At 38.7% G+C, this 72,089-nt stretch overlaps 2 protein-coding genes across 2 annotated transcripts; both read left to right on the top strand.

Annotated features, from left to right (window-relative positions):
• The first annotated feature begins 20,523 nt into the window (after window positions 1–20,523).
• LOC139720105 (nuclear pore complex protein Nup50-like) lies at window positions 20,524–37,634 on the top strand. The gene is made up of 9 exons (XM_071631473.1): window positions 20,524–20,607; window positions 22,245–22,422; window positions 26,352–26,435; window positions 27,722–28,316; window positions 33,328–33,342; window positions 33,406–33,588; window positions 35,130–35,223; window positions 35,730–35,845; window positions 36,895–37,634. Exons 2-9 carry the CDS (start codon window positions 22,354–22,356, stop codon window positions 37,161–37,163), a joined length of 1,425 nt encoding a protein of 474 aa, XP_071487574.1. The 5' UTR covers window positions 20,524–20,607; window positions 22,245–22,353; the 3' UTR covers window positions 37,164–37,634.
• A 6,454-nt stretch (window positions 37,635–44,088) lies between these two features.
• Window positions 44,089–71,743, top strand: LOC139720127 (PHD finger protein 21A-like). The gene is made up of 13 exons (XM_071631499.1): window positions 44,089–44,199; window positions 50,310–50,342; window positions 53,244–53,309; window positions 58,098–58,163; window positions 59,724–59,871; window positions 59,926–60,152; window positions 61,370–61,552; window positions 62,545–62,679; window positions 64,088–64,154; window positions 66,256–66,335; window positions 67,035–67,173; window positions 67,995–68,173; window positions 70,285–71,743. Exons 1-13 carry the CDS (start codon window positions 44,137–44,139, stop codon window positions 70,447–70,449), a joined length of 1,551 nt encoding a protein of 516 aa, XP_071487600.1. The 5' UTR covers window positions 44,089–44,136; the 3' UTR covers window positions 70,450–71,743.
• Window positions 71,744–72,089: the final 346 nt, after the last annotated feature.

Below are 72,089 nucleotides of genomic sequence, written 5' to 3'. Positions count from 1 at the left end.
TACCATACAGCCAGGCCCTCAGAGTGAGACGCATCTGCTCTAACCCAGAAGACGAATCGCATCATCTCGAAGAACTTCGCAGCCATTTCGTAAGACGCAAATACGGCCCACAGACCGTAGATGATGCCATAACAAGAGCAAAACAAAAACCCAGACCTGAACTCCTCACCTACCACAAACGTAGAAAAACACAAAGACCAATCTTCACAGTCACGTACAACAGAGCCACGGAAAAAATTCCACGCATCATCCAACAGCACCTCTCAACACTACAGTCGTCACCATCACTTCAGAAAACTTTCCCCGAACCCCCTCTCATCTCATACCGCCGACCGAGATCACTCCGTGATATCTTAGTTAATGCAAAAGACCCGAAAACACAAACACACCACCAACACACAGACATCCACCCTCGATCTGGCTTCTACAAATGCAAATCAAACAAATGCATCCTACACAAACACATTACAGAAACAAACTCATTCACAAGTACCACCACAAATCGCACATACCCCATCACAGACTACATCGATTGCAAATCAACCTGGGTCATCTATCTACTGACATGTACACTCTGCAAGAAGCAATACATTGGCAAAACAGAGACCACACTCTACACACGACTCAACAACACTCGCTCAGAAATACGAACATTCAACACACAATCAAAACACCTCCCATACACAAGGCACTTCAACCTCCCAGAACACAGCCTGAACTGCTTACAAATCACTGCCATTGAACTAATCAAGAAGATGACCCGCCCTGTGATTCTAAATCGTGAATCCTACTGGATAGCCACACTAAAAACATTACAGCCAAATGGCATCAATGTTGATCCTTAACCAGCAGACCATTAACTGCACATGCGCAACAATGTGATGCGCATATGCAACCATACGCCAACCTACACATACACACACACACGAACAGACACACTCAACCCACACAGACACCGCCGCAAGCTTTTATATCCGCCATTAATAAGGTAAATCCTTTTTTTATTATGTGAACCGTTCATATTCTGTACCTTATGTAATATTCTGTTATATGTTATAATACAACTGTATGTATATGAATGGTTGTGGTATATTAGTATTATTTACCTCATTATACGATAGCCAGAAGATGACGCGTGGCTGTTGTACTGTATTATATAGCCACTTACGTCTTGCAATGCTGCCACATGCTGTATTATCGTCGACAACATAAAAATGTCTAGTTTGATATTATTACAGTCGTCTGTCACACAACACATAAGATGAGGATACTGAATTGGTGTTTTTGTTATATACCTTCACCTCAATTAATAACACGAGTGTGATATGAAATGTATTCAATAATATGCAATTGATTATGTGTATGATTATTGGAATATGTTATATACAGCTGTAATTACGGATTGATTGATTACACAGTCATTATAGACTCTCGCCAGTTAGATTTATATTAGCATATATATATGAATAAATATTTATTAGTGTAGCCATACGAGTGAGTCATTTTGTATCGTTACAGCCCTGATGAAGGTCCGTTTGGGACCGAAAGCTCGGCGGCAATAAACAGACACGTTGACCTAGCTACGTCCACCTGGCTCTTCTTTTCACACTGAATGCAAATAATGAAGGCCATACACTGGTACTGTAAATGGTCGATACCCCTTCTCACAGTCTATATATATATATATATATATATATATATATATATATGTAGCCCAGATGACTACTAGCACATATAATAAAGAATAGAATAGAAGAAGATAGAAAGTTAAAGAAAACAGAAGCATTACAGATGTTTTCCAAGTCACCCGGTGACGTCAGTATGAATCAGTCTTTTCCCCTTCTTGGAGTTTATGAAACCCTTTATTTTGCTTCCAGCTAGACTTCCTTTTTTTTTTGTCAATTCTCCTCTCCCAAGAAAAGTTATTGGTCCTAGGAATTTATGAGTTTGACATTGGCTACTTTCTTCAGTTATTGGTCAGTTCCCCGCACTCTCCATCCCCAAAGCCCCAGTCCATGAAAATTACGGGAATGACTGTGTTTTTGCCCTCTGATCCCTAAACATGAATGACCCTCTGGAGCTGGAAGGTCGTTCTCCAGCCAGAACTTCTCCTTTATTTTGATGTACTTTAGTGGAGTAGGTCAGACAGGAATTCCAAAGACAAATTCAGGGACAACAACCCAGAAAAATGATGACGATGACGTTGGACGTCATAAGGACACTAACATTCATTTGGTTTATTATTTTGTTATCCAAGAAACAATAAAGTCTTGACCAGTAGTTACAGAGAAGAAGGAAATAAAGAAACTAAAAGACAGTGGGCGAATTAATCAGAAATTGAGATGAATCAGACGAAATGGAGTTCCACAGAAACAAATGGGAGGGGCTAATGTAAGATCTGACCAATAAGAAATTAATTTCCAGTGAAGATCACACCCCAAAATAAGATTTAGCCAATGAAATACTTTTAGGGAAAGGATACCAATAGTGAATTTGTTATAAAAGACCATGTTTGAGGAGAGTTAGATTATTGATAGAAGAGAGGGGACACAACAGAGGAGCTGCGTGATTAGAGAGACCGGCAGATAGAGAAGGGCCATGAATAGTTGGAGACCACATCTGAGATAGAGTCAAGAGATCCCCTTTCCTTGTACATCATGCTCCCCTCCATATTAATCAACTAAACTCTATCGACGCTGTGAATGAGACGAGGATCATGGTTGGACTGCCCAAGAGTCAATAAGTTAAACGGTGAACAACAAGTTGAGAAACTATACGCCACGACAAAACAGAACTTTGGTTTACACCAATCTTGGGTGTAATGAACTCCAAATATTCGACTGGTACGTGCTATTAGAGATGTTGAAGCGTCCTGTCAGGTTGCCACAACGTGGACAGCAATGGTGACGAATCGATTAAGGAAGCAGTGAAAGCAGACCGGTTAACAGACGCCCCAGCCCTTGGACGAGCTCGATCGACATGCAGGCGAGAACCTCACCCCGCGACCATGCCGACGTCGAGATAAGTGGCCACACCCATTAACATCATTATATCCCTACTAACAAAACCCCTCCCCTTCCCTTAAGAAGTGTTAAAGAAGTAAAGGTCTCCACAGGTGTAGAAGAGTAGAGTGATATTAAAATGATGTGTTCAATTGAAAGTAATTGGTGTTTGTAATCAAGTATCTATATTTCAGACCTACGAGAAGGCAGGTCGGTGAATAAATATGCTGTTCGCAGCATTGGCATTATCCATATAAATTTTATCCCTTCTCCCGCATTTTATATTCACTGTTGTTGTGAAGCAATAATTAGTCTTTAACTTTTGGAAATTTGTTGATGATTGGTGTCTATGTGATAAGCTAACCCCCGACCAGTACAGAGAGAAGCTAACAGACCAGACCAAAATTTATCCGCCTCTGTACAACATTGGTCGGCCCCTTGAGACGAAAAGGGGTGTGGGGGTTGCATATATATAATCATTTCTAAACATTAGGGTTTTTTAGGTATTTTTTTTTATTGGCAAAAAAAAAAAGAATTGGAGGAGGTGATTGTATTTTCCTGTGAAGTTGTATCTATACCTTTTGTTATTACAGTATTTATTTTAGATGCCATCAACCAGAATGTCCAATCTATTCATGTTCTAGAAAATTAACACGTGTCACTTGCTCCATTTTTGGTAGAGTGGGGCACTTTGACCATCTGTCACATTTATCGCATTCTTAGTTTGTGAGATTAGTTTCATTACACCTTCTCTTTGTTCGTGTGAAAACAGATGTGTCTTGTTGTATAACACCATGCGCTGTTTGTTTGTTTTTTTAAATATGACTAACAAAACTCTAAACTGATTTTTTTTTTTTTTACACAAGTTTTAATCAAATGACCCATTAAACCATTCTTTTTGTTTGTTTCATGCCTGGAGTTTCATTTTTGGTTTTCAGTTCGATTTGATTTTTATGATAAATCTGGATTATTCTTAAACACACAGAAATGGCTGATCATTTGTAATCGCAAACCGACTATCATTATGATAGGTGACTGTGCATTTTCTCCACATTTGGCAGTGTTTAGGAGCATACATATTATACAACACAATCATTATTTCATTGACACCACTTTTCAGATCGAGGTGAAAGTCACGTACGTAAATGGTTAAGATGGTATATCATTTAATGATAAGAATAATAACTATAATAATTATAGTAATGCACACTAAAAAATTTGAGTTCAAATTTGCACACTATTTGTCCCTATAGCAGCACCCTGGGATGCACAATTACACCTGTTATCATGCAGGCAGAAAATTAAATCTCTTAATATTTATATTCGTACCTACAAAGATGCAGACATGTCCATTACAGTGTAAGTTTGTTCTTACGAGTAAAACCTTGGTACTTGTGGTCCAAATTGTCAATTTACAACGTGTTTATGGTGCATGTTTGCACCCTTGATTAGCACAAAACCGAGGGTGCAAATTCGCACCCCTGCAGGTTCAAAATTCAGCATATTGCACCTCTAATGGTGCAAATTGCTTATTGGGGTGCAAAGTTGCACCCTATAGGGTGGTTGTATAGCGACAATTTGGGGGTTCAAATTTGAACCCGTATTTCTTAGTGTGTAACAATAAAAAGAAGTCATTGTCATGGATACGCATAAAAATTGATATACACTCTGATTTCCAAGCATTATAGATTAGAGCATAACACATAAAGCAGACAAAAAATAATTGCAGAAAATGACATAAACGCACCTTATTTAAAAAAAAAAGCATTGAAAATGCGTGACATTAAGTGCATTATTATTACACATGATTAAAAAAACAGAGAGAGAACCTGCACGTTAAAGAAACAAAATGCAAAGACTATCGCAAACAAGGAAACAAGAGGTATCCGTTTTGCAGAAAACCAAAACAGAGATAAAGATAAAGTCGGAGAAGAAAACGAAGAGGGAAGGAGGAGGAAGAGAGAGGAAGGAGTTAATTGAAAAAAAAAATGGGAAGAGAAAGAGAAGCAAAAGGAAGGAAATTAAGGAAAGACAAAAGAAATGAGAGGGGAAAAAGGAGAAAAGAGTAAGTACAAGAAGAAGAAGAGTACATTAACATATATGAAAAGCTCTTAGTTGTTACCTTTACTTTCCATTTCATATTACCTGAAGCACTATTGATATGCTTAATCAGTATTACACAAAAAAATTGATGAGTGCTATCTTAAAGAAGAAGTCCACCCCAGAAAAGCTCTAAAAAAACCGATGAAAAACTGCAAAACGTTCCGAAAATGGCAAAAATAGGGAATAAGGAAGTACGACATAATTCTGAAATTTCACATTCCTTTGCAAAATATCTCTCGACCAGCCTATATAAATCATCTTTGTTTATGATGTAAAACTTGATCTATCTTGTGTTATGTTTTTGTTGAAAAAGAAAAAAGAAGAAGAATGAAAATAAATGAATTGAATTGAATTGAATTGAATCATATAACAGCTGCTGTAATATGGTGTGTGTGTTTTTTGTTTTTGTTTTTTTTTTTTTTTTGAATATGAAGTGAATAGGAAAGTGGTGGGCAAGACATCATCAACTGAATATTCATCAGACTGGTCAAGAAGTGTTTTCCGAAGAAAAAAAATCAAATTTCAAAATGTCATAACATTGTATTTCTTATCTGATTTTGATCATTTTTGCAATTCTGCAAGGATTTTTTTCTCTCTCTCTTTCGTAGGAAATTGATATGATTTTGGAGTGAATTTCTTCTTTAAATCTACACGTTTTTATTCAATGCTTAAGGCTCTTAGAAGAGTAGCAGGTAAGTGTAAACGAGAAAATATTTAGAGGGATGGAGTAGTTTTGGTTGAGACCTAACTTCAGGTTTCCAACATTTTTTGATGATATAATGTGAAACCTCTTATGAAATATGAAAGAGCATGTAATTCCATGAGGAATTCAACGTTTATTTGATGAAAATTGGTTTTGAAATGGCTGAGATATCGAAAGCAGAGCGATCCTAATAAAAGGTGGGACCCACCTTTCATTACGATCGCTCTGTTTTACTTTGTTTTTGTTTTTTGTGAAAAAAAAAAGAAGTTGAATGCCTCTTAGAATGGTATGCTCTGTACTATTTAATAAGTGGTTTCTCGGTATGTCGAAAAAAAACCCTTAAAAGCCCAATCCTCATCTCTGTAAGTACTATACTATCGATTAAACAATGAAATGCGCATTGATTTGCAACGTAGACGAAGCGTTAAAAACTTTAAAGCCCAATCCTCATCTCTTTCAATACTATACTATAATGCACATTGATTTGCAACGTAGACGAAGCGTAAAGAACTCTTGTCAATAACATCCCCTGTCAGGGCCCTCCATAGAGCTTGCTGACCAAATTCTTGAACAAACGGTTGAATGCTTGAGCAAGTTGTTCAAAAAAGATCCGTTAGCACCGACCTCTCGGTCTATAGCTCATGATCACAGTCCATGTTTTACACTATGAAAAACAATATCAGTAGAGAACACCTTTGGAGAAGTTTGAGAATACTCGGACATTCCATTAAAAGGTGTTGCTGTTGTGGTTTTTGTTTAATTCAGTTTTGAAGTTTACAGGACAACGACATTAAAGGCGTCGTTTGCCATTTGGAGAAGTGATTTAAAAAATGTTCGAGTGATCACATTTGATGCATATGTGTAGGTCAGTTGTATCACAAAACATCCTACCATATAAAATTTTAGCAATAAAGCCTAAAATATAAAGCGATGTCACTATCTTTATCAAAAAACATAACTGCAGACGGCTTACTCTAGAAACAATTTTATTTGTAACTATTGTTCACGTATATTCGTATGTATTCGTACCTATATTGTAAATTCAACGATACTTCATAATGATCAAACTGATTAACATTTTTACATTGCTTGTTTCTATTCCTAATTCACATTTGCGAACCTTTTAGAAGAACTAAAGGTGGGTTTTTGTTTCATCTGCAAATGGTAAATAATGCCTTTATGAAAATGTAAAGAAAATCTACAAAATTATAGTTTTTTTTAATGAAAAGTCCACATTCCCTCGACTTGCTACTGACAAGTAAGATGTAAAAATATCAACCCCTTGCTTCCTGAAAGAAGAAAGTCAAATGCACTTTCATTATACTAGAAAAAAAATATAAAAAGGGAGCAACATTTAAATACTTAAGACGAGATAAAACAATCACATCAGTAACCTTAGTTATGGTGTTGACAAATGAATTGGACTCGTGTAAGGTAGACAAAAGGAAGATGAATGCAATGGGATGAATTAAATTTCGTTTGAAAACAATGAGAAAAATAAATATTAAACAAAGCTACAAATACCCTTCAACTATTATTTCTACATATTTGTGTTTTAGAACCTACAAACTGGTATAGATATTACTCAGTATAAATGTCGTTTTTTGTACATTGTAACGTATGATTTATCAAATCAACTCCTATTAACGAATATACATATTATACGTTTTTGTTAGAAATTGAAAAACAAATGAAGAGATGAATGACATAATTAATTAATAAAATTGATTGATTAATTAACAAACCGATAGTTACTGATTAAACAGTGCTGAATTCCGAGTTCATTCAAATCGCTTCTCTTGCAACGATGGGTCTTTAATAATAATAATAATAATAATAATAATAATAATAATAATAATGATGATGATAATAATAACAATAATGATAATAATAATAATAAGGTCTTGTTTACCCAGGGTACCCTCTTCAGTGTTGCCACTGCTCTACCAGAGGGCCCTGCTATCATTATTACCCTACATAGCATTACCAGGTACCCATTTATACACCTGAGTTGAGAGGGACATATTGGGTAAAAACATTTTGTCCAAGGACGTAAGCACTGGGCGGGATTCGAACTCAGGTCCTTCGATCGGGAGTCAGGAGTCTTATCCACTGTGCCATAGCGCCCCCATCGTGAATGATCAACATTTCAAATAAAACGGATCACACTAAAACATGGGTGGAACACGTTGTCGGCATTACAAAAGATGAACAATTTAATCGTTGGAAGTCCCATGGCAAAAATCACACAAACAAACAAACAAACAAACAAATCATAAGAGTCTTCAACAGGCGTTGATTTGAACACTCCTACTCTGTCAGGCAGCGAAATTACATACTCAATATACGGTGGAATACAATACATTTTGCCTGACCGTAACATATTTATTGCACGGCTAACTAGAGATCGTGCACGATGTATGCATATATGAGCAAATGCGATATCCAAAGAATTTTTTGAAAGAATAAAAACAGCCAAAATTCAGCTAAAAAAATAAATACAAAAACAAATAAAATAATAATATAATAATGATGATGATAATAATAATAATGATTATAAATGAATAAAAACTCAAACGTGCCATTCACTACACAAGTTTATCACTCCAACCAATGTTGAGTATGAAAATATGTCAGCTCAAAAGTTTATAAAACCAACAGCCCATCAAACACAGAGAAACAAATACAATATCAAAATATATGAGACTAAAATTATCAGCTCTTGCTAACAGAAGTACCTCGATATGCTAACGCCCCTTGGTGTCATAATAATCATTATTCCAACAAACAACTTCGTAAAAGTACACACAGATGTATTCGGCTTATTGTGTACTACAGTATACTGAGGGGGGGGGGGGGGGGGATTAGGGACCAACCAAATAGGACGTTGGTATACCTTGCATTAAGTTCTCTCAGAACCTATACATGTATGGCATACCCAGGGTATAATAAAATATTTCTGATAATGCCATCTATAAGGTCTATCTCTACGAAAGGCCAAACGATAGACGAAAATTCACTTCAATGACGAATATACATCTATAAAAGAAGGGGGCTATAGGGTCTAGGTGAACTTGGGGCGTCAGCGGTGAATACCTTTACGTTGAGAATCGGTTTTGATTGTTGCTTCTTTTGTAAAATAGATATTCGACACCCACTTACGGGTGGAATTATTGAGGCCCCGTAGGGTGATTTTCTGGTTCAGATCAAAAAGAAAAGAAAAGGTCTGCTCCCCTGCCACAGGATTCCCTACGGGCAGAAATCTGAAAAGAAATCCAAGATAAAAGCTTTGAAAATCTATTGACAAAATTCAGCAAGAAAGAGGCAGAACTTTGACGTAGATCAAAAATCCTTCATTTCAAAATTCCGTTTTGACGTGCTTTCACTCGTTAAAAACTCAATTCCTCTCATGAAGAAGACTTCTTTTTTGATCCAGTCTTTTGTTGTTTTTGTGTTGTCGATATCAAGCTTTACTCATCCGCTCTAATTACAATCATCTCTTGTTTGTAATCGCGAAAATACAAATATAACATGGGTCAGATTTATGGTAAATGGAATCGCTCAAGCAAAAAATAAAAAAAAAAACGGTTGGTGTGACAGAGTTGAAAAGATTGACTATGCAATAACAAGTTACCTGCAACTTCAGAGAAAAAGAAAGACGAAGAATCATCTCGCCCACGTTATTATAGGCCTCCCAAGTTTATTAGCATTACTTGTAGCATGAATGGAAATACAGGAACGTACATACACCTGAGATGAGATGCATGAAGACAGAAAACACATCACCCAATAAACGTGGCACGCAGCGTGGAGATTCTCATCATGCAATTTGACTGCAATTCAATCAGAGACGAGGGACAGACAGACAGACATGCAGACAGATAAACAGACACACACACACACATACACACACACACACACACACACACGCACGCACTCACTCACACAGGCAGACAGTGAGAGGGAGAGAGAGAGAATTATATAGAGTGAGACGGAGATAAAAAGCTTTATTGGTAGTCATTAATTTTGCATTGCGCATGTTTCTGGACATGGCTAGAAATAGAGCAATGTTAGTGATTATTAAACACCTTCAGGTTTAGATCTCTCACCTGTGAAAAATTCTCCTCAGACGTATACCAATGGGTTAGAAATTCAAAAATGTGAATTAGAATTAAGTCCACAAAATTCAACAATGTTTGAATGTCTTCCCAACAATCTAAAGTATAAATCAGCCTATTTCTCAGTCCTTTCATATATATGAAAGGACTGAAAACTTAAGATATATAATCATTATAATATCATTATGTGAACAAACATCGATTTTGGCCTCGGCTTGATAACAAGCAAAACTGTTCTGTTCGCATCTTTCCTATGAGCAATGTGATCTGTTTTGAATTGATTTCGTCTGATTTGATTTGATTTGATTTGATTTGATAGTTTCATCATGTAATTAGTTTGATTTGATTTGGTTCGAGTCCTTTGTCTTTCTTTCCGGAAGAACAAATAATTATATACTAAGGTAGCCTTTTTACGCTCTCAGACAATTTAAGAGATAGGTAAAATTAAATTGTGTAATAATGTCTGCATAAAACGGAATAAGTAAAGTCATTTGTTAATATGAATTGCAGTTGAGTCAACAGCTTGAAAGGGAAGCTTAATTATGACCCAATGTTGGTCTCCCACATCTAGGAGCCCGAAAAAAAAAATGTTACATTTCATGTACACATCTAATGTTGGACAGAATTACGTGAAATTGAAACTTGCTGCTGCAGCTATTATACAGTCTTAGGCAGTTAGGTATTGGAAGAATTATCATCAAAATTTGCTTTACTGCTCTCTTTCAGTTAACTGAGTAAATCTATTTCAAGTGTCTGATATATTGATCAAGGAAGCTATAAATCCTATCAAAAAGCAACAACGTAAAGGATGCATGATTATTTCAGGTACCTATCTGTGCATCGCCACGTGAAACCAGAGTGATCAAAATCTAAATTTCGTATCACCGTGAGAGATTAGCAAGGGCTAAAAGCTGAAAGCCTTTGAAACCGTCTCTCGAGAAGAAACTTATACTCGTATTGAATTCATACGGACATGATGGTATCACTATTAATAGCAAATGGCATAATTTTCTGTACAGGGTGATGTCCTTCTGCTTTGCTTCAGCTGCAAAAAAAAAAAAAAACCCCAACAACAACAAACAAACAAACAGTCTATAAGTTCAGAGTTTAGACAGCATTTTTCTCTCTTTTTTGTTGGTGCGGGGGGGGGGGGGAGGGAGTCGTGGTATATCGGAGTCATTGATCATAAGAAAAGACCCTATATGGCCTATTCATCATCTGTTTGTTTGGTGTTTTTTTTTTCATTTTTCAATACCTTATTTGATTTTCGCATGATCAAACCTTTAGAATAACGCACATTCTTTTTGTTTGGGATTAACGAACCCCTAGAATTACGAACTTTTTTCTTATTTCAATGGACTTTTGAAATAAGGAACCTGCGGAATAGCAGCACAAATTAATGTTCGGATCAAAGAATTTCATTTCATTTTCAAATTAGAGAATCTATGCAATAAGGCACGTCATCTGAAAATTCAAGGTTGAAAATAACAGGCACTAATTGTGCATCAAAACAGGCTAAAATCTGTGAGAGATAGTTGTTTCCCCGTGGACATTAGTGTTACAATGAATCGTTCATTAGGTGTTTTATTGGTATGTTGATAGTTTTTGTTGTTATGATTTCATAAATATCTTAAGAGTGGCAGGGTATTTTTCTTAAAACTTGCAGTATGCTGAAGTATTTTTGCATGCATTCACCCTCATCCTGATAACACCTCAGTCACCGTTTGACTACAATAATTTAAAGTGACTGAGCAACCACAGCAGTACTAAAGAGTACCTTTAAGCCACCCACCCCCCCCCCCCTTTTCCTCTGCTTGACAGAATGGAGGAGAAGCAATGAAGTCATCGTCAAACCTTCATATTCCTACTTGCTCGATCTGAAGGCTTTTGTCAATCGTTTCAGAATGGACGGTAATTTTTGTCTCTTGGTATCCTCAGAAGTCCCACGTCAATCGACCGAACAACGTTTCACCGAGTGATTAAGTGAAGAATGGCGCAAGGTAAACACCGCCCTCTTTCGAAAATTACTTACACAGTCACACACTCGATTGTCCTATGATCCAACACAGTCTGGGAACGCGTCAAAAATCGAATGTGTGCCTGTCGTGGTGAAATGATTATTCTTCACATAGGTAGTGCCTTTTCCCGCAAGGAGAAGAAAAACGGGCGAATGATGCTAACCCCTAGTTGTGGTTCACCAATAGTGACTGGCAATGGAATGTCGGAATACAGTATAAGAACAGTCCAAGTCAAAATTGGGTTTTCATCTTTGGAGACCCATCGTATAAAAATGCAAGTATTAGATAGTCATTTAAAAATAATGACTGTTTTACATTTCAGTTTGCATGCATGCAGAACATTCCCATAGCGGCATAACCGAAAAAGATAACAACATTGGTACGATTGCTTTTTTTCTCGAAATGAAGAGTTTGTTTGCAAAAACCGATAAGTCCATTTTTGACGATTTTGAAGTACGGTCTCTGTCATAAAGTACAAAATAATACCTTTTAAATGATATATTGGTCACTACAGTCATATAAAGGTACATCTTTTAAGTTATGGTCAAAAGGAGCAAAAAATTTCTTATTATTCTCTTTATTTTTCTTGACCCTTAATGGCAAATATCTCCATTTGTATGGACTTATCGGTTTTTGCAAACAGACTCTTCAAATCCACATTAGCGCATTACGTCAAACAAATGCAATAATGACCTTTCAACCTCATTGTGTGTTTTTTTTTTGAAGTTCTGATGATAATTGTTATTAATTGCCTATCATGTTATTCAAGTGTCAAAAACATTAAAAGAAAATCAGGCACATGTTTTTGAAGCACTGAACACTAAACCAGGATTCCACTGTACCTCAGTCATCGGACTTGCAATTACGAGAAAATGTATAATACTACAATCCATCATCAGTATGAAATCGTTATTGCCAGCGTGGCTGACATCTTGATATTGACTGTGTCACGCAAAGAACCACAAGACTATATCAGACATTGTAATCGTTATCATTCCTTATCCACACATAAATGACAGTTGTTGTTATTCACATAAATTGAATAACGAATCTTATTGTTGAATATGAAATTCAACATTTCGAGTATGTTTTTGTTTGGTCGGTTTGTCAGTTGGTTTCTTGTTTTGTTTTTGTGGTGTGTGTTTCGTATTGATTTTTATTGGAGGTGGATATGTGTGACTTCAGTCGCCAATAGAATGTCCTTAAAAACCCAAGTAAAATGAAAAGGCCTACTACGGTTGACTCGATCAGTCCTAAAAATGTAATAGAAAGTCCCTCCAGCCGTCGGAGGAAAATTATTTTGTAGGATTCCCCATTGTCAGCCACACATGATTTAATAGCTCTTATCATGTCGGTATGACTTACTATGGTTAATATTGTGGGATTTTTTTTTTTTAATTTCAGTATGTTTTGTTCGACAAAATGATGGGCTTCGTCATTCCGACTGAAATAAGGTCCTTAATTTCAAGGGACCTTAGTTCATTGATTTCGGATTGACGAGCATTCGTCGAAAGAACGAACATCACTAACTCCGCAGGTCTGAGACCTTTCGTTGTGAGGCTTTTTGTCAATAGAGGGCAGCAGGTCAATATGACATGATGGACTGTTGAACTTATTTTTTCCTTTCCATTGTAGACAAAATTTTACGAAACATTCGATTTCTCTGTTTTCTTATAATTATGAATTAATGTTTTCGACTGATGATATTATGCAAAGTTAGAGTTAGCCTACATTAAAATGATGCATCATTGCTTTGCAATCTATTATAATATGATGATACTATCATTTAGAATGATTGTTGGGGTTTTTTCTTTTGCATGCTGTATGTTTTGTACACCAAGTGTATTTTTGATCAAAATGAATATGAATGAAGGAAATGAAAAGTTATAGTAAGGCTATACAAACAAGTTTGCAATCTGCAATCAAGTGGCCCAAATGAAAATGTATGGTGCTAGGCAAGACATTACTTTGATTAATGCTATGTTTAATTTCCATGTGGCTTCTAAATTCGCCTAAATATTTGCCCGTATCACTTTTTACTCCTGACATTTTCTTCTTATTTTTCATAGTTGTTATTTGTTGTTTGACTCTGCAGGACATCGCAAATCACTAAACGAACGTCTTTAAATTTATGAGAACAATTGTCTCAACTATGATATCTTGGCTTTCTCTCTCAATATGCCAAATCCGAACATGAAGTTATAATATGAAGAGTTTGTTTGCAAAAACCGATAAGTCCATATTTGCCAAATGGACATAATCAATATTTGCGATTAAAGGTCAAGAAAAATAAAGAGAATAATAAGAAAGTTTTTGCTTCTTTTGACCATAACTTCAAAAATGTACCTCTATATGTAGTGAACAATTATATCATTTAAAAAGGATTATTTTGTACTTTATGACAGAGACCGTACTTCAAAATCTTCAAAAATGGACTTATCTGTTTTTGCAAACAAACTCTTCATATGAAGAGTTTAAAATAGTTAAACATGCATCGGTGTTTTTCTTTTAATTTTAGATATTTGAGATATACTGAAGCTACTGAAAAAACAAAGAAAATAATAAAATATGTACCGGTATGTGGTGATTTTACGAATATACATTCGAAAGAATGTTTCTTGCTATGAACGAGTGCAGTATCATTTGAAATATGAGATTTTTGTTCTATCTTATGATGAGAATGGCGTTTGTCTTTTTTGTTTTGTTTTGTTTTTGCATTTAGTCAAACTCTTCAATATTGATGTAAATTTTTGCAGACTTTTTCGCGAAAGTGAATGCATCTTATGAGATCTTACAGATGGAAGTTTTCAGTAAAACCTGCATTTGAATCATTACGAAATTAACGTAGAAAGTAAATTTTTTATAAGTCACAAAACTCAGCAGCATGTCTGTTTGAAAGCTTATCTTTGTAGTTCCCAAGCAAATGACTAGAATTTAGACGTAAATGTGATTGGATGATCCGTGTACATTGTAATATAGTTTGTACCACAGAACTCTTACACATAGAAGAATCATACCCATTCACAACCCGCTGAGCTCGGTGTCGCCACCGCGCACCCCGGATGTGACGCCTCAGTGCACACGCCGCCATGTTGCTTAGCGGTACCTCCGACTGCCCGTTAGCGATCGACGGAGTGCCATCCTCTCATTGGTCCGTTAAGGAGGTGCGGAAGCACGAAAACAGTGCGATCCCGTACGTAGAATCCCCGGCGAATTACCAATAATTGCAACCGTACAATTTTAAAGGATTCAAAACGGAATTCTAAGCAAATCAAGCCTGGTTTTGGATCAGATACCAAGTACAAATATATCAATACAACACTAAAAGTAGTGGTCCGAATGAGATATTATACCACAAGTTCACTGTTGGATCGGCATACGGCGGCAAGTACGTGGTATGCTGCATATTAAACGCGCAAGTACAGTACGTGCGAGCGGATCTACTCATTAGACTTTACACAACAGTCGTTTCATAAGTGTACTGAAATGGAGAGTTTCGATATGCTCCAAGTCTCTCACTCTTGGAGCAGACAGAGACATCTACCATTAATTGCAAACACAATGAGATCTTCATGTCAGACGAACTGTATAAATCGAATAAAACAAACAAACTTCCAAGTAAGGCAAACAGATTTTGAGAGATAATGTAAGAATTATTTGATTATAGGTCAACAGTCAATGCCGGTCATCAGGGCCTACTGGATATCATACGGCAACATGCCAGTCAGTCCTACTGAATATCAATAGTATGGCAACATGCACCAGTTATCACCCCTACTAAATATATTATTTCAACGTGGCGGTCAGTCCCACTGATATCATATGGCAACATGCCGGTCAGTTCTACTGAATATATCATATATGGCAACATGCCGGTCAGTCCCACTGAATATCATATGGCAACATGCCGGTCACTCCTACTGAATATCATATGGCAACATGCCGGTCACTCCTACTGAATATCATATGGCAACATGCCGGTCAGTCCTACTGAATATATCATACATGGCAACATGCCAGTCAGTCCTACCGAATATCATATGGCAACGTGCCGGTCAGTCCTACTGAATATATCATAGATGACAACATGCCGGTCAGTCCTACTGAATATCATATGGCAACATGCCGGTCACTCCTACTGAATATCATATGGCAACATGCCGGTCAGTTCTACTGAATATCACATGGCAACATGCCGGTCAGTTCTACTGAATAAATCATGTATGGCAACATGCCGGTCAGTCCTGCCGAATATCATATGGCAACATGCCGGTCACTCCTACTGAATATCATATGGCAACATGCCGGTCAGTCCTACTGAATATATCATACATGGCAACATGCCAGTCAGTCCTACCGAATATCATATGGCAACGTGCCGGTCAGTCCTACTGAATATATCATAGATGACAACATGCCGGTCAGTCCTACTGAATATCATATGGCAACATGCCGGTCACTCCTACTGAATATCATATGGCAACATGCCGGTCAGTTCTACTGAATATCACATGGCAACATGCCGGTCAGTTCTACTGAATAAATCATGTATGGCAACATGCCGGTCAGTCCTGCCGAATATCATATGGCAACATGCCGGTCAGTCCTACTGAATATATCATATATGGCAACATGCCGGTCAGTCTTACTGAATATCATATGTCTCTCACTCCGAGAGTGAGAGACTGGGAGCATATCGAAACTCTCCATTTCAGAACACTAATAAAACGACTGTTGTGTAAAGTCTAATGAGTAGATCCGCTCGCGTTTTTTTTAAAGACGGCACAGATTGGGGCATGGCGCGTGTTAAACCTATGGGAAAAACGTTGGGTTAGGGTTTTTGGTTATGGTTAGGGTTAGGGTTAGGGTTAGGGTTGGGGTTAGGGTTAGGGTTAGGGTTAGGGTTAGGGTTAGGGTTTGATGGTTATGGTTAGGATTAGGATTAGGGTTAGGTTTAGGGATAGGGTCCCCGATAAAATTTTAGTTTCCCCAATCTGTGCCGTCTAAAAAAAACACACGATCCGCTCGCACGTACTGTACTTGTGCGTTTGATATGCAGCATACCACGTACTTGCCGCCGTATGCCGATCCAACAGTAAACGTGAGCCAGAGGCAGTGAACTTGTGGTATAATATCTCATTCGGACCACTAATTTTAGTGTTGTATTGATATATTTGTACTTGGTATCTGATCCAAAACCAGGCTTGATTTGCTTAGAATTCCGTTTTGAATCCTTTAAAATTGTACGGTTGCAATTATTGGTAATTCGCCGGGGATTCTACGTACGGGATCGCACTGTTTTCGTGCTTCCGCACCTCCTTAACGGACCAATGAGAGGATGGCACTCCGTCGATCGCTAACGGGCAGTTACCTCCGCAGCTCCTCGCGAGTACGGTACGGTCAACTCACTGATCGGACAGTATGACAGCCGCTATAGCCCTTGATATTTACTTGTACTTGTAAACTGTCAAACTGGTACTTCTCAATCCAGCGTTGACCACAGATTCATGTACTCATTTATGTTATTTATTTCACACTCTTCCCTGAAAGTTGTCTGTATTGAAACAGGTGTTTTTTCCCCTTTCGGATAGATCTATTTGACTTCGGAGACGTGATCTGCTTTGGTATAGAATAATCTAAGACGCGCGCCTGTCCTTGTCTGTGTCCTGCCATTTTTCTGATACCCCTCTCACCCCTATGTCTTGCATTTTCCCCCTCCAATGATATTGTAAGAAGATGTGTGTTCGTGCTTTTGATTTTTCTCCCATTAAACAGGTCAAATTAAATTTCCAGTCAGTCCAGTTGTAAAAATCGATGATTTGTGGATATGATCATGTAATACATCTTCCCCATCTGACACTCGTTCAACATATTAGAAATTTGGAAGACAACATCACCTTAAATATCTATATTCCTGCTGTTATCATTATCATTAGTAGTGTGTAGTATAATGTAGTTACCACTATTGCACATATTGGTATAGGAAGCAATATGCCTATAGGCATGTATACACTGTATATCTGGATACATGAAATAAAACAGAAATCGAGTTCATGCTAATCACCGACAATTTATTTCACCACACCAATTTTTGAGCGATTTGCAACAACACTTGAGAAAGAGCGAATCGCTCAAATATTTGTGTGCTGTAAATAAATTGTTGGTGATCAACATGAAATTGGTTTCTGTTTTACTTTCGATATCATGATATTGCTGCACCAACATGTAGACTACCTGGTACTCAATATATATATATATACTGTATATATATATATATATATATATATATATATATATATGTAATTATCTATGTATATATATATAAAATATATATATATATATATATATATATATATATATATATATATATTCACACACTCACACACACACACATTACAAGCATGAACTCCTTTCAAGATTGTCTTCCACAAAAAACAGAAAGTTAAGTTGGACAGAGTTAATTTTCCTGATTTTTTACAATTTATTTGACATTCATCAAGGTCAAAATTGATTGCTGAGAATCAACCACAGTACAGTGATATACCATTTGCTTGAAGTACACGTACCATTATCATACCTAATACGGCGGCTATAATCACAGGCAGCACATGCGTCAGGAACATATTATGCAAATGATAGGCAAGACCACCAGTGTCGCAAATTTGTGACAACTATTGTAATCACAAAATCAAATGCATATACATCTATGTGAAAATGGACATGCAATAGGGCAACAACATAAAATTCATGAATAATGAACACTGTCTGGCAAGATTATCTAAGGCAATACATCAATATAGTGCACAATTTCACTTGCCCTTGATAGCTTCAAGCGTGATTCAAAAAGAAAATCCTAATGAGTGTAAAAACGCACTATGGTATAGTATGAAAACATATTGTGTTGATCCGCATGCCCTATGGCAATATAAATCTACGAATTATGAACACTGAAAAGAACACCAAAGGCATTCCTGGCAACAGTATTAAAGGCAATACATTTGTAAATGTAAGATTTCACTTGTACTTAGCTCAGCATGATGCAAAATTAAATCCTTAGTAATGAGTTTAACAAACACTAACCCATACACTGTGTAGTATGAAAACATAATTTGGTAACAACATGTAAGCAAAACAAGTATCACAGATATACAACAAATGTTGTATATCACGAAAGCAAATGCCTGTATAATCAACTACATGTATCATGCAATATAGCAACAACATAAAATCCATAAAGAATGAACACTGTCTGGCAAGAATACCAAATGCATTCTTGGCATAACAATATCAACTAAAGGCAATACATGAACATCTGTGTAATGCAAGATTTCACACGCACCCATTTGCTTCAAACGAAATTCTAAGTGAAATCTAAAGAGTGTGAAAACATACTACACTGCATCTCAAAGTATGTACATGTAGGTAAAACAAGTGTCACAAATAAGACAACTACATGTATTGTATATCATGAAAGCAAATGCATGTACAATCACTTAGCATACAATATGGCAGCAAAATAAAACCATGAATAATGGACACTGGCAAGAATATAAAAAAAATATCAAAGGCAATACTGTATAATCCAAGATTTCACTTGCACTTGTTCGCTTCAAGCACAATTCAAAATGAAATCCTTATGATGAGTGTGAAAACATACTACACGTATATGGTATAGTACGAAATGTTAACGTGGCAACAATATGTTGGCAAGACAAGTCTCGCAAATACATGTATGACAAATATTGCATATTGCGAAAGCAATGTCCCGGGGTTACTTTAATACTAGAGTACACAGTCAGTCTAGACAATCTAGTATCTAAACGACTGTAGTGTTGTCACTGACACTGGCCCACCACTGCCCGGCCCCTGGTACTGTGACTCTAACTAGCTAGACAAGAATATATTAAATCTACGTGTAAAGTTTACACCTAAGCTCAAATTTACATAAATTTACACTTTTTTCATGTACAAAGCTGTTTGCCCCAACACACAACGTACAGAGTGTAATATAGCCCCAGGGCCTAAATTAGGCCTACTTGATCTTTTTTATTTTGCATAGTAGTTGGTGGTAAACAGATATGTCGACGGCAAACACAAAATCCAGTGTCTGGGACTACCTTTGCTACTGCGCTCACAAGAAAGCCAACATACGACCGATCCGCCTAATTGTAACGTTACTTGGGGAATTAATTTACTTCTTATTCTCATCATGGCTTGGTGTCAAACTTACCTGTTTCCAAATCCTTTTGTCAAGTGATTTGTGCAGTTTACAGCCGCACAATATGGCATTTTAATGCCTCGCTCAGGGTCTCGGAACGTCAGAAAAACACGGTACAACATGCAGTCACTGTATGTGGATAGCGTCTGCTGGGATTTGCACGCAAAAAAGTTCCGCTAAGCAAAATGGCGGACGTCACGTGACAATGAGTCGCGAGACGGCGACAAAACGGGTGGCGAGTGATTCTTCTATGTGTAAGAGTTCTGTGGTTTGTACGAATCTTCCTCAAGACTCTCAGTCCTGCGCTTATCGCGCATGATGCGCCATCTGTTGTTCGTTTCCTGCATCTATCAGCAGGGAAATTCATTCAAAATGGCGCGCTACTAGAACTAACTGCATGCATGGAGCTCGTCATTCATTTCTAAGACAGACATTTTCGCTTCAGGTAACGTAGGAATTAATGCATTCCTTTATTTTTTCCATACGAGTGTCATACTTATCAGTCAGAAAAAGAAATAATTAACCATATAAACATTGAATTGGCTTTATTTACCGGGTTTTGCCGTACGGTATACGGGCAGTGTAGCTAACGAACGTTAGAAAACGCCACTTCACCGCCCGTGGTAAACTAAGGGCACGTAAGGCCAAGGCAAAAAAAAAGGTCGGAAGTGAAAAGAAGCGCTCAAGCAAGTAAATTTAACTAGCAATAATTGATTGCCGCAGAAGTCCTCAGCCCTAAAACTATTAGTAATCTTCTATCGCTTTTACGTCGTAGATTCTGCTGCCTAGTGCCGGTGGGCGCACGACGGCCACAGAGACAGGACACGAAAACCACGAAAACCAGTGAAAACGTAGACCACGCAGACGGTAGAGTAGGACTAACCTAGTCTAACGGGTTAGAAGTCTACAGCCAGGAGCTGAGGATAGTAACTAGTTAGGCCTAGAAACAAGATCCAATCACCTGACGCTTTTTTTTTTGTTCGTGGCGGCATACTCGTGAAATAGACCCCATGCCCCACCACTGCGTGTCCGTACTACGGCGGCTCGCCTATTTATACTCGTGAATTCAGCCCCACCGTGTGGCGCTCATCGACATCGGTACCTGTAGGTAAGCACGGTGGTGGGGCTTCCTTCCACAGTATACTCGTGAATGCGGCCCCACCAAACGGCGTTTACGGGAAATTGATACAGCGGTGGGGCCGATTTCCACGGCATGCATCTTTCGTCCTCCCTCTCTTCTCGGAAGGACTCCCTAAATGTCCCTTAACTGATTTAACGGCCAATTTAACCATTAATGCAATTACAACCCTACCTAACCCTAAACCCTAAGGCCTAACCCTATCCCTAACCCTAACCCTAGGACCTACCGGGTACCCTTGCTTGCTAACGCACGGGTGCACGCGCACTGCGGTGGGGCCTATTTCACGATTTGGCCTTCGTGGCTTTGAATTCCGTACTCAGACTACAGGAAATTTCGGCTAAAAATAACACATTAAAAAAATGTCTTTTTCTTTGCGTGGTGCAAAATCGCATTGTATTATTACCGGACTTATAATTCTACCCCTCTAAAAAATGTCTTTTTCTTTGTGTGGTGCAAAATCGCATTGTATTACTGGACACAATTTTCACAGTGACATTTAGGATGAAAACTGAAAAAGCATTCCAAGGCAAGCTTAATTTTTTTTTTTCACGGACATGCCGGAAGGTAAAGGATCACGCCAGGTGACTTCAAGGAATCAGTACGGTCATGCCAGACCCTAGCAGTATGGATGATCCCGGAATGATGATCCGTAATGATCCATGATAGGATGTCTGTTAAAGTGTGAGAGGGTTTTCCAAATTACCATGCACACTGTTTGCTATTAAAAGCACCAACTATCAATTTCAAGTTTATCATTTGTGCCATATTCCCAGGGAATCACAGTGGACAGTGTATTTGACTTGGTCAAAATTCATTTGAAACAATCTGGAAAATGCACATATTTTTATTTACTTCATGTGTGCTGTACATGTGTATGTCATGGTGTGTGTGTTATCTCTAGTAACAAACTGCTGCATTCAATATCTTTTCATCTTCTGCAGAACAAGAGAGAGAAGTTCCTTCTGTACGGTATCAATTTCTTCAGACTGTCGTCACTTTGGGCACGATCACCAAGACATTTCCTAGACCAGGCCCAAGACCTCAGTAGCGATGTCTAAGCGGAGGGCAGGCATGGAGCTCACCCATGAAAACTGGGATGAGGAGGAGGAACCGGAGGAGGTAAGGCTCAAGTCCTTGGGGTAAGCCCCAAATTATACTTAAAAGGACAAAGTTCACCTTCATATACATGTGGAGTGAGATAATGCAGCAATATAAGTAGAACACATCAGTGAAAGTTTGAGGAAAATTGGACAATATGTTTAAAAGTTATACATTTTTAAAGTTTCTGTGCAGTTACTGCTGGATAGGAAGACTACAATTGTACTACAGTTGATGATGTCAGATGCATAGAACAATAAAAGGAAAATATAAAGAGAATTCCACAAAATTTTCTTTTTTGAAAGAAAGTAGACATTCCCTCAACTTGTAGCTGACATACGTTAAGGGTAATGTTACTACCCCTGCCTTCTGAAAGAGGCAAGTCATGTGTGCTTTTATTATGAGAGAAAAGTGAAAAGACAGTATATTGAATTTTCTTTATATTTTCTTTATATCGTTCTACACATAAGACATCACAAGCTGTCAGTAGTCTTCTCATCCAGTGATAGCGGAACTGAAACTTAACCAAAAAATCATAACTTTTGAACGATTGTCATATTTCCCTCAAACTTTCACTAGTATTCTACTAATATTGCTGCATTCTCTCAATCCACATGTTTACGAAGGTGAACTTCTCCTTTAACAGCCAGTCCCAAGATGCTACACAATGTATCTCTACCACTCGGCTGGTCAGGCAAGCAGATTTTCAAATTGCTGCAGAACACTGGCCTGAACGTGAATTTTCCTTTTTTTTTCACAATTTTACAGTGCAAATGGGTTATCCAGCCATTTCTTCAGATGGAAAATGGGGAAAAAAATATGACAACAAACAAACAAGTCTGGAATTATAAATGCCATTGAACTTACTATTTTGTAAGTGTACAAAATAAAATGTTTCATTTGGCATTTATAATAAACAAAACACTCCTTGGGACTAAGGTACTGCATTTATGGATCCTTCTTCCCTACCTTATGAATTCTGTTTATACTTTCTGAGTTGATAAATTCCCAGATTACTTGAAGACAACTCTAATTCATTGTGTACATACTGAATTGAATAAAATAGGCAAGGTTAAAGAGAAGGGTGAAACTTCACTGAAATTAGGCAAAGGTTAAAGGGAAGGTAAACCCCAAGAGCAATGTGGATTGAGTGAAAGCAGCAACATTAGTAGAACACATCAGTGAAAGTTTGAGGAAAATCGGACAATCGATGCAAAAGTTATGAATTTTTAAAGTTTTGGTGTTGGAACCGCTGGATGAGGAGACTACTAGAGGATATGACGTATGAGTGGACAACAATACAAAGAAAATATAAAGGAAATTCAACAAAAATTCACTTTTCTAGAATTATGAAAGAGCAATGGACCAACCGCTTTCAGAAAGCAGGGGGAATAATTGCTACCCTTAACATATGTCAATATCAAGTTGATGGAATTTGTAATTTTCATGAAAAATGGATTTTTGTAGTATTTTCTTTATATTTTCTTGGTATTGTCGTCCACTCATACGTCATAGCCTCTAGTAGTCTCCTCATCCAGCGGTTCCAACACCAAAACTTAAAAAATTCATAACTTTTGCATCGATTGTCCGATTTTCTTCAAACTTTCACTGATGTGTTCTACTAATGTTGCTGCTTTCACTCAATCCACATTGCTCTTGGGGTTTATCTTCCCTTTAACAACAACTACAAAAAGAAAATCAGCAATTCAGTTAGTGCCGAGACAACCCTCTTGACAAAATTTATATGGTGAATATGAATGAATGGTAATTGATTCCAGCAAGATTTCTGAACAGGGAGATGAGTAAAACAAACATGCTGGGGAATACCCAGAAAATGGAATGAGTCATGGTTGTGACACAATACAGCACATCCATAGACGTGGACATTGCTGGCTGTGTACCCATTGAAAACACCACATACAATACGACACTCTGTGCTTTCAGCAAGAAAACTTGAACATACGTGTACCTTGCTCTCTCGTGGTGCAGATGAGTGAAAAGAAATGTGAGATAAAAAAGGTGTAGGAGGCAAATGCTTGGGCTTATCATTGATGCCTCGGTCACATATAAACACGGATGCTCAAGGATTTACACGGTGATCCGGGGAGATCCGGGGACGTCCAGGGAGATCCGGGATTTTGGTATGACTGTACAACTGTACACACGGTATCAACACGGCAGCTACACGGATAAGGCCGGAAGAGCGCAGCGTCTACACGGACAAACACGGCATCTACACGGATCTACACGGCAGCAACACGGACCACCCCAGATTGCTCTGCCAACATGGCAATCCCCGGATGACGCCGGATATTTTTGACCTCCAAAAGTTGCCGTGTTGGCCTCCCGGCGTCAACACGGATCTCTCCCCAGATCAGATCCGGGGTGGTCCGGGGTGATCCGGGATGTCTATGTGACTGGGGCATGAGGATGGTTAAAGAAAACGAAAGCCCCAATGTACATAGTGACTGGGGGTTTAGTGAAAGCAGCAATATTAGAATACACCACCAAAAGTTAAAGGAAAATTAGACTATTGATTCAAAAATTATCAGTTCTTACAGTTTTGGTTCTGTCATCGCTGAATAAGAAGACTAAGTACAGTTCGTGATGGACAACAATACAAAGAAGAAATATATGGAGAATTCCACAACATTTAATTTTTCATGAAAATTAAACATTCCAGAGACTTGCTACAGACAAGCTTGTTATGTTAAAGCTAGAATTGAATAGTACTCTGCAGGTCTCCATTTGGAATATGTTCGATGTAAGAAACTTGTCTGGTTGGCCAAATTTGCCAGGATATCGAGTTGTGTTGTACAGTGGACTCCCATTATAACGAAGTCCTTGGACTGGCAGTTTTCTTTCGTTCTATCGAACCGAACAAATAAACATTATAAATACATAGAGTGGATGATGTTCCGGCCTGAATTTTTACTTTGTTGTAACCGGAATTTAGTTATAACCGTGTTCATTATGACGGGAGTGCACTGTAGTATATTGAGATCAAAATTGTGAAATAACAAAAGTCGGTGTACCCGACTTTCATTCCTAGAGTGCCCCCCCCCCCCCCCTTCAGCAGTGGATGTGTAGAATGCTGCCAGTGCATGATAATCGAATCATGTCCAACCAGTAGTATAAGCCAGTTCATAATTAGCTCATGGGCACGTTGGTACAAATGACCTTTCTTTTTTCTCAGTTGGTTAGGCACTTTAATCGTTTTCAAAGAGACATTATTCGTACCGGGAAGCTTACCAGACGTAACAATTCATGGAATTCGTGTTCAAATAATAAATGAACTTGCATAGACCAGGTGACCACAATGGTCCGTCAATCAATCATTGGGGAAGCATCCATTTCGTTGTTTTGCTTTGAATGCATTAAAAAACTGTTTTATTCATATTGCCAAATACCAGGTTTGCTGTCAGGTGGATGTACTGGCAAGCAACATTTACAAGGATGACATGAATAATCATTATATGACAGATGCTTATCTCAGAGAATTTAAAAACCAACGTGCCTCTTGGTACAAATGACCTTTTTCTGCTCATGCGCAAAGTGGAACTACGAACTGGCTTATTGAATGGTATGCAGAGCAAGACTCTCGCATGCAATGGCCTCATTTATTGGGTGTACATGTAATCGAATATAAAGCATCATGTACACCATGGTATTAATTATAGCTCTGAGATCACAGTACACCTTATACATCCGGCGATGCTTTTTGGCTATTATTTCACATTTTTGTTGATGCATACCAGAAATTGTGTTGTTACTGCAGTACTTCACACATTTTTAATGCACTCTTGTATATTTCAGAGCAAAAATCAACATTTCTGCATGCAAATGAGTTTCCACTGTTTAAACTTGAAGTATGTTGGTGAACTGTAAAACTAGTACTTTCCTCATAATGTCGATCAAAAGAAAAATAACTACCAATCTGTGACTTGCAGGCTGGAACGTTTGCAGTTGCGGACAGAGATACCCTGTCGAAACGACCAATCATCAAGGCACGAAGGAGATTTACACCTCAGCAGGTATGGTATCAGTAAAATAACCATTCTTGAAATATTTTGCATGTGATCAGTTGTGTTTTGATAGGTTTCTGTTTTAGGGTCGTTAGTACATATCTTTGTTTTACTCACATTGTAGAAATGTGTGTACAACTGTAGTTACCTGAAAAGAGATTCATCTGATTGATGTTATATAGTATTGCAAATGAAACATTTATCCATTTTATTGTGGTTGTGACAATATGAATTATTCACATTATCTGCATAGTTACCTCCTTGATAACCTTCATGCAGTATGCTACATTTGTGCCTTTAAATGTTCCATAGGTGTTTTCACATCAGCCCGATAAAAATCCAAGCTCGAGATATTTTTCACGATCGCAAATTAGCGCACTATTTCATTTCCTATTCACATCAGCCGAAGAGAATTAGCCCAAAATTTTTTCAAAAATTTCTCATGATTTGTGTGCAGTTTGCCTCGATCAGTCGGGACACACATGCTGGGCATGATGGGATGCATCGCGCTAATTTCTTGAGGCAATTTCACATTATCAAAAAGCGCGCTAGTTCGCAAATTATCCCGCTATTTCAGAAATTTCCCAAGTTGGACTCAAGAAATTTTTCTCAATCAGAGCAATAAAATCAGCGCGCTAATTTGTATCCACATTATCGAATAGCGCGCTATATTTGGAATTGGGTTAATTTCCCAAGTCAGAAAACAGCGCGCTATTTCGAAACATCAGGCTGATGTGAAAACACCTATTGTGACTGTCTTCATGTCAACATATTGCTTTTGTCCACCTGCTGCATAATTCTTTTTATGCATTCTTTCTCACAATCTGTCTGATGTACATTGCACCCATCAATTACTGCTATGCCAGGCAAGCTGCTATCAGTCTGGAGTAGTTCACAGTATTTGTCAAAAGAACTATGCATAAAATTTTTCTCTTCATGGTCCGTAGGTCAAGACCATTCTCTTGTTGGATGTTCTGATGTAAGGAAACCTGTGTAGGCAAGTGTTGTGCAGGGAATGAGTATCAGTACCCGGTATGCACATTTCTATGCAGCTGTAATTGGGGTTAGAGAAAGTTGGTGTTTTCTAATGTCAGGAAGCTGTGTACTTGTGGAAAGCTTTACAGGATAGTGCAACAGTCGTTGTGAAATAGGACTGGAACTCTGAATAGCCACAGTTAGGGAATGTGTATCTTTGTGCTTGTATTTCTCTGCGTTCCTGTAACATTTTGCTCTGACTCGGATGAATGTTCTTGAGGGTGATGATTATTTTTCTTGTCTTGACTGTGATTGTTTAGGAGGGGAGCACCGCCCCAGCGCCAGCACCGTTTGCTGCATTTAAAGGTTTCTCAGGATTTGGAGCTGCTGGTCTGTCGGCTTCCACCAAGCCAGCTGCCTCTTTCAGCTTCAAAGCAAGCAGCACTGACACAGTGTCATCGAAAGCGCCCTCAATAGACCAAAGTGCAAAAGTTGCTAAAGAGAGCAAGCCTCTATTCAGCTTCAAATCCAGCTCGGACAACCCGCCCCCGTCGACTATGTTCAGTCTGGGAAAGACGGAAAAAGACTCGAAGGCGGCCGCCAATGGCGCCTCGTTGACGGTGACTTCCACTGTGAACGGCAGCAAGGGAATGGACCGGTATACCAGTGAACTCACAGCGCTCAACAAATCAGTCAGTGCGTGGATTCAGAAGCACGTGGACTCGAACCCTTTGTGCGACCTCTCTCCCATATTTGACGACTACAAAAAGCATTTGAGTGACATTGAGAAGAAGCGCAGCACCGAGGAGGAAGCATCGGCCAAGAATGATGCAAAGCTGTTTCCAGCACCGGTCAACCCGCTGGCATCTTCTCAGGAGAAATCCTCCAGCAGTAGTACGGCTGTCTCCTGTACAGGTATGGTAGCCAAAGTTTGAATACTGGCAGATAGGGGATTTCATCATTTGATTATTGCCATGCAGCCACCAGCTGTCAGCTGTGATAAAGATTGTGTCTTAACCTCTAATTTGTGTTTTAGTCAAACTACTACTGTGTTCAGACGATCCTCCGCTTTGCAGGGAATGTCCCATTTGCCCCGGCAATCCCATCGTGTGAACGCTCGGTGGGACATTCCTCGCTCCCCCAGCAAGCTTGTCGAGTCTGGCAACAAAATTCTGGCAGGGAACTGACCTTGAGCTCTCGCACAGCTGTTTTCCTCAGAAGTGCGCATGCTTAACATGTCATGGCGAAGTAGGCAGTCAGGTGCTGTACACGTAGCTGTCACTTGAACTTGCAATCGCGCGCCCTACAGCACCACGTACAGTGACTTAACACTCAGCTGAAACCACTAGCCTTGATTTTGTCCCCCTTTCAGCGGGGGATTTCAATGCACGTGTGGAATGTCGACCGTAAAATTCTTCACACTACCCCTGCAAGGCGGGGAATCGTCTGAACGTAGGATGCATGTATCTGAAGACATATTTAGGTCTGTTGCACATTGCATAACCTAAATGATGTCATTGTTTCATGAAAGATCTTTAATTGCTTTTTTCCCCCAGTACATCTGTTCATGTACTATGTCCCAAAATTGATATTAAACAGGTATAAATTTATTTTATTCGTTATTTTCTTCTATTTTTTTTTTTTTGGGGGGGGGGAGGGGGTCTCATGAATACCTTATGTACCTCCGCCCTCAATATTGACATGAAATATTAACATAATGATAGCTTAAAATCATTTTTCCAACCAAGCATATTCCTGATAAGGATAAGATTCCATCACTCCGTCATGGTGTTGACTGTGATAAACAGATGTAGTGAATATCCCGTACGCTGGTTACGCGCATCATACCTGCGTTGCCAGGCAGCCGGAGCGCATCATCCCTGGCCTTGGATGCGCGCGTAGAAGACGCTGACAGTTGGAAACCAGCAGTGACTAACTAGATATATAAGTCAGTTCAACCTGCTAATGTTATTAATTTAGTAGTTTTAACCCGTTGTAACATTGGTGTCAGGAGTGAGATGAAACTGAATTATAACCTTACTATGTGCAAATTGTGAGAGGTGGTTGAATTGAGTGAAGTTATGGGGATAACTTGTTAATGAGATGTAGGTGTATATTGCGTAAGTTGCCAGCTGATGGTAAATTGATGTGTTTTATCCAACATTGTGTTTGCGTGCTGTACATTTTATGGTTTATGATCAGTGGCTGCTGTACCGAGCATGATGTGTTGAACACCAGTAATAATGCACTCTGAGCGACAAACTAAAATGGTCACTAGGAGGGGAGCCAGAAGGGCTTGTCGTGAGGGGTGAAGTTGAAGGAGAGGTGTGTAGGTTCCTCGTCGATATGGCAACTCGAACGCTCAAGGTGGGAATGAGCGAAATTCCACTTCTTCAAGAGACATCTGGAGCTAACGGTGTGAAATGCTCGAGATTGTAGCATCTTCAATTGAGGTACCAGAAAGAAATGAATCCAGTGTACCAGTTGGCATATCGACGAATTTGAACATGAGAGTGGACGCAATATGAATCAAATCAAATCAAAAGTACATGTGGAAGTGTTGAATGTGTCGTCAATCCTTCAAATAGGGAGGGAATAAAGGGAGGGATAGAAGGTGTCGAGGTGAAGCCGATTGAGTTGGAACCGCAATTGGAAGCACCAGCTGGAAGGGGTGGGACAGAGTTTTCTATGGAAGAGAAAGATGAAATGAGAAAGATGAAATGCGGAAGTTTCTGCACAAACGACAGGATGTAGTCTCCACAGGACCGACAGACATATTGACGCCGAAGATTGACAAGTGTGATGCTACGCCGATACGACGACGACTTTGTATCCCTTCACAAGTCAAAAGACAAAGAGTTGTAAATGCGATAGACGAATTGACGGTTGACTTCATAAACGGTCCCATGGATGATGAACATAGATGCCCATCTGAATATGTCAAACAACGTGACAGGCCTTTCATCACCATTGAACAAACCTGTCAACATCTGCAAATTTCGGGAGATCGGATCAAGAGGAAGTTTGATGAAGATTTAGAGAGAAGAGAACAGGTGTGGCTGCACAATCCTCGTAGGCGCAAAGGATTATCCCCTAAACTCACGTCGGAGTGGGAGGGCCCATACACAATACTGATGAGACTAAATGATGTGGTCTACAGAATTCAGACGACCAAACGAAGCAAGCCCAAAGTTGTGCGCCGTGATTGGTTGTGGCGGTACAAAGGGCACAAGGAATCCTGGTTGGCTGACGAATAGATGAACTCAGCAACAGTGCTTAATAAGTGCACTCAGACGAGTAATAGTGGAAATTAGAGTTTTGTTGTTGTTGTTGTTGTTGATGATGTTGTTGCATTTCCTTATTTCATTTAGTTAGCTTCCACTTTAGAATGTTTTAGTGTGTGGTGTAATTGCGTTTCCGACACCTTCTGACACCATTGTTTTTTTAATTAGTCTGTACTAGTATTCTATTTTTGAATGGTAGGATTTAAAGGAGTTATTCCGATCTCTGCTGAATGAGATACACAGGTCTCGTTTGTCACTCAGCATTAGAGCGCTTGAAAATTAGTACCTGTGAAGAACAGGGATACAGCGCAGTGTTCGAGGTGTAACAAATGAGATCAGTGTAGTTTAGGAGAGAAAAAAAAAGAAGAAAATTAGTAAGAATTGTAGTTCATTTTTGGTTGAATTGAAACTTGTTTGTGTACAGAGAAGGGAATATTCATTTGACGGGATATCAAATTTGTAAGGAGGGGATAATTTAGTGAATACCCCGTACCCTAGCTACTTGTATGCGCATCATACCTGCGTTGCCAGGCAGCCGGAGCGCACCATCCCTGGCCTTGGATGCGCGCGTAGAAGATGCTGACAGTTGGAGACGAGCAGTGACTGACTTAACACGTAAGTCAATTCAACCCGCTAATGTTATTAATTCAGTAGTGTGAACCCGTTGTAACACCGAGTAACCTCAGGTATTAAATAAGATAATGACATCAAATCACAGATTTATGTTTTGTTCACACACACACAGACAGAAAAAAAGATTTTAAAAAAAACACTGAAAGTCACTGATAATGCATTGCACTGCTGCAATCACTTGGCTATGTTAATTCATTCTTCATTATTTCACTCACAAGAAGTGAAAGGTTAAAGATTATGTAGGATGAAGGCCAGTGAAAGGAATTGAATTAACGTCATCTAATTTGCATGTTTTATGATACTGTGATCTAAAATACTTTGCCCCCCCCCCCCCCCCAAAAAAAAAAAAAAATCATCTGTCAAATTCTGTAACTTTCTTAATTCGATACAGATTTTATATGAAGTGTCTATTTGTCTGTGTGTTTGATTTCATTCTTCTTGAAAAAGCCACTGTGAGCATGGATTAGAGTTTTATTTTCATGATGTAATCGGACCCTCCAGTCATTTGGCAGTTATCGACTGAATATTCCTGCGTATTCACGAAGGCTACGTTCATCATCAGATGCATTCTTACTCCAAACACCCAGAGTAAAACATGGGTATGGTGATCGTGCTTTTTCCGTTATGGGACCAAAATTGTGGAATCAGTTACCTCTTCAGTTAAGGGAACTGTCATCTACAGAGTCATTCAAATCCAAACTTAAAACTTATCTGTTCCTTTCATACTGAGGACTGTAATTGCTGTATGTTATTAATATTGGATCAATATTGTATTTTTAATTGGTATATGTTGTATTCTTTATTTGGTATATGTTTGTTTTTGTCTCCATTTTCTTATTTGTTGAAATGTTTGCATATGTATATGCACGTAAATATTTGATATCTTTTCATTTTTGAAGCGCCATGAGCACTGAAAAGTGGACCTGTGCGCTATACAAGTAGCCACTATTATTATTATTATTATTTAAGTTCTGTTGACACCGTCATCCCTGGCTTCTGAACTGATACTGTAAAACATATTTTCGCGGCAGAAAATTTTTGCAAATTGGAGCCGACGCCCTTTTTCACGGCAGGAAAATTTTGCGAGTTGCCTCTACCATTCAATGCATATAGTGCAGACAAGAACTTGCATGTGCATTTTAATTTCACAAATCTTGGCTCTCGCAAAATTTGCGAAATTAACCCATTGAGGACGAGTCCCGAGTATACTCGGGCAGGTGTCTATGGGAAATATGTGTTGTAGCAAAATTAAACCGTCCTCAACAGGTTAGAATGCACGCGAAAATCCTCGTTTTACAGTCATAATGGATTGCCAGTTTCACTTTGAACAGTCAGTCAATTTGTGTAAACTTGTAGAACCGTTTCAGAGACTTATGAGTGATTAGTTTTATGCGCATCAACACTCCCGTCTGCTTGCCTTCTCAGAGGAAATTTCATCGTGATATTATGTTGCTTTATGAAAAAATAGAAAAATTAGAAAAGTTGGTGAATCAAACTTTTGGAAAAAAAAATCACACACAAAAAAAGTTATGAACCGTAAGAGTAAAGAGAATAAGAAAAGTAGCAACTCTGCTGTGTGTGATGTACAAAAAGTAGATTATGTTGAGTAGCTCTCCGTGTTGTTTGTACACAAAAATTCACAGATTTTCGTTTTTTCTCTCAAGAAAATTGTCTTTACTCCTGTTAATAAGGATAACACTCCTTCTGACCGGAGAGGTTCTGTATGTGCTCAAATATTTGAGAAAAATGAAAACTATAGAAGTTGTACATGTATAAATACAAAACAGATGGAGAAATGATGAACACAGAGTTTCAAGTTTGTTATACTCTCTAAACTTTTCCATTTCATAACTTTTTGTGTGTGTGTGTGTCTGACTTTTCCCTCAGATTTTCCTTAATTTTCTTCTCTGATTTTCCCATTTTCTTACAAGTTAACAGTGTGAGGATGAAATTTCTGTCTAATTGCTGAGAATCCTTATCTAGAATCCTTATTTCAATTTTTCACCAAGGATTTAAGTTTGGTGGTGCGGGCTCCTCCTCCTTTCCCTCCTCCTCCACAACCACGTCGACCACTCCAGGCAGCAGAGGAGAAACGGTGAAGACAGAATCCTCAGCACCAAAGACGGGGTTTAGCTTTGGCAGTGGGTCGCCAACCATCTCTGGCTTTGGGACGGGGGCATCGTCTTCGATGTGGAAGACGACGACGACAGCAAAATCGGATGCGCCCTTTTCCTTCGGCAGTGCCATGTCCAAGCCCAATTCTACTGCAGGTAAAAGATTCTGTTTAGTTGATATGTGGGTTTTTGTTTAATGGCATATAAGTACCCGCACCTCGCCAGGGGCCCTAAATCGCTACTTGCCTAAAATGGCTACAAGCGCAAAGAACAAAAATGTACTTGTGGGACTCTTTACTGTGTACAGTACGCTTGGATCTTGCACAGGGTTACCACAACCAAGCAAACTGAGGCAAAAACAGGCCAGTTTTTCTTAATGAAAATCTTAGATTTATAGACTCTATAAGAAAGTGATGCTGTAACTTACATGTTGGTGTTGATCACGGTATTATCTATAATTATCTATAATATTGCAGCAGATATAGAAGAATATATATCATACCTTTGAAATCCTTTGAAAAACAGGCCAGTTTTTCTTAGTGAAAATTTTAGATTTATAGACTCTATAAGAAATTCATGCTGTAGCTTAATGTCGTCGCTGGGGTGACAAGACCTTGTATCTGGAATTTTGGTGAAAATGCCTTTTTTTGATTAATGGTCAAATAACGGGTTAAGTGATATCCTGTCCAAATCCCAACTGTCTTAGTCCAAAAATGAAGCCACCATGGCATGTCAAAGGAAAGGCTATCCCATTCGCTATAGTGCTTTGGCTTCCATGTTTTTTGGCTCTCCTGAACATTTGACATTTTGGAGATATGAGGTCTTGTCGCCCCAGCGACGTTATATGTAGGTGTTAATCATGGTATTATCTATAATCGTCTATAATATTACAGCAGATATAGAAGAATATATATCATACCATTGAAATCATATCTTAGAAGTGGGCTTTAAGTTGTACCAAACTTATTTGCCCCTCAGCACCAATGAAGATAATTAATTTCTGTGTGACAGGATTTATACAGCTGGAGTGCATGGACATTTGAAAATTTCATTCGGATTATAGTCATCTATCTTTAATACCGGATCATGCCCAATATTTCTATGGATTTGTTTTGAATGTGTTGATTGAAGTGCTCTCTACTTCATAAGATGGTAGACTGTTCATTCTGATATCACTCTTTGAGAAAAAGAGGGTCTCACTTTGTATTGACATACTTCTTCATATCTTAAATAAATCGATGTCCTCTTGTTCAGCTGCCAGTTGAAAATTCAAAGAAGTCTGACAGTTGAGCATGTATTCCCTGTACAATTTTGTAGGTTTGTATCATGTCTGATCTATTATATCTGTAGGCCAGTGAAGGTAGCTTTCGGTGTTCAAGCCGTGATGTGTATTGCAGACACTGTAGGGGATGCACTAGTCTTGTTGCTCATTGTTGCACTTTCTCTATTTTCACAGCGTTTTTTTTTCTTTTTTTGAATGTAAGTGATAGTGGTAAGGATTTTAATGAATCAATGCTTATTTCAAAATGAATGTCATATGCAAAATCAACATTTATGGACTCTTGATTCCACTTAGTTGAAGGCTTTGCAACTTACACAAGTCAAAAAAGCCTTGACTGTGATGCCAACAAGTGCATCTCACATTGTTGACCTGTGCATGTTAATTTTTGTACATGATGTTGTTGCCACAGCAACAGAGTCCCGAGATGCTGATGCTCAGGAGGAATCGGACGAGCCACCCAAAGTGGAGGTCAAGGTCATTGAAGAGAAGGATGCCCTTTTCTCTACCAGGTGAGTCATTGCATTTCTTGGGGAAAATTCACCCCAGTCATATGCAAAGGTGATAGATTGAAGTTGCTGACATTAAATGGGTGATCAAGTGCAGACAGAAAAAGTACACAGTTGTGATGTCAGTATACAAATGATGCACAGGACAGAGTGAATCGGTGAGAGTTGGATGCTTGAGTTTAACTTTGAAACTGTTTAAACCCATGAGCACAGTGGGTGGGTGTTAGACTGTTTCCAAAGTTTCCCTTTGTTTGCATTTTTTAAATTGACTCTGTAACATTTTCACTGCACCACATTACTTAGTTGGAACATGAGGACAGATTTTCCATAATGCTTAGTAGCAAAAGTTTTCAGAATATTTCTTCCCTAAGGAAGTGATGAAGAAACTTATGAAAGGAACTCCAAGAAAAGTTAAAAAGCTGTCATGGGCCTTTCTTGGTTATGCCAACAATGTGCATCAAACTGATGTCTTTGTCTTACATGTATTTCTCTCTCATGGTGTATCCTAGATGCAAGGTGTTTTACAAGAAGGATGGGGACTTCAAGGAAAGAGGAGTCGGCATGCTTCATGTCAAGGACAATGGGGGCAGCGGTCAGATCCTGATTCGAGCCGATACCACTCTCGGTGAGTGCCCGTGTATTGTCTTTGGATGATGTACAGGGTGGACCATATGGACAAGGGGGGGGGGGGGGGGAGGGAGGTGTTAGAGAAATAGCTCTAATGTTGCATCTTTCCAGTTTATGCCCCTTTACTGTTATGATGGGATTGTATGGGATGGCGATGGTAGCTGTTGTAGTAGTAGTGGTAGTGATGGTGTTGGTGGTGGTGGTGGTAATAGTATTACTTTTTTTAGTATTTGGGGATGATGGCACAAAAGTAATACATGTGGTAGTAACAATACAAAATGTCATAACAGTGGTAATAGTGACATAAGAATAATGGAATTGGTGGCATTGCGTTTAACCAGGAAGAAAGGACAATGAAAATGGGTATAGTTGTAGTGGAAGGGATTTGTAGTGTCGGTAATAATATGATAATAAAACAATTTATGATGCTCTGTATGCTTATGTTACTTGGTGCTACATGAGTAGTAGTATTATTAGTAGTAATAGTAGTAATAGTAGTAGTAGTAGTAGTAGTAGTAGCTTAGTAGTAGTAGTAGTAGTAGTACTAGTAGTAGTAGTAGTAGCTTAGTAGTAGTACTAGTAGTAGTAGTAGTAGCTTAGTAGTAGTAGTAGTAGTAGTAGTAGTAGTAGTAATAGTAGTAGTAGTAGTAGTAGTAGTAGTAATTGTAGTAGTAATTGTAGTAGTAGTGGTAGTGGTGGTGGTGGTGGTGGTAGCAGTAGTGGTAGTAGTAGAAGTAGTAGTGGTTCTAGTGATGAGCAGTAGATGTAAAGGTTGTTGGGATTTAGTGGTAGCTGCGCAAGCATTTGTAGATCTTGCTCATGCTAAAGTGTAGTCACAATGCTGGTAAAAACAAAACAAAACCCCAACAACGTAAAAGAAAAGACAGAAACCATGAAGACACGTAAAACAGCAAGAAGAAAGTTGTGAGTGTATTAGAGAGATATCAAGAGAAATTTGTGGTCATTGACTGAGGGCAGAGATGTAGTATAGACGACGTGAGATGAAAAGTTTTATCACTGTGCACTCTCCCATCTTCGTCTCCCCAGGCAACGTCATCCTCAATATCGGGGTCTCCTCTGCCATGCTGAACCACTTCACCAAGCAGGGCAAGAACAAGAACAACATCATGCTGATCTCGCCGCTCAACCCGCCGGCGGACAAGAAGTGCCCAAAGTGCAAGAAGAACTACATCAACCCGCAGGAGAGCACGGCCTGCGAGGAAGGGTGCAAGCCGGACGCCACCCCGCTCCTCCTTCGGGTCAAGACGGAAGCGGAGGCGGACAAGATCATCTCCGAACTGAAGAAGATCTTCTGAGCAAAAAAAGCAGAGACAACCTTTGATGATATGTTCTTCTTTGCTCACCCATATCTCTTTGCTGCGGAATAGAAATGATTCACAGAGAGGGATCCATAGGGAATCCATATTTCGCTAGCATCTAGATGTAGCTTACGTCATCTTTCCTCTAAGTGCTCAATGCACGAGAAAATCTTGAAGTGTCTTTGAAACCATTATATTGGTGATTTCCAACATGCAAAGGACTGCATTCATTTCAATGGCTGGTCGCCACAAGAGAAAGCTCCAAGGCCTATATCTGTCATTAAATGTTAAGGTAAAACTTAGTTTTCAGAAGGGCGCAAAATTTATCCTCCGCCAATCCGAATTCGCTTGGAATTCATCGAAAGGGTCTACTAACAAATTTGTCTGGCTGACCTGATTTTCCAGGATAATGAGTAGTTACAGAGTATTCTGAGACTAAAAGTATAAAATAGTAAAAGCCGCCCTCCCTGTTCGGTAGTGGTTATGTAGAATGTCACATGATGATTGATCATCCCTTAGCAGCCATATTTCCCAACAAGCTGTATGCGATTCACTTTCGCGCCGAAGATCGATGGATACTGCTATGGCCCAATTTGTAACTGATTATCATACATTACATAGCATCCGTGATCAGATATGTTCTCAGATTGCAATACTAGCAGCATACCTTTTTGGCTAATATTTTGCATTTTGGTCAGCGCCTGTCAGAAATCATGTCATCACAGCGTTATTTTACACATTTCTCGTGCATATGTGTCCATTTTAAAGCAAGAATAGACAGTTTTTGCAGGCATATGAGAACAACGTTCTACCTTTAATGTAAGTGGTGTGACAGTCAATAGACATAGTTCCAGAGTTTGGACAATTTACTCCATCATTACCTTTGTGTACAATGTCAGTGACACTTTGAGAAGGGCTTTGAGAAGGACTGAGAGGGTCAAAGTTGTCAATACTTTTTGCCTCCTTTTTTTAACGGAGTATTATCCAGGGAGTGGAGATGATGCGCATAAAGGGCAAATTACTGTTTACAGCATATATTTCACAAGGGTTTTATTTTCGCGAATTACTTGAGTTGGGTGCCATCTGCGAATTTAAGAATAACGGCAAAATATTAACTCTTATCCCATTATGAATATGTGACATGTATGTATTTATTTCTCCTTTTAGTACCGTACTCCATGATCGCGAGTGAACCACTGATGAAATTTTCGGGAAGTCCCGATTCACAAAAAAAGTAGACTTGTTATAAAATATTGCGTATACAGGGAGTGACCAAACTTGTGATTATTGATGCCCTAACTGTAATGTGTTGTACTTGCGAAGTGATGAGAGGGGAAAAAACACAATAAAATGAAATGAGTATCAATTTCTGCATATTTCCCTTGATATCTTCTTCCAGCCCACAGCAAAATCTTGCTTGCAAATTGTGGTGGCGGCAGCGCTCTATAGACTTGCCTCCAATTATGCCTCTGATTATGACACTGTGGAAGAGAATATTTTGATTTCAATGTTCTTAGAGCTAATTCCAGTCACTACCCTTGTGCTGTACTGTCTACGAGAAGCGCAAGCACTGACAAACTTCTGAAAAATTAGAAAATTAACAGTTCCCAGCCTTCATTTTATCTCATTCATTTTGAAGAGGAGCCCATGTGGAAGGCAATGTGTGGGCAAGAAAATTACCCTTATACATATATATTTTCTTAATCAGTTCACAATATCCAACATATCCCCGACATTAATGAGGACTGATTTTTTTTATCTAGTTTGGTAGTAGCATACGTAGACTCCTGGATATTTGTCCAGTGTCGTCCATTTTATTATTAGATTGTTGTATGTGATCTAGGGAGTGTATTAATCTTCTTCGTTAACTGTTCAGAGCAGATCTTGCCACAAATAGAGAAATCCTCATTTGTTTTCTGCACAAGATCAACCAAAATATGATTGCTTTGAAACCTTGACAAGGGAATCAGCTTTTCCTGCCATCAAGAGATTACAAGTTAAAACACAGTCATTTGACATCCATGTATTGCCCCTGCGGTGGCAAAGACCTCGCATCTCAAAATTATGAACTTTCAGGAGAGCAAAACAACTTCTTCATTCGTGCAGCATTTTCACGGAATGACATCAGTGTTGACGTCAAATAATGTAGACATATTATTTTGGATTTCATTGATAGTTGTAATGTTTGAAAACTCAAATCAGTATTTTTAATATCCAAAATTGAATTAGGAGGTTTTTTGATATATGTCAATTGTGATACAAGGTCTTGTCACACCGGGGAAGTTATGTAGACCCAAGTTATCATTATGACAATGTCATATCAGGCATGTAAAATCAAGTATCGTTTTAACTGTCAGCTCTAAATCGAGGGAGGTTTTTTTTTAACAATATGTTCGTCGCACCAAGGGGCAAGTATCTGGAAGTATGTTTTTTCACTCTCCTATTCAAACATATGATATTTTTTAGATGTGAGGTCATGTCGCCCCAACAGCGATGTCTCCTAGTGTTCGTTTATCTGAAATGTGTGACTTTAATTTAATTCTAATCTTACTTCGGTTCTGGCTTATTTTTCCTCCTTCACCCGTTGAGGACGAGTCATGAGTATACTCGGGCAAGTGTCTATGGGAAATGCATGTAGTAGCAAAATCAGTTTGTTCTCAATGGGTTAGAAGAAAAAAGGAATTATAATGGAAAAGGGGGGAAATAAGCCCTAAATACACGCATCATTGAATGCGACTTGTTAATGCTTGGGAAAGCAATGTAAATTCTAAGGTACTGCTCTTTTGTCTCTGGAATGTGTTAAATAAATCTCTTAACCAAGAAATTTCAGTGTAATTTTGAGCAGGATCTGATCCGTGCATACTGGAAGGTTTGATTAATTAGCACCAATTGCATTTTCAAACAATTCAAGCAGTGTCTTCCTTATTGCTGCCAGCAAGCCGAGAATTATCTTGAATGTACTTATACATACAGTGCTTACGTTTTATTCTTTAAAAAAGGAAAAGAGTTTGCAGGGTCATGTAGTATATATACATGTATACAGATAACTCTGCATAAGTCGATTCTAATGGGACCACGAAAGATTAGAATAGTAGTTTGACTTATGCAATATTCAACTTTGGAAATGTAAATAATGCATATTTGATTAAAATGATTCAACTTTGGCAGCATTCAACTTATACGACTTCGACTAGTGCAGAGTTAACTGTATTTACATTTTCTAGATCTGACTGCATGTGTCAATGATGTGATTATTGCATACATTGAATAATTTTAATGTTCATGCGTCATTGTGTTTCGATACATAAATGATGCCTGTGGTATCAAGATCATTTTCTTAATATTTTGCCTTTTATCATTGCATAGAATAATTTTTTTTTTTTCAAATTAGAATTGTTAAATCTTAATGAATTCTGTGGTAAATTATTTCCTATTTTCTCACTTTTTTTGTAATGACTTGAAACAGTTTTAGACAAGTGAATTATTCTTATATGGGGAAACAAATTTGTGATACTTAAAACATCAACATTCGCAGTGGAATATGAATACCAGTATGTATATTGAGCATGAAACTTGAACTGCTTGACCTATGCTCACTGCTTTGTGTGTACATAATACTGACAAAAATAACTCTAAGTGATATTCAAAGTAAAGTTAGAAATACACATGTACACTGATGTAATAGAAAATAAATTTGTTTCGCTTATTCACCTTTTTGTAATAAAATGATTTGTAAATTTTTAATGCAAACTGTATCTATTATGCCTTTCATATGAGCTCTGGTCAAATGTTTGGTTGCTCTTTTCTCGATATTTTTTTGTCATTTGTTGTTTTTATTTTGGTTTGCTTTTGTTACCTCTGCCAAGGAGCTTATGTTTCTGTTGGTGTTTGTTTGTCTGTTTGCAAAATAACTCAAAAGAGTTGTGAAGGGATTTGGATGAAACTTACAGGAAAAGTTGATAATGACACAAGAAAGAGATGAGTAAAGTTTGATAGTGATCTGGGAATTTTGATGAATTTTTGAAGGATTTTTTTTAAAAAAAATCAATGAACTTGGGAGTTCAAGGTGTGTGTATTTGAGGTTTGTATAAGCTTACTTAAGTGTGTGCTCTGTTTGAGGCGCCACTCAGTATGAAACTGTTGAGTTAATCACAAGTCTTTGTTTTTATTTGAAAACTTGGGTGATTTTCAGCATGCGTGTATGGGTGCAAACGGGCTGCTTGGTGGAGGTCTGTGTTCTCTGAGTGCTTTACAGTAATTTTTGTTTTGTTTTGTTTTGTTTGATTATAGTTTTGCTGATTTTGGACTTCTTTCTCTCTACCTCAAAAGTTGTCCTCAAAAGTGATCCCAATTATGTTACATCAATGCTTGCCATTCCTTAATCCTATATTTGCTGTGAGTGCTGATTGGCCCAGAAATTCCCATACCATTAGACACAGTGTCCAAAGTTCCTGGCACAGAAAGGGTTAAGGCAGCTACATGATCCACAAGCTTGCCCACATGAGACAAGCAAAATTTGCTTCCTGCTAAAGATGATTTATTTGAAAGTTCAGTTTGACACCCAGGGGCCCGTTGCATAAAACTTACCGTTGAATTTCAATGGTAACTACATGCTTGTACCGTCAAAATTAGGCGTCACAGCCAATCAGCATCAAGGATTATAACATTTACCGCTAATTTGAAGACTTACCGCTAGAAAGGAGTGGTAAGTCCAGCGGTAAGGGTTTTATGCAACAGGGCCCAGGCCTTTTCCAAGATTTTAACTAGTGGCATCCTTGCACAAGGAAACATGGCAAGAGAAGAGTGATTATGTATATATATATATATATATATATATATATATATATATATTGTCGCTGGGGCGACAAGACATTGTATCTACAAAATGTTAAATGTTCAGGAGAGCCAAAAAACATGGCGGCCAAAGCACTGTGGCGAATGGGATAGCCTTTCCTTTGACATGCCGTGGTGGCTTCATTTTTGGAGTAAGACAGTTGGGATTTGGACAGGACATTATTTGACCATGAATAAAAAAAAAGTCATTTTCACTAAAATTGCAGATACAAGGTCTTGTCACCCCAGCGACGATATATATATATTGACAGCAATTGATGTCAGTATATATATATATATATATATATATATATATATATAATGATATATACATCCAATAGAAACTTATGTATATGAATGTAGAGAGAGAGAAACGGGCAGAGGAAATAACAGATATAGTAAGTGAATGATAAAATAGAGAGAGATGGAGAGATAACACAAACATATCTATATCAATGTATCAACATACCACAGAACATAACCAATCTGTTTCACATTTTCTATCAAAGCTTATGAATATGCAGGTGATGTGAATGTACCAACTTCACTCTTACCAAATTTCAACTAAGTGAATAGGGCTATGATAGAAAATCTGATTCCTGTGTGACCAACAAGTCCCCCTCCCCCCCCCCCCCCCCCAAAAAAAAAAAAAAGAAAGAGAATAGAATAAACTGAAAAAATGATAATAGATTAATAAATAATTTGATGTATTGATTAATCAATCAATGAAAAATAAGATAAATGAAACATGGCTGAAACATAATACATAAAAGGTAAATTGGTAAACCAGTAATCCACCTAGTTGTTAATACAGCAATTGCAAATCATATTTCAACATCATTCTCCAGTTTCCCATTTCTTTTTTCCCCCTTGTTGTTTTACATATTTAGATTTTCTTCCCTATTTTTATCAAACTGGAAAGTAGCCTATCACTCTGTTGGCTCATTGAAATATGAAATTCTTTCCACTTATTTTGTTCGATATCCATCTAGAATTTCACATTACAGGTTATGAATCTGTCACTTTCCATTTGATATGAGTCTGATACACACTACTTTGTTCACTCTACCAGTCACTCCATCAGTCTTCTTATTTCGTTATCCCAATGTCTCTCTCTTTTTTTTTTTAATCTCTGCAGTTTTACCTGTTATGATGCTGAATGAGCAGGCCCTTTTTGCATAGGATATAATAATTTGATATCCGTTATTAATTGAACTGAATATTTTTTATTATACACTCTTTTTACTTTTCTACATATTTCTTCCTCTCTTTTTACCATTCTATAGATTATTGATCAGCTCAAGGATTAGTTGTTTCTTTTTGTTTTGTTTTGTTTATTGCTTATTTTAATAGATGAATATGTTTCCCGTTGTGTACATTCACTCAGTGTGTGAGAAGAATAACTTCAGAACTCTAGCATGAAGCTGAGAATCGACTGCTACATGGCTTTATTCATTTCAAGAAATACAAAATGCTGGGTTGGCGCATTTGTATACCCGTTGGGACAATCCACATTATTTCTAGTCCTAAAATACCCCACCCCCGCCTTTCGTTCTATCCAGAGCTCCAGTATCCTATTTCATGGCCCGATTTCACGGGTACTATCTTGCACCAAACGTGCGGATTTAACTCTGTAATTCCTTCTAAACCAATATGTATTCGGTCTATTAGCTGAATGAACGGCTCTTCGGATAGCTTGGAAATCAATCTCTCAGGATTTGTCTAATGACTGCCCTCTGACAGACCCAGTGATCACATCGTTCATCAACAAGTTTCCTTGTACTGTATTGACAAAGAATAAATTAGATGGGCATACCACATCCGGGCACTTTGGAGAGGTGTATTTGTCCTTTTCACTCCCTCCGCTCATGCCTCCGCTGGAGGAGAATATATCAATAGATTATCTAGTCAGTTCCTCCCTTGATTTTATCGTAAATAGGTTCTTATCATAAGTTTATGTTGGTTGAGGCTGTTTTTATTGATTGAAATAAATCATATTGAGGATTTTCTACCAAATATAAGTTTTATATATTCATCCGCTTGGTGATTCGGTCGAACGCAAGATGTATTTTTGTCTTATGGTATTCTCAACCCTGCATATATTGAAGTGAAACTTAATTCTGGAATACGGTACACCATGTCAAATAAAGAGCTTGAAAAACTACAGCAAGTCCTACGAAAGGAAATACAAACACATCAGGTGAGCTCTCATGAATTCTCAGTGGATTTAGAAATTTTTTGCCGATATATGGGGCCGCGACCGAAAACAAGTGATGCTGAGTGTACCCCTCCGGTTTAAATGTCCGATGTAACTTGTGTGCATGTTGGTATAGTGCGCGCGTGTGTGATTTGTATGCAGCTCAGGCCTACGCTCTCCTATCTGTAGCTCCATCCGCCGGGTCGAGTTTTGACCTTTTCCAAATGTCTGAAATTCATCGCTCAGCGATGTTCTAATGTAATTCGGGCTATTCGAGAGTGTTCCAGATGTATGGCCGTTTTCGGAGAGCACTATTGTAGGGAACTGATTTCCAGTATTCCCATATTTTGCCGATGTGAAGGTATTGGTACAGGTCTTTGATCAAAAAGTTTGTGCCCCATCTCCCCTGCCGCAACATCATTTTGCCTATTGTCTTCACCACGGCAGCCAACTTTCATTCATTTGACAATCTGTTGTTTACGTGCACGTACCGTATGCACTGAACTCGCGTACAAAATACCTTGCGTGAGTGGGTTATCTGGGCTGAGGAGAGGGTGGTGGTGTTACAATAAATTAAGTGAAAGTTACAGATAGGATGCCCACAGAACAGAATGCACTGACATATTGCAGCAGTGCTGTAGAAAATATCTGCAATCTAGGTGGGTAACATTATTTTTCCCCCTTCGTACCAGCCAAAACAGCTCTGGTCATATTCTATACAACTTACAAGTAGAGTGGTCAACATTTTGAAGAGAAATTCAATTCAATTCGTTAATTTCCATTTCAATCACAATAAAAACAACATGAAGCATTCAGTGTTACAGATGAACATTAAAAACAATGACATATAAAAGAAACGCAACGACATCAGAATTACAGTCATAAATCGTTCCAGATTTCAGCAGGCAACAGGTAAAATGGAAAATGGTGTGTAACACATAAAGAGCCAATAAGGCCTGGAGGCTGTAGGCATGCAAACACCGTTTTTACAAATCATGTAGAATTGGAATCTGTGTGTAAGTTATTTTCAGAAATCATAAATCAGTTTTATACAGAAGATACACAAAAGAACATCAAACAAAAAAAAAAACACGAAATGAACATAAAACGAATAGTTAAATACATAAATGTAATTTTAATAAAAAGACAAAAGATGCCTTTTATACTGCTTCTTAAATAAATTATTATGTTGCTTATTATAATAATCTGGATTTATTGCATTCCAAACAACTGGTCCTGTGCTGTATGACGAAGAGTTTGTTTTAATTTCGTACTAGAATATTTCCATTGATGAACTTTATTGCAGCTCCGTGTGTTATGAGTGTGTATATTTGAATTTAATGTGAACATGTTCATGATGTAAGGAGTGAGTGTACATCTGTGTGAAAACGCTGCATCAAGGAAGTTATTTGAAGTTTATTTACACATACAGCCTGTGTATATCATGCAGCTTAAGTGTATTCAATCGTTTAGATTTAAAATAAGAGGTTTGAGCTAAATGTGGAGATTTTGTAACATTACGAATTGCTTTCTTTTGTAATTCAAATAACTTGTCATGTCTGGAATTAAAAGTGTTTCCCCATACGGTCCATTACAATACAACAAATGAGGCAACATAAAAGAATTGTAAAGAGAAAATAAAACAAGATGGTAATTCAAACTTCAAACGATATAAAACACACTGTACTACAAACTGCGCAACTTTAATAAATTGTTGTTATGAACAATTAACAGTTGGCCCTAAAAATAATCTTCACAAGAGTCATTATTAATCAATATGTACAATCTCATACGATGTGACAGATGAAAAATCGGGGCCAAAGCAAAATTTTGAAAGGGAAAGTGAAATTAAAAGTACATTTCTACCCGACTTTGAGCAAGAGGAATGGTACAAAAGTGTCTGTAACGATTTTAGTTTCATTTTCTGTATTTTGGAGTGATGTATTAGCTGGTCCTCGGCATGTCCTATTGGTTATTTGTTGAATGTACAGTTGTAGTACGTACAGTATGTACACTGTTAATCCTGTTTTTACTACTTAACAGGTCATCTTTTCTCTCTCCCTCTGTTCAAAGTTGAAGGTGCATCGGTAAAGAACATTCTTTTTTTTTGTATCGTAGATCAATGACAGCAACAACATTCATATGTGTATTATTTTTTAAAAGAAAATGTGAAAATAGGTGACTGAAATGCAATGTCAAGTGCTGCGTTATGTCCAAGATTACCTTTTTTAGCTGCTCATTGTATCCCATTCTTCATACAAAGTGTACACTGTAACTTACCAAGATTTAAAGGCTTAGATTTATTTTTCATGTGCCATTTAGTTATTGCTGTCAGCTCATATTTTTAGCATTTCATTCTTAATGGTATATTATAATCATATAATTTGTGTAACTTTTTTGTTCTATATTTTATTCTATTTGTCTTAAGGTATTTTTCTGCAGTTCACAAATTATTCTACAATTCAATACAAATGATGTACAGTTGTACATGTCAACTTGTTCTGTCTGTAATTTTCATGTGTGGATAATTTGTTTTTCTTCCTAGCTGTTGATTTCTGTACTTGTTGTTATTTGTGTTAAGCCTTCCTTTCTCTTCTTTTTTTTTTTTTTCTGTTTGGAAACAAATCTGATGATGATAAGGTAAAAAGTTTGAGGATTTATCAGCTGGTTATTGTAAGACCATAATTTGTTGTGCATAATCTGTTGCGATATTGATTGTCACTAAATCTGTAAAGTTTTAAACCCCATAAAATGGCACTACACTTGTACATAAGGGCCAGTTTTCTGACCCTAAAGAGCTCTTCATTTTTTTTTTTTTTTTTTTTTGGTCTTCCTGTTAATAAACCTGTAATAGAGTGAAAAGCGTAGAAATTTATCAAAAGAATGTATTGCTATAATGCTAGTGAAATTTTTCAATATTCTCTTCAAAATGGTGTACATGTATAATCACAGTATCCTGATAACCTTGAGTATACAGTTGTAAATGCTAGAAATGTATTTGTGAATGATTAAAAAAAAAATGTGTGGCCCACTGCGAGCAATTCTACGTTACTCATGTTACACATTTTAGGCACCTCTGTATTTATTGTAAAATCTCTACAGTTGTATTGTCATATTTTTTGTACTGGAAGGTTTGACAGACTCTCTTTTCTACAATACAGTGTAGGTGCACAAGTCCTGACTAGTCGTTTGTAAAGTGTAGCTCCATGCTGTAGCATCTACCTTGCAATACTAACCACATCTGTACAGGAAATAACTTACATGGTTTACTCTTGGAGTTTACAGTGCACAATAATATCATGGTTCCTTCAGACCACAGGAAGTCAACAAAACAATTGCTATTTTACTCTGTTAGGAAGATGGCTCAACAAAAATCATTTCTACATCCACGCATGAGAAATTTTCATACACTTTAACTGTGCAACAATGATTTTTTTTTTTTGTCCAAGTTTTTGGTTAGAAAATAAATATAATCTGTCTTCTGATTTGATGTGCACATTTATGATGATTTAGATATCTGTTCTTGCCAGCTGTAGAACGTACAGGAATTCTTTAATAACGCTGAGCCTCAGAGCTGGTTATCTCGCTGAATTTTATACCTTGGACCGCAAGCTACAATGTATAATGTACATGTATGATAAAATGCATGCAGTTAGAAATAGTCAGGACTGTGCTTTAACATGCAGTTCATTGTAGGGTCACATGTGCATAAAGATATCTTACCGCTCTTTGTCGATTCCCCCTCCCCCTATAATGCATTCCCTTTGGAGGTGGTGGAAGGTGTATTGTGTGCACCGTGTGCACACATCGTTAGATAATCAGGATGTGTTGTGTACCCTTTGGGTCTTTTGTACTATTTACTACAGCTGTGTCCAATCAGCAGGTCACAGTAGTACAAGATCCTTTAAAGCAAATTATGCATTTTGCACAAATGTTTACTACTGTGCATTATAAACTCTCCATGATTTTGAAAAAACAAACAAACAAACAAACAAACAAACAAACCAAATCAAAACACATGTGGCAGGTGTCTGCAGTGCAGTGATTTCGAATGAGTACTGCACTATATATGGGAAGTTTACATCTTGCATGGCTTCCATGCACACCTCTATAGGCTCTACCCACAGTTCGAAACAGTACAGTGCAGGGTGCTACATAAGCACTTTCCCGATTGCCCGGGGCAAGTGAAAATCAAATTAGGCAAGTGTTTTTTAACAATGAGAACATATATGCTTGCCTGAATTGGGCAAGCAAAAAGTTTTGAAGCCACCTTTTTTTTTTCACTTAATCCCCCAACAAACCCACAAAGTCAACCATACAGAAGCCTGCCGATAATAGCTGTTTAGTGATGCAACACACGTTATATTTCATTTCAGCAACTTTCCAGCAACGGCAACACTTGATTGGACCAATACTCCATTATGTTCAAAGTGTGCGAATCAATATGTGCTGTTTATTCAAGTGGTAAAATAAAGTTATACATTGTAGCACCCTGCAGAGTACAATGTACACTTTTATGATTAATTGTATCATACAATGTAAAATGTAATAAATTGTAGTACCGGTATCTGTACAGATACGACATGTTAATACAACATAAAGAAGTGGTCATCTGCTTTTTAAACTTTACAAATCCTTCCTTTTGATTTTTGAGAATGATACCATTAATTGTAAACTTGAGTCACTCAAAACCCATAAACTGTAAATTGATTGATGTGTACACTATTGAACACTGTACTGTATTGTGTGCCTTTTGGGTTGCTTTTTTAAAGGGGATGGCGAGTAACTGATTAGTGGGAATCAGTGGGAATGCTGGAGGATGATTGTTCCAATCCTTGTGGGATTCATTTAAGAGTACATTACATAATCTATTGTTGTGTGAAAATTATTTGCTTCAGAATGGTCTCATATTCAAGTAACATGTAGTTTAATGTTTCCAGGTTAGCGTGCCTGGTCAGTGACAGGGCATTAATCTGCTTATTACTAGAATATGAGACCGTTCTGAAGCAAATAATTTTCACACAACAGTAAATATATAATGTACTCTTAAATGAATCCCACAAGGATTGGAACAATCATCCCTCAGCATTCCCACTGATTCCCACTGATCGGTTACTAGCCATCCCCTTTAAAGTCAGAAGGCACAGAGGTGAGGTCTTTAAATCATCAGTTTGTTCAAAAAGGGTTTATTTACCACAGTTCACATATACATTGTAATAGTGAGAATTACATGTTTTTGGGACGAACACTGTACTAGGACTTTCTATACATTGTAGCTCAGTTGGTAGAGCACTGGGCTAGCACTCCGGAGACCGGTCTCAGGTTCAAATCCTGATGGAATCCCTTTTTCTTCGCTCATTTTTCCACTTATAAATGTACAGTACAACACACTTTTAAAGGTAGGGGATACCTTTTACAGACCTCCCAAAATACAGCAAAACATTAAATATGAACCTCAGGGGACTTGTTTAGGCCACTGCTGAGAAATTTGGAAGTCAACAGTTATCTACAATTTGAATAATGCACAAAACTCAACTGCTCAGTAGTTGTGTGTGTCAGCCACACTTAAGCCTTTTTGTTGCAGTCTTCTGTATTTTTTTATCTATAAACACAAATCTAATAGTATAAGAGCTGATGTAATAACATATAGAGTGTGTGGCAAGAATGTATAGAAATGTTTGTAAGTTTTGATGAACTTTCTTCACAAAATATACATGATGGACACACATGCAGTGCATGGGTCTGCAAAGGTAGCCTAGTAATGTACTGGAATTTACAGTGAGCCCCGAAAAAAATTCAGTTCAAAATCTAACGGTCAATAAAAACTGTACTAAATGTTACCTTCCACTTTCAATACTTTATGGGAGTTTCTAAAATGATACTCTCTTCAACATACCACTGTATTTATACAACTCTTCATTTAAGGCATGCAAATGGGATTCCCTACCTTTAAAGTACTACATTTGTACTAAATTCAACTTACGTATTTCCTGTACTGTGCATTGCATAAAATTTTGATGCCATCTTTTTACCATTTTCGATTCATGAGCTTTCCAGATATTAGGTATACACAACTTTTCAATTAAATTCAATTTTCTCTTTCTGTATTGCAGATTCTTGTGACAAAAATCAAGAGTGATCCTCACGTAAGTACAGTATTTTAATTGATTGTACATGTACAACAGGGCTGCCAACTCTCACGCATTGAGCGTGAGACTCACGCAATTCAACCAATTTTGACTGTCTCACTCTGATAAACGAAATCTCACGCTAAACCCCCTAAATGGACTGTACATGACTACAAAAATAAATATATCTCTAAATTCTCTGATATTCCGAATATCGATATGTCCAAGCCCAAAATGTCGAGATTTTCCAGCGCGGGTGTAAAGCTTAACCAATAATAATCGTTTTCGGTTCGCGCGCAAAGACGAGCTATTGGATTACGATTGGCTTCTACCTATACCACGTGAGCGTAGCTTGTACTTTTGGCAAATTACCATACAGTACCATGTACAATGTATGGCTATGACGTGTGCTTTACATCGCTTTACATAGGCCTACACTGACTGTGTATGTAGTACATACGTACGTACGGCCGCACAGCAGGCCGCCAGGTGCTAGCCAGGAGGCCGCTCCGCTCCCTCGCAGTGTCTCATGCCAAACTCTCACTCAAGGTTGGCAGCCCTGATGTACAATGTACAGTATGTACTTTCCCGTTCATAGTAAATCATACACGATACAAACCCACCGAACTACATCATTTCAACTATGGATGAGCTAAAAAAAAAAAAGATAAAAAGAAATTGCTGAGCACTGTTGTAATGGTGGTAAAGTTATAAATTGTATCACACAACATTTTAGAGCATTGCGCAGAGACGGTCTACTGTGTTATTATGAGACCTTTTTTGTACTTTTTGTGTTTGCATTCAACATATTGTACACAGGTGTACAAATGTGTAGGTGTATAATATTCAATAATCTTCTGACCCAATAAACCATATTTTTATCACAGACAGGCATACAATTATTTGAAAATTTCTTAAAACCCACTCCATTCTGATTTTAAAAAAATACTGTAAACCTTGTACATGGGGTGTGGTACTATCAAATACTTTAATTTGTTGAGTGTTGGCATTGGCATCATTGGCATCATTGGCATCCATTTTGCCTCAATGCAAAGTGAGCCTTGGTACAGTACAGCTGTAAAATCACAGTACAATTGCATTCATGCTGTGTTCAGGCACCTGGTTCAGGCCTTTGCAGTACAAACTGTACATCTTAGAAGGTGCAGAGCTGGTTTTTATGCTTCAGTTGCCTCCCAATTATCAGTGAATAGAAATTGTGCTGAGGAGTGGACATCATACTATCCAATAGACATTCACATTGACAGTTAATACGGTGTGACGTATGCATTCTATATTGTACAGTGTACTGATCTCCATACTGTATCCAACAAGCATGCAAAGGTTCTTTATCCAAGCATTTTGAGAACAACATCTTTGTGGAAGCAACTACTGGTTTAGTTTTGTTTGATCTGCTGTAGAGGGTAATGCAGTACAAGTTTGCCAGTACTTTTGATCTTTGATACAGTCTGACCTCAAGTTGTTTTAGCCATCCACTTTCGTACAGTGTATACTTTTCTGTAAATCCAGGCATGGGCTGACACACAAAATATCTTTGCATTTTCAGTGCAAAGTCTTACTAAGTACTGTAAATCATGTACACATGTACTTCGCTGGTAGATTTTACAATGTACATGTACTATAAAAAGGGGGATACAAAATTGAGACATATAAATGCTGATTATAATGTACAGTGTACATATTTTACCGTCCACAATGCAGTCACTAAACATACAGTACATACTGCTTGCCTGTCTTGTCAAGGAGATCCGGGGGGGGGGGGGGGGGGGGGGGGGGGAGGACCTCCTACAATGTAGGTTTTATTATCTTTTGCTTGTCATCGATTTCAAAGAAACAAAGACACACAAGGTGAGATCTTTTTGCTCATGTACACTGTACACATGTACATGTGAACTACATGTACAGTACCGGTATGTATTAACTATACACAGCCCAGTCGCTGTACGCACACTAGGGTCGTAGCGACAGGGCTGTACAGGCGGGACCACCAACCACGAAGAGAGCTCTGCAATCGGATCCCGATCGCTTTGAATTTTGATACTTAAGATCATTTTTGTCACCTCAAACTCACACAATCTTCAATGATAAGACTCTATATCTACTGTATGCTATCAGTATTCAAATTTATGTTATGAAACTTACCGAAATTGATGATTATATCCAGCATGTCCAAACGGTACATTGTCTTTCACGCCAGGCCAATTTGACTTGTATACAATGTACGTGATGTGAATGCCCCACTGTATGCTATCGACCGTGCTGCTACACTCAAGCAGCGCACGCACGCATAAGATCTCTCTGCAGCAGACGACGTTAGGCAGTAGGCCATACTCAATACGATGTAGGTTCTGTAATACAGTACGTTCTCAATGCATACGCCGCTCTCGCTTCGGAGCACTTCTGGTCACGCATGCGCATAATTCGCTGAGATGAAGGCGCCATTTTGAATTCTGCAATGATAAACTCTGGACGGTCAGGAATTGCGCCAGAAATTTTCATTTTTTTGTTCCACGGACTTATCGCAAGGGCTCTCTATGGACCCGGTGCGGTGAACAATTCTTGTGTGATAAAGCATGCATGTAGCGTGAGTAACGTATTCTGTTTGTAGAAGAAAAGTGTAAATTTTCGTAAGTTCTTTAGTTGTGTTGAGGTTCCCCAATTTGAAGCTGCATGCCTCGCCTGTCAGACGCTGTATTCGCACAACGTACTTACAGCGTGTGGTCGGGCTAAGTATCATTAAATTTACAATATGTCTTCAGAAGTGGAGGCAGTCTTAAGTTATGAAATGTGCATGGGGGGGATGTTGATGTGGTATCAGAGAAGAAATAAAACTCTTGAGGTGATGTAGGTATATCAACTGTGGTCAGTCTTTCTTTCTTTTCTTTTTTCTTTCACTGACAGAATGCCGAGTTGCGGAAGAGCTTACATGACCAGCAAGCCAAGATCACAGCCCTTAGTGAGAAACAGGTAACTTGTACAATTGTAGAACTACACAGTATATTATTTCATATGTACTTATCATACAATGATATGTTGCAGATAGTATGTACCCATATTCATATGCGCTCAAAGTCCTTTTTAAACCGGTACCCCGCCGGCTTATCAAAGGTATACATTGTACTCAAATGGGTCCATATTTGCTCCAATCTGATAGTAGAGTAAATATCAGAATTGCATCGAATCGTTCTTCAATCTTTGCAGTTTATTGACATTTTCAAAATCTTTGTACAAAAAAAATGATGTGAGTGCATGTGCCGCAATTCTGATTACATTCAAACATTTTATTCATTGTGTGTGTGTGTGTGTGAGGGAGAGTAAGGACATTCTCTGTAACCAGAGAATGAATGTACAATGTACACGGGTGTACCGTAAAGTTCCGTGTATAAGACGCACCCGTGTATAAGACGCACCCCTACTTTCGGACCTAAAATTTAAAAAAAAAAAAAAAAAAACACGAAAATTTCCACGCAAATATTGCGTGTGTCATACATATTATTTCAGCTCAAAATTTCCCGAGAATGCAGCATGCATTTGCTCTATTTTTCGTTTCCTTTTATACTTTCTTTTAACGGTATTCATCGGACATCGGCAAAATATGGAAGACTCAAAATGCGAGACTTGTCTCGGTACTCACTTGCTATTGTTTCGCCTTTTAATCGTGTTACATGTGTCATGCATATCGTACTCATGAGTGTACAGTACGATCTTTGCTGTCATACACAGCAGAGGGTGTCTCGCATATTGACGCATGTCAGACTGGAAGGTTCATTACGAAAAATAAGAAAAACATCAACAAGTGTGGCAGAGGGATCATACGGCGAGACGTACGGTGCGTACGGTAATTACACTCACTGTTGTGTCGCCCGGAGGGATTACCAGTAACATGTGTGTCTCTTGTACTGTGCTTGTATGCACAGTGCTAGCCTTTTGAAAAAGACAGCTCGCTATGATTTCAGCACACGCACACAGAGAGCAATGGACTTGCAAACACAGCGCGCAACGGGCAAGCGCGCTCCGATCCGATCGCTGTGTGCACGCGAGTCCATTGCAAGAGCCTCTCTGTCTGCAGCTGCTGCCTTTGCAAAATGCTAGCTACAGTGTAGCTACAGTGTAGCTATGCTACTAGTATCCTAGCTGGCCTCGTGAAATGAAGAGCAAACGAACGACATGGATGCATGCATGCTTCACACATCGTTCATAATTTATCTACGGTGACATAGTGTCGATCCTACTCCGTATTTTACAGCTTTTGTCTATGGCTATATTGATACTAGTACATTGATAAGTTTTACGGTATCGGTAATTTAGTGATGATACCTGTACATCGCGTATTCCAGCTACTAGGTTGGCTGTTGGTAGCTTGGTAGACTGACATCGGTAGCATACAGCAGTGATGTTACAGCTGTTGTCTATGGCCAGATTGATACTTCGTTACTGCATTAGGCCGATGTAAGTTTATCTCGTATTTGCAGCTTTTGTGTGTGTCCAGATTGAAAGATCGCTCATTTATCCGTAAGTTTTAGTGATTGCTTACCTTCCAAACGTCGATGGGCATACATGGCCCCTAGTTGGCCTTATAAAATTGGGTGTACATGACAGATTTTTTTCCGTGATTCGACTGTACCCGTGTATACGACGCACCCCCGATTTTCAATGTTTTCCGACGAAAAAATAGTGCGTCTTATACACGGAACTTTACGGTATGTCAAAACTGCTGCAAGGAAAACTCAGGATGTCCTTACACATACACACAGTACAACATTACATACAATGGATACATTTTGATGAACATGTTTGTTCTATGTATACTGTATGAATAAAACAGGGGCCTGTTTCATAAAACTTGTCATCAGTGACAACTGCCACATTTCTATGACAAATTTGCTCTCAGCCAATCAGATGCAAGGATTTCAGTAGCTTGTCACATCTACAATGTATGACAACTTGTCACTGATGACAAGTTTTATGAAACGGGCCCCAGATCTTCCTTTGGAGGGAATAAACTTGCACCAAGCCATTTCACTCAAAGGGCTACATGGCATACAATGTGTATTGTTACCTCGGTCACTGAAATTAACCCTGCAATCTACTTCTTAATCTTATCTGACCACCCATCCCACTCCCTCCTGAGCATTGGATGAAACCTTGCAGTTCTGTATGACACTCTCAGTGTCAGTGCTATAACCACCACTTTTGTTTAATGTAGGGGTACAGACAGAGTACAATTGTAGATCAATGTTTAAACAGGGGTTTTCTGTAGAGCTACAGTGTACTCGTAGCATTACATTTTTACAAGATTCAAACTGACCTAAAATCATCTTTTTGGCCCACCGGTGCTTTTATTAATTTTTTTAATCGAAAATAAAAAGGGAAACATAAAAACAAATTAATTTAAATACAAATTCTGTTGTCCTTAACCAGGCATAATGTTGCTGTAAAATGGATGTGCCTTAACTAAGTATGAACAAAAAGAACATATTTCTGAAACATTATTGATGTTAAAGCAAACATAATACCAGTAATACTCATTCCTCAGAACTATTCAATCTTCTGCATGAAAATTATCATAGAATTTGCATACAGTACTACACAAGTGTTAATTTAGGAAGCCAATCAGACCAGCCAGTTGGAATTTGCCAGTCCCATTTCATTTTATTGTAATTCATCTGCTAGTGGTGACCTTGACAATGCGAGCCATTTGCTGATAAAGTGCCATTAATTTGTAAGCAGGCAGACAGTTGTGACTTCATCGTTACAATTATCCAACATACTGCCAAAATCTCTCGGGAATATGCAATGTACAATGCGTATGCTCAGCTATTACTGGAGGTAGTACATTTTGTACATCTATTAGGCCAAGTAAAAAAAGAAACCAGTTTCTCGTCCTCGCGCGCATCGATTTTGGCGACCGCATCGATTTTTTTACCATTTACTATTTTCAAAATGGCGCTGAAAATACCAAGAAATTCATAATTCTCGTCCCAGCCCGCTCCCCGCCTGCATCAATTTTCAGTTGCCGCATCCACTTTTTTGATATTTACTATTTTTTCGGCCGCCGAAAAAAAAATCGACAATTCACCTACCAATCATGATGTCTCATTTCTAATTACGCCTTGCGTCCTCTACTTAGCTGTAGTACAGCTATAGCTTCTTTAGTGCGTATGTAATAATGCATGCATTTCACACTGCGAGCTCGGCAAGAAGGAACGTCCCACAAAGCAGTCGAACTGTAGTTGGATGGGCGCGGGCGGCGCCGGCCTGGGCTAGCTGTGATGTACAGTGCTCTTGGTACGTCGTGAAAGCGATAGCGACAACATTTTTGCGATCAATCGCTGATATTGCACGCATATATGGCGCATTGTTCGTATTTTTCCCCGTTTCTCATATTTCAAGCGGATGAATTGTACTGTACGAATGCTTGTGAGGATGGTATCGAGTTTGTATACATTTTCATGTCATTGTGACTACGTGCATGTGTGTGCAGTGTCGGAAGGTACGGTGCCGGTGCAGTGGCCGTGCCGCACCGTATTGGCAAAGTGTGCGTGTCTGTAGCTGTCCAGGGTCGGTCTCCGGTACCATCCCCCCTAATCTGTCAGCTGTCTGCACGCACGCATGAACACATTCGTATGTGTAGAAGCCCGTACACTCTGCTCTGTAACGTTGCATCTGACGGCGATGTATTGTTCTACTGTATTTTGAAGAGAAAATGAATGTGCTTTTCCAGCAAATGTAGAATTATCAAATGGGTGTATCTACAAAATAAATAACTTTTCCACAGATTCTGGTTTGTCTCGTACTTCTGCGGGATACTTTTCTTTACGATGTAAATTCACGGACACGGCCGTGAGTCGTATCATCTGTAGTGTGGTATACAATCATTCATCATCCAAATGATGAGTGATTATCAAATGTCTTTTTAGAACATGAAGAAACATCTTTAAATGTTTAATGCTATAATGCCATATCAGTATCATTTTGACATCCATCTGCAATTGTACAAGCCAGTTTCCAGTTGAATGTGCTACAATTGTATTGTGAAGAAATACAAATACAGATACATACCAGCTGTGTGGACACAAAAAGTCACAAACACCAATGATGAATAAAGCAGTGTTTTGAATATCATGGAATTTATTTCAGTCGTACATTCTTTGTTGAAATACATGTTTTATACCTGTTTCATTTAATAGCACAATACATCAGAATTGCAAGTACACTGGTATCAGAAATGCCATTACAACACTAAATACCAGTTAAGATGGTCATTTTCCCTTGACATCTGTAGTGGAAAGAAAAAGCATACATTTTCTGCATGCATGAAGTTTCATTTCAAGTATGGTACATAATCTATTTGTTTGAAAATGCACAGAGTGCAGGCAAGACATACACTTGGGACCTGGTCTCTCATAACACAGCTACCAGAGTGATATTTCATTTCATAAATCGGATATAGAAAATAGTAAAGCCCTCTCTCGTTACCTTTCTCAGAATTACCGGACGAGAAACACATATTACTTTCATTTTGACAATCCTCGAAAAAATAGTAAGATATCAAATAGTAAGGACCTCCCTCATCGCCTTGCTCAAAAAACCCGGACGAGAAACTACTATCTTTTTTTACTTGGCCTTATACTGTGAGCTATAATTTCTAATTCTACATTGCATGTACACAGTACTCTGTGGTGAAACAGGTGAGCACTGCGTAAAAGTGCAACTCCAGTATCCTCAATGCTTGTCTGCCGTTTTGCTTCATAGAAAAAAGTTGTTGAACAGCTGCGCTCTGACCTGGGAGTAAGAAAGCCGTCATCTCAGAATGAAGGGGTGAGTCATGTCCGCTAACACTGCAAGTTATGTCAGTCAGATGTTGTTGGCTGAGAACCAGAAGGGCTTTTTTTTTGGGGGGGGGGGGTATTGAGTTAATATTTGTATCATGTTGTAGAGCTCAATTTTCTCTACATTATGGTTTCAGTTCTCAGTGATTTTCATTTTCAGTCAATGTTAACTACTGTATATATGTACATGTAGATTAAAACCACAAGGCGCTATTATACCATATGTTTGGAACAGTACCTAGAAATCTCCCCACTTCTGATTTTCATCAACTTTATACATTTCATGAAAATTGATTGTTTCACATATTCAAGCTCAAATCTTAGAATGTGATATGGCCCTTCTGGTTCTCCTGACGATATATTGTATTGAACCTACACATTTGGATTGAGAGAATGACATCAACATTTTTAAACAGTTTATCATGAGAGCTTCTGAGTGCTGTGTCATTAATGGCGGTTTGTTTGTTGTTGTTTTCGTAACTTAGATGCTCTTGACTTGTTTGTAGGCAGTAGAGCTACAGTGTATGTGATGTTTGGTGATGATTCACAGTAATGTGATACCAATAGTAGTTTGCCTAATTCTACCCTGGTAGAAACTGTGTTGAAGATTTGTCTACTGGTATTGACTTGTAACAATTTCTTATGTAACCAGATTCTGTGAATTTATTGTGATCGATGCAATGTCCATGCTGCCACTGTCACATGTTGTACAATGTACATATCATTTGAAATGAAAAGCAAATACATAAATGCAACACTGACTCTCATTTACATATGATTCAATAATGAGGCAAATGCAGAGACTTCTTTGCTTTCTTCATTTCTTTCCACAAACTGCAGCAAAATTTGGCCTGTGTGTACGTTAACAATTTATAATACAACTGTATGTTGTTTGGTAGTTTGATTACCTTCTTTAGATATCGGAATACTGTATACGCTATATATTTCGCGGGGGTTTTATTTTCGCGAATTTCGCGAGTCGGGAGCTATTCGCGAAATTAACAACACGCGAAAATATTACCTTCCAAAATGAATTCCTTGCCTTGATGATACGAACATTTCAGTACTAGAATACCATGTCACGGCTTACCGAACAGACCATACTGGCTAAGCTTGTTTACGCACGTCCACGTCTACTATACGAATACTGTAGAGAGCCAATCCATTATCGCAAGGGGACCACTCATCAGAAATCTAGCGCGATGGACTTAACCGCTTCAAAAATGTTGAATTCTAACTTACTAGTTCGCAGAGTTTGGCAAGTCTTTTTCATGCAGTGTATAACTAGTATCATTCTTATATGCTAGTAAGTTGAAAATTCACACTTTCTTTACCACTTCATATTTTCTCTGGTCCCCCAATCGCGAATTTAACCACTCGCGAAAATGTGTGACAGCAGCAATTCGCGAAAATTTATGTACGCGAAAATTATAGCGTATACAGTACTCAAAATACATTTTTTAAGATTGATCCAATGCAGCAGTTGCAAGTCTTCTGTTTGATGACATTTAAAGGATATTTCCTGTTTTTATTGTTTCCTGGCCAACAGAAAAATGCTCCAACCTGCACTAACACCCAACCTCTGACAGCCTCCCAGCATCTCAACATCCCCAATCGCAACAAACCAACACTCCTGGTTGGCTCCGCCCCCAAGCTCCATCAGCACACTGCCACACCCACATTGGGCAGCGGTGGTGGTGGGGGAGGAGGAGGAGGAGGAGGAGGCGGAGTTGGAGGGGGAGGGGGAGGAGAAAAGGTTGGGAGTGGTGGTAGTGGTGGCAGCAGTGTGGGAGTTCCATCAGGGGCTGGAGCAGGGGTGGGGACTGGTGTAGGGGTTGGTCCTCACGCCCCGTCCACCCCAACAAGAATGTCTATCTTGACCAACAAGCCAACGGTGGTCAGCATCAAAGTGCCAAACATCTCTGGCAGACTAACGTCAATGGTGGTGAAGAGACCAGCGACACAGAACCTTTCCAAAGTAAGTGCTACATTTGTGAAGCCCTATCTAATTGTCCCCGCCGAACGAGTTCGTGCAGGGGACTATGAAACGGGCTCCATACGTGTGTGTGTCCGTGTGTGTGTATGTGCGTGTGTGTGTGCGTCCATGTGTGATCAAAATGTTCAATTTGCTACTTCTCTGTCATTTATGAGCCAATTTTGATTCTGTTTGCCTTATATGATAGCGCTACATGGGAGCTTTGAAACTTCTACACAGAATTTCTGTTGTGACCTTTGACCTATATTGTACATTTTGCTACAAAATGCTACTCCTTCGCCATTTCTAACCCGATTTCGATTCCGTTTGCTTTATGTGATGACACTAGGTGACGGCTTCAAAACTTCTACACAGAATTTTGACCTTTGACCTTGATTTTGGACCTGTATTGTACATTTTGCTACAAAATGCTACTCCTTCACCATTTCTAACCTGATTTCGATTCCGTTTGCTTTATGTGATGGCACTAAGTGAGGGCTTCAAAATTTCTGCACAGAATTTTGACCTTTGACTTCTTTGACCTTTGACCTTGATTTTGGACCTATATTGTGCATTGGCTACAAAATGCTACTCCTTCGCCATTTCTAACCCAATTTCGATTCCGTTTGCTTTATGTGATGGCACTTGGTGAGGGCTTCAAAATTTCTACACAGAATTTTGACCTTTGACTTCTTTGACCTTTGACTTCTTTGACCTTTGACCTTGATTTTTGACCTATATTGTACATTTTGCTACAAAATGCTACTTCTGGCGGGGACATATATTACGCACCGCGTAATTTCTACTTTTCCTTGTTTCATTCATAATGAAACCTCTTGTGGGTATTTCTGTCATTTTCTCTTTCATTCTTTAGGTATGAATGGGACCTATGTAGTTTTTCTTTAGAAAGTTGAACATTGTCTTTTAGCTAGAAAATGTCTGTGATAATCATTCTAGATTTAAATACATGGAGCATTTTGATGATTTGACATAAATATTAGATGAAAGTATTATCTGGATTGTCTATTTTCTTACTCATGGAACATTCTTATTGTACAGATACCAACCTTAAATTCTGTAATGTGATGATACATGTATGTCATGCTGGCACTTGGAAGTGTTAAATTCATTTATTTTCATTTGATAAGTATAAATTCATTTATTTACTTATTGTATTCATTTACATGCATTAACACCCACCCCCCTCCCCCCATCTCCAGGAATTGGACTACATGGCCAAGCAATACAAGCGACAGTTTTTGTCCACAAGGCCCAAGGATAATCCTCATCCCTCCTCGCTTGGTACCAGTACTGCCTCATCTTCGTCTTCGTCCACCCCGGCAACGATCTTCACGTCGGCCTCCAGCGCACCTTGCAAGAAGCCTATGACTGCTGAAGAGACAGTAAGAGCACGGGTTCAACTTCTCTGGAACTGTAATAGACTGTTTCTGTAATGTATTACAATTTATGGTTGTTTCTTTTCCTACAGTCTAGTAGCAAAGTATTTCATTCACATGCTCACTTCCATTAAAGTTTTATCTAGGCAGGAATTCACTTGGTTGTTTCTAGGTTGGGTATCAAGTCTTCAGCAAGCTGTGAGGTTGTCAGAGCAACTTTTTTGAGCGAAGCATGCATAAAATCTGAATATATTACAGTTTTTGTCAGTCTATTCAACACCATGTTCAGGCTAGATGTACAATAAATGGAAGAGTTTTTAGTTGAGTGAAGCACATTGTAGTAGAGGTTTCAGCAAAATCAGACCTAAAATCATAGAGTTATGTAAATTCTAGAGTTTCACATGTTTTCATGGAGCAATAATATGGTTATTGCTCATTAGATGAGGTGATAATGTCATAACCTCACAAGTCTTCTGATAATGATGATAATAAATATGACTTCTATTGTGCCAAATCCACTCTGCAAAGTGCTAAACGTGTATACATACTATCATTACCTCGGTCACTGGATAGACCTATATTGTTTCCAACCACCACTGACAGTGCTCCCTCTCCACTCTCTTGGGAGCATTCCAGCCAGTTGCCATTTTACAGGTGCACACATGTTGATCAACCAACATTCTCATCCTCCCGGGTACCAATTTATACTCATGGGTAGAGAGCAGCATTGTGGACAAAGTGCCTTGCTGAAGGGCAAACATGTCAGGCTTCGTTTGGGCTTGAACCCACAATCCCAAACCACACTTATACTTTCCCTTGAGAGTTTCTTGTTAAATATGGGCAGAGGTGACTCCAAAAGAACTATTCATTGAGGGGTGCAGCCTTGAAGTGAATAGTTTTTTTGGAGTCACCAACAGAAGTTTTTGCTCATGATTGTCATTACAGTTGTGCAGGAGTGTAAAGCTGAAGTATGATATGTGTGTCATTCCCTATGACAGAAGTTGGAGTTCATGGCATCAATAGGTCTGGTCACCCCCAAGACCGCGGAGACCCTTCAGAGTAAACGGTCAGAGAGGAAGAGGAGGAGTACGGCCAATCCTCAGTTCTCAAATTACGACAAGCATGAATTAGAGGTAAGTCATGGTGTGCCTTCAAGGTGATACTCCTAGCTCTCTTAGTTAGGCCTGGGCAGATCATTTCCTATATGATTGTAATTTTGCACGTACAGTACTCTCCGCATAATCGGGTAGGCTCGAGCAGAGCGTTTCTTACCCGATTAAGCGGAGTACCCGATTAACAGAAGAACACGTCTTACTCACAATAGACATACACAATGTGTGTGTACATGCATTTTACCCTGCACCAAACACCTACACTGTATGCCTGCACGGTATATTATACATAACTTACACTTGCTCAGTCACGAACAATAATTTACACTCATTTTATGGACAAATAGGCCCTATGTCTTCAGAAAACATTGTCGTTTGACTGTAGGCTCTTCGCTAACATGCAGGCGTGTTCCGAAAGGAACACGTCTCTTTGCGTGCACTAGTCACGTAGAACGTCGTGTTACTTTTCGAGAAGTGACCGGGGAATTAGGAGCTGGTGCATGGCCTGATTCTCGTTGCAAACTTATCGCATTGTGAATGTCGCTGCCGAACACGGGATGAGCGCAAGTGTGTTCAACTCCTGTCTGTCTATGCAATTGTGAGTACCAGCTACACGTGTAATGTTCGTTTCCGTGTGTCAAGTTGGTACTTGTACATGTGTTTTCATGTTTAATCACTACCCGAATGATGAGTCTTCTTTGCAAATTAAGCAGAGAATGCGATTAGTCGTGGAAAATGGACATTCATGATTGCTTAAAGTGTTATATCTGCGATAAAATGTGGGTAGAAATAAGATTGGAAGACAATTATTTACCCGTTTATGCGGAGAGGCAACCCAATTATCAGGTAATTTTTATGTGCATTGGAACTGATTTTGAATTCACTACCCTATTAAACGTAGTACCCGTTTAAGCGATACCCGATTACGCGGAGAGTACTGTACTCATATTGTAGAATACATTGGAGATCAAGGTAACATTGTACAAGCAGTAAGATGCTGAAGATGTCTGAAGGAAAACAAAAACAGAAGAAGACAAAAGTAAGCATTTTCTGTAAATGTTAGCAACAAGAGTCCATTAAAATCTTCTCAGACAACAAGTTAAAACTCAGAAAACTTGTGTTTGAATGAGTTTTTGTGTGCAAAGAAAAATTGTACTAATTTCTAATATTCCACAAAGACGTCTCCATTATTTGAAACACTTGTAGTAACTTTGCTCACATCTTGCTGGTCCACCAGCCCTACAACAAACAACATTATGAAAAAAAAAATATATACTCTGGGAATTCCCAGCCTACTTTCCCGTAATACCCATACTTTGCTCTCCTTTGTACACTGTTTTGTTTGCTGCACCATATAAAGATCTCTACATCTGGGATTCCCACAGAACCATGTTTGACAACTTTGCTCTTATTTTATTTTTGTTTGCAGAGTCGAAGGTCAGCTACAAGTTACCTTGCTGCAGCGAACGGCTGGTCTGGGGAAAGAAGACGCAAAGGTAAGGAAGCCACAGTGTGGGTCTTCTGCCTGTTTGATGAAATGGAGAATCTTGAGTCCAAAGAAAAGTGTTTTTAGAGGTCGGCTAATGTGTACCAGAACTTCATGTCACACTCATCTGCAAGAAAAATTGTGCAAGCGATTCTAAGACAAGCCAGTTATGATTTATGAATCAATGTTTACCAGTCACATTATTTGTATTTGAACTTTATGAACAGTTATTGTTTACGTGCAACCTGATTCTATATGATTTTTTTTTCATATTTTTTTATTTTTTATTTCCAAAGAAAGAATTAAGCTGTATTCAACTATGGGTTCCTATTTTTTTCGAGCCCACCGGAGGTGACGGGAGACTAAGGGATCGCCTGCGGCGTCTGTCCGTAACGCTATAAAAACTTTAATAACTCTGTACTCTGGGCTTCAATTTGAATCAAACTTGGAGGGAAGAATGGTCATACAAAGTTGTACCTTTTATTAAGTCTGAAGGTCACCTCAAGGTTAAAGGTCACAGGCAGGGGTCAATGAACTTTTAGGGCCCAATGTTAAGTTTTTAGGGCGCGTTTCGATTATGGGCTATAACTTTTGATCCGTAAGTGTATTTGTGACCAAACTTGGATGGTAGATGTACCTTGAGGAGTTGATGGTCACCACAAGGTCAAAGGTCACAGGCAGGGGTCAATGAACTTTTAGGGCCCAATGTTAAGTTTTTAGGCACGTTTCGATTATGGGTCATAACTTTTGATCCATAAGTCCGTTTGTGACTAAACTTAAGTGGTAGATGTCCCTCGGGGAGTTGATGGTCACCACAAGGTCAAAGGTCACAGGCAGGGGTCAATGAACTTTTAGGGCCCAATGTTAAGTTTTTAGGGTGTGTTTCGATTGTGGACCATAACTTTTGATCCGTAAGTCTATTTGTGACCAAACTTGGATGGTAGATGTACCTTAGGGAGTTGATGGTCACCACAAGGTCAAAGGTCACAGGCAGAGGTCTATGAACTTTTAGGGCCCAATGTTAAGTTTTAGTGCGCATTTTGATTATGGGTCATAACTTTTGATCCGTAAGTCTATTTGTGACCAAACTTGGATGGTAGATGTACCTTGGGAGTTGATGGTCACCACTAGGTCAAAGGTCACAGGCAGGGGTCAATGAACTTTTAGGGCCCAATGTACTGTGCATTTGATTATGACTCCTAACTTGATCCGTAGGTCCATTTGTGAACAAAAAAAAAAAAAAAAAAGGTGTTGTACATTTGTGGGCGAGACACATTATTAGTAGTTGTTATCATGTTTGTAATAGTATTATTCTATGGTACATTCTAGCTTGATTTCATGTATCATTGTATTTTCTTTGATATATTTGATGCATTTTTGAAGAAAAAAAATGAAAATAGATCAAAATTAAAATTGAAATTGAAATTTTCATGATTACTAAACCTTGTGTGAAGTGTACAGTTACCATAGATGTGGTATCTTGTGTTGTTACCTCCGCCAAGGGGGGAAGTTATGTTGTCATTTCCGTTGGTTTGTTCGTTAGTCAGTTAGTTTGTTAGTTTGCCTTTTTGTCCGTGTGCAAAATAACTCAAAAAGTTGTGCATGGATTTAGATGAAACTTGCAGGAAAGGTTGAGAATGACACAAGGAACAGATGATTAAATTTTGGTAGAGATCGGGAAATTTGTATGGGTTTTATGAAGGATTTTCTATATTTTGCCACGTAGGGTCAATGAACTTGGAAGTTCAAGCTGCGCATATTGAAGTTTTCATGCGTGCACTAAAGCGCGCGCTCTAATTTCTGCTGGGCAAGGCGCGCCGCGCATGCTGAGGGTTTATGACGTAACAAAGGCTTCTTTATTGGGAAATCAGGTGATTTTTCAGTGGGTGGAAATCACTGATCTCTATGGAAGAGCAAGATCATCGGTGGAAAGTAACTGCTTGTCAGAGGTCTGCGCTCTCAGAGTGCTTTTCTAGTTTATTATGGTATAATTGTGCGACATGACACCGATGTACTTTTCAGATATAAAAGTTTTGCAATGGCATCTAATCAAATCATGAGGTGGTGTTTTCTGGGTTTGCTCAGATTTTCTGTCTTCTTCACCTTTACAGCTGGCAGACCTGCTCGCTTCGCTGATGGAATTGGTTCAGAAAATATAGGAGTCAACGGCTTAGCAAAGCAAGAACCAGATGTGAGTACTGAGATAAGCTTTCAGCTAGTTCATGCCTCCCTGCCCTATTGTTTTCAGACCCTGTGTGAAAAGCTGCTATACATCACCGATTGATGTCTTCTTTCATACTATCTTTTCTTCTGTACTATTATTACTCATGAAAGGTTAGATAAATGAAAGTATTCTGATGAATTTTTATTTGGAATGAGGCTATCAGCACTAGATTCATGGTCTAAAAATTAAACCACTGTAGCAACACTCCTTCATAGCCGCAGGTGAGCGTGCCTGCTACATGAGCACATGTTACACCATACCTTCCCTCCAGTGTACTATATAACAAGGAATGTTCATATGCATTTTTGTCTTGCAAATTTTGTAAGAGCCAAGATTTACGAAATTAAAGTTCTTGTGTACACTAAATGCACTGAATGCCAGTGGCAATTTGTGAAAATTTTATGCCACGAAAAGGCGGTTGGCTCCAATTCACAAAATTTAATGCCGCGAATATATCTTGCTTTACTGCAAACTAATTCCATGTACCATGAGGTTTGAAATGTCAGAAAATGGAGCATTGCAAGAGTCTTTCCAAGTAGTGGTGACAAATAGCAGCCAACCAGTGTGATCTTGCCACAAAAAAAAAGAAGAAGAAAAGTGCTGATTGTGGTCAGTGCCATGGAATGCTGATTTTGAATTAATTCCTTTTTCTTTCTCATTTCTCAGGGCCATGAAGATATATGTGCAGTGTGCCGCCAGATAGGAGAGCTGCTAATGTGTGACACCTGTAACCTAGTCTACCACTTGACCTGCCTAGACCCTCCCCTCTCAGCCGTGCCTCCTGGGGTCTGGAGCTGTCCACAGTGCAAGGTTTGACTACCTTCCAAGAATTTGTCTTTCCCGAGTGATTCAGAATCCAGTTTACCCCGTGTTCACACTAGGCGCGGCATTGCATTGCAGGAATTTCCCCTCCAGATCAAAGTGTGGCTGGCTGGCTACTCACCGGGACTTCTCCCTGTGTCCCCGCGAAGATTGTTCGGTCATTAGACAAAATTTTTTTTTTTGGGGGGGGGGGGGGACAGAGTGACCTTGGCTTGTAATTGATAGCGCTCAGCTGTATTCATCGGATGTGCAATGCGCGAAGTATTGTATCAAGTGGCAGGGGTACTCCCAAATCTCGATAGACCCAGTTTCTTGGGGAGAGTCGTGATACTAAGTGTGGGCGGTCAGTCTTACAAAGATATCTCTCCCGACTGTCCCCGCTAAAACAGGACCCAGTGTGAACGCAGGGTAGGAGATACCTGATGGTGTCAATCAGTGTCGGTTACTTGCATTCTGTTTTGTTGTTGTTTTTGTTTTTTAAGCCATCTTGTACTGATTTTCATTTGATCAATGTAATTTCTTCATTTGTACAGTGTATAGAAAAAAAAAGAAATGAAAGACATAAGTGTAATTTCTTGCCCTATACAGTGTAGATGAGATTACTGTAGTTTTGCTGAGAGTGTCATACAGATTTCAAAAATCTGGACAAATCTATATGAAGTTGGACAGCTAGAAACCTTTTGTTCTTTAAGTTGCTGGTCGTTATTTATTTGTGTTGTTTTTATTTGTTCAATTATAAGGACTATGAGATTTGTGTGGATGATGTGGGTTGTTTCATTTTCTTTCTTTCTGATTTTGGTGCAGTTAAAAGGAAGGACAACCCAGAAAACTGGCAGGGCACATTGGCAGTGGTGCACGCCTTCCTTACTCACAAACAAGCCATGGAAGAGGAGAAGAAGCGCTTAGGGAGGCGGGCGGCAGAACTCCGGATGCAGCGGCTACAGCTAGAGCAGAAGGCGAAACATCTCAACGAGGCCATTACAGTAAGTTGTCATGTTGATAGGGTGCCCTCAATAAGATCATTACAGTTAATCATCGGGTTGGTAGGGAATGCTCAATGAGGCCATCACAGTAAGGCATCGTGTCGGTATGAAACCCCTTTTAGTATTCGCAAGAACTTCCTGTTTTCTCACCATCTCAAGGTTGCTAGCTGCATTTCATGAAAAAAATAGTACATATAGGACTTTAAATTGAAATTAGTCTACACTTGTTCTGGATACAATGTACCTTCTAGTCAACAAGCTCCCTGGAACTTTTCTGTATGTCTGTCAACGCAAGACATTGTGACACTGTGTAGCAGTACGAGTTGTAAAGTAGTGGAATGCCCATTCTTGTAGAATGGGATAGAGAATCTCTGTGTTTAGATTAATTGTGGTGCTATTTTTTTCGACCCCTCTTTCTCCAATTCTTTAGTAGATTATTGATTTACAACACTGTTTAGAAATCATTTTGATCTTTGTTATCTTTCCAAGAACTTTAAATTTTAGATATTTCACAATTGGGGAATTTGATAGTTTAATTGATGTGATGTCAGTGATGAATTATACAATAAATGTGTGCTTACTTAAGTGTATCTTTATGCCTCCGCCACGAAGTGGTGCCGGAGGCATTATGTTTTCGGGTTGTCCGTCCGTCGTCCGTCCGTCCGTCCGTCCCTTCCGTCCGTCCCGTCTGTCCGTCTTTCCGTCTTTCGTCCGTCCGTAATGAATTTTGTGGACAAGGTAACTATCAAAAGCTGTTGAGGTATCCTAATGAAACTTGGCATGTATGTGTATTAGGGGGTGAAGTTGTGCCTATCAACTTTTGGGTGCACGTGCTCAAGGTCAAAGGTCAAAAGGTCAAGGTCAAATACATAAAATTTCACTATTTCCACCATATCTATGCAATGCCTGAAGATATTTTCTTGAAACTTAGTGCATACATGTATTACCCAATTTAGATTCTCTGGTGAAAGTTTGGGTCATGAGGTCAAAGGTCAAAGGTCAAAAGGTCGAGTAAAAGTATTAAAACTTCTTTTTTTTCTCTGTAAATTGGAAAATTGTTCAAGGTATCTTCATGGAACATAGTATATACATGTACTGACTGGCAGTGATTATCTAGAGAATGTAGGGTTCATGGGGTCAAAGGTCAGGGGTCAAAGGTCAAGTGCAACACTTCAAAATTTTACTATTTCCCTCATGTTCATGCAATGCCAGCAGGATTATTTTTTTTGTTTTACACTTGGTGTATGCATGTGTAACCTAATAGAAATTCTCTGGAGAGTTTTTTTTTTCTTTTTTTTTTTTTGCCTCAAAGGTCAAAAGGTCAAAGATCAAGTGAAAGTGCTGAACTAACTTTTTCCTCCATATCTCTGAAGTGGCTCAATTTATCGTGAAACTTACTGCATATTTATGCATGTTCTACCTGAAAGTGATTATCTTATGAATTTTAGGGTCAAAGGCCAGATGAACATGGTAACAATTTACTATTCAGTACAGAAATTGCACTTTTTCTCCATACCGGTACCATGAAAATTACTCAATGCATAAATGTATGAATGGGTCAAAGTCAAGTTAAAGTCCTTAAATCCCCAAATACATGCTCTCCTATTCATCCAATTAAACCAAGGTCAAGGAAGGAGAACATTTAACACATTTATGACAAACTTGTCATTTCAGTATTTTGCCAGTTTTGTGAAAATGTAATCACACATTGTCCACATGTACTATCTAGACCTATTAGGAGAATCATGCATTATGGCGGAGGCATACCAGTCGCCATAGCGACATTTCTAGTATTAGTTAAATTTGTATTACCTGAAAGACTTAGAGCAAAGGTGTAACCACCTTTTTGTAGATTTTGTAATACACTGTAACAATCATGCTGTTGAAGACCTTAGCATCAGTGCCCATGAAAAACTCTTTATTTATTGTAGCAAGGGCTGTTGCCTTTTGGGAATGCTACTATGGCAAAGAGTTAAGAGTCATTGATAAGTTTATATCACTATGAGGCAGCTTGCTTCCACCAATGAAAGATCTTTAGAAAGTTTCCATGTGATTTTCTGCTGTTTGTTTACACCTTGCCATGCCTTGTGCTCATTTTTCTGATCTCACAGAAACAGTCACAGGCCAACGAGTCCCTGATGCAATCCTTCCACAAGACGGAGGGCACCATCACGCAACTCAAGGACTTCCTGTCCAGCTTCCAGGTGAAGGCCGAGTCCCACGCCCCCACCCGGTCAGTCACGTCCACTTCCCAGACCAAGCCCGGCAGCCAATAACGCCCAGCAACCTTCCCCTCCCCACCCCCCCCCCCCCCCCCACCCCCATGATGGCATCATCCAGAAGTTACAGACAGGTGTATCACCTTTTGTGTAAACGTCAACTCAAGAGACAGACACCAGAAGAGACAGATAGGAGATATTGGGCCCACCTGTGGTGTGCTAGGTGTAAGAGGTAGCTCAGTGTTCACCAGTTTCAGAGATATTTCTTCTGTTCTTTGCTCTGGTATGAGGCTCATTTGCACACGGAGTGCGTAGCTAGCTCAGTTTGTGTATTAGCTGCAGTTAGAACCACTTTGTGTTTATAGGCGTCCTTGTTTGGAAGACCCCCGGTTTGGTATGAAGGATGCGTGTGATTATGGACCAGATTGGAGTTTTCTCGATTAAGAAAGTGGGCACTACATTTTGCTGTCCCTCCTTGTCTAGTTAAGTACAGGATTATTCACTACCATTTGTGCTTTTTCAGGGTCTCTTTAACGCCTTAGTCGCAAAGGGTGCTTAGGGCATCATTTTTTTTTTTCGCAATATTTTACCTGTACCTTGTCAAAATACTTTGATGGAAGTTCCTATTTTGCTATCTGAACTTTTCAATAACGTCTACATCCTACAATCTGCATTATGCATTACATTGCGTAAGGCCGACTGTGCAAGAAAAACGGGTAATTCTTTGGGTGTTTTTGCTGTAGACTAGAAAACAACTCACATGCCCGTATGGTGGTATACACTGTATATGTCATTTCTTTGTGTTTTTTTTCCCCCTAAGAAATAGAGACAAATGTAAACCATAGCAGAGTCCATGCAAAATTTTGTAATTACAGTTTGTAACAGACCAAGCTCTGGAGGTTAACACTACTCAAAGCCTGGTCTTGTGTCAATGAGCTAGCAATTATGGCAAAATGTAAAGATGTTGTTTTCAGCCCAGGAATAGAAGGCATGCTCTGTACAATGTACTTGTGTACACATTTGTGAGCGGGAATCAAGAAGGCTCCTTTTTTTTTTTTTTTTCAACTGTAGCAATGACCTATGCAATATCATTTGTTTTTATTTTCAGTGATTTGATTTTCCCATAAGTTGCAGGCTATGAATGGTGAATCTCTGAACATAAAATGTTCCTGTATTTTGCTGGGAATTCATAGCAATTTACTTCTAATACAAGATTTTGTCCTCCACCTCCTTAGCAATAAACATCCTATGAAATACAGTCAAACCTGCCATTAGCTACCACCAATTGAAGGCAAAAAGAGTGGCTGTTACAGACAGGTGGCCACAATACACAGGTTCACCAACATTTTGTGTGTCACACACATGTACATATAATTATGTTGAAAAGGCGATTGGGGTGTGTCAGTGACTGAGCTATTATTTTGTACATGGGACAGTGTTGTTATTGATTGCCGAGTTGCACACCAGCGTGCACGCAGTAAACAAGATTTTCATGAGTGCGTTCTATTCCAAAGTAGTGGCTAAATACAGCAGTGGTGATCACTGAACTGTTTGCCGTGCTCGACCATCACAGCTGCAAAGAAAAAAAGATGTGCTTTATTAATGGCTCAGCCTAAGTAGACATGCTGAATCATTGGCTCTGCTGCAGTCCTGTATTGGTCTTTGGGTGCTGTACACAGGTGAAGATCTACATGGGG

This window comes from Diadema antillarum, unplaced genomic scaffold (genome assembly GCF_040938485.1).
Source record: "Diadema antillarum isolate AM-2024a unplaced genomic scaffold, OU_Dant_1.0 scf00000122, whole genome shotgun sequence".
Classification (NCBI taxonomy): domain Eukaryota; kingdom Metazoa; phylum Echinodermata; class Echinoidea; order Diadematoida; family Diadematidae; genus Diadema; species Diadema antillarum.
Note: the sequence above shows the minus strand (reverse complement) of the source record. Positions and strands in the feature narration are given on the sequence as shown.

Bases quoted from the DNA above. Each gene is read 5' to 3' on its own strand.
- LOC139720105 (XM_071631473.1), top strand. From the start codon at position 22,354: ATGTCTAAGCGGAGGGCAGGCATGGAGCTCACCCATGAAAACTGGGAT. The intron at 26,436-27,721 runs GTATGGTATCAG...GTGATTGTTTAG, and splicing joins GGAGATTTACACCTCAGCAG to GAGGGGAGCACCGCCCCAGC. The intron at 35,224-35,729 runs GTGAGTCATTGC...GGTGTATCCTAG, and splicing joins GATGCCCTTTTCTCTACCAG to ATGCAAGGTGTTTTACAAGA.
- LOC139720127 (XM_071631499.1), top strand. From the start codon at position 44,137: ATGTCAAATAAAGAGCTTGAAAAACTACAGCAAGTCCTACGAAAGGAA. The intron at 62,680-64,087 runs GTAAGTCATGGT...TTTTGTTTGCAG, and splicing joins ACGACAAGCATGAATTAGAG to AGTCGAAGGTCAGCTACAAG. The intron at 67,174-67,994 runs GCAAGGTTTGAC...ATTTTGGTGCAG, and splicing joins GGTCTGGAGCTGTCCACAGT to TTAAAAGGAAGGACAACCCA.